This window comes from Neophocaena asiaeorientalis, unplaced genomic scaffold (assembly GCF_003031525.2).
Source record: "Neophocaena asiaeorientalis asiaeorientalis breed wild unplaced genomic scaffold, Neophocaena_asiaeorientalis_V1.1 scaffold218, whole genome shotgun sequence".
Lineage (NCBI taxonomy): Eukaryota > Metazoa > Chordata > Mammalia > Artiodactyla > Phocoenidae > Neophocaena > Neophocaena asiaeorientalis.
This window is the reverse complement of record NW_020172818.1, coordinates 5,752,422-5,820,486: the sequence shown is the minus strand read 5'-3', so window position 1 is coordinate 5,820,486 and position 68,065 is coordinate 5,752,422. Positions and strand designations below refer to the sequence as shown.

General features: G+C 42.0%; 1 protein-coding gene across 1 annotated transcript; it reads left to right on the top strand.

The window, feature by feature from the left end:
• Positions 1–23,537: 23,537 nt before the first annotated feature.
• On the top strand, positions 23,538–64,275 carry CD38 (CD38 molecule). Its single transcript, XM_024741789.1, has 8 exons — positions 23,538–23,752; positions 42,504–42,633; positions 44,561–44,696; positions 50,717–50,802; positions 53,657–53,730; positions 55,924–56,016; positions 56,370–56,456; positions 59,752–64,275. Exons 1-8 carry the CDS (start codon positions 23,538–23,540, stop codon positions 59,804–59,806), a joined length of 876 nt encoding a protein of 291 aa, XP_024597557.1. The 3' UTR covers positions 59,807–64,275.
• The last annotated feature ends 3,790 nt before the right edge of the window (positions 64,276–68,065 follow it).

Below are 68,065 nucleotides of genomic sequence, written 5' to 3'. Positions count from 1 at the left end.
AGGAAGGGGGGGGGGCTGGGTAGGGTAAAAAAAACAAGGAAAAAAAAAAAAAAAAAAAAAAATAATACATGGACCATTTCCGTGTATCATTATGTATATAATGGTGAGTATTATAAATAATACTCACCATTTCCTTAGTCATGTTATGTTTACATCCTTGCTTCTCTTTTCTCAACACAACACTGAAAACCCAGAATTTCTCATTTTTCACAGATCATCCTAGTTCTTCTCTTACAACAACTCATGGCAATAGGGGAGGGAGGCTTGTATGAGACCAGAAGGTAAATTGCTGCCAGTTTACAAGTATGTTCTCCCGTTGTGGGGCACAGGCTCCGGACGTGCAGGCTCAGCGGCCATGGCTCACAGGCCCAGCCGCTCCACGGCATGTGGGATTTTCCCGGACCGGGGCACGAACCCATGTCCCCTGCATTGGCAGGCGGACTCTCAACCACTGCGCCACCAGGGAAGCCCTAAAAAGCTTTAGTTTTGTCCTTAGAGAAATGTGGAACTATTGAAGACTGAAAAACTTGGACAAGGGAGATGGATGATCAGATCTGTGCTCTAATCATTAACTCATCCAACAAATATTGTGTGTCTATAGGTTCCAAGCACTAACTGCTAGGATTACTTCAGTGAGCAGACAAAAATCCGTGCCTTCTTGGAGTGCGTATTCTAGTATGTGGGGGAGATGAACAATAAGTAGCCTTTATAAAGAAGTAAATTGTATTTTAGAAGGTGATACATGCTATCAAGAAAAATATAGCAGAGAAGGATGATAGAAAGTGTTGGGCTGGGGGTTACTGCTTTATATAAGGAGGTCTGGAAAACCTTCCCTGAGAAGATGATATTTGAACAAAGATTTGAAGGAGTGGAGGGATTAAGCCAAGCTGATCTCTGTGGAAAGAACATTTCAGGCAAGAGCCACAGAAGCAAAGGCCCTGGGGGGCTGTGTGTCTGAATTATTCAAGGAAATGCAAGGAGACCAGGATGGTGGGATCAGTGTGACAGACGGAAAGAGGACAAATTGGGTTGGATCTTGCAGGCCATTTTGCAGACTTTTCTCTGAATATGATGGAAAGCCACTGGAGGCCTGTTGGAAGGATCCTTCTGGCCACAGCATACTGACGCCCCCCAATACTGGTTGAGGATATCAATCAAATACCAATCCCTAAGGAGGTGAAGTACTATTCTGGTAGAGTTTCATCTGACAATGGATTACTCTCTACCTCTATGTCTTTGAAATAATGTCATATCTAAAACACAAGACACTCTACTCTTCTTCTAAAATGTCAGATTACATGTTTTTGAGCTTTTGTCAAAGCTGTGTCTATCCCTGGGGCTCAGATAGGTCTGGGCTGATGGCATGGGGCTTTTGGAAATCCATTGTGGGAGGGGTTATCAGATAACAAAGGAATTCTGGAAAGTGGAGAAGAATTAGAAGGTTATCATTATATCTATAGTAGAGATTTGTTGTGTGTGTGTGTGTGTGTGGACATCATACATCCTGTTTGGCCCATAGTGCCAATTGGTTTCCTTTGTCCCAGTGTAATTATTTAACAGCATCTCTCTCTGGGAGAGAGAGCCTTAGGGACAGGACACAGAGCCACGAGTAGCATCGTGGGGGGTCCGAGCTACCAAAGAGTGACCCAACTATGGCATAGATGCAGGTTCCCAGTGAGAGAGGTCATCAAAAGCAATGATGGGGCAAAATCAAACTACTTTGCAGGCAGGGCCAGTCTACTCCCTCAGGGTCCTAGCAGGACCCAGATGACACACTCAAATTTGGATAATTTGAAGAAGGTTTAACAAAAGACCATTTACAAAGATATTGAAAGTGTGCAGAAACACTGCCTAAAGGGACCAGCGGATGAGGTGGCCACAAGAATCTGGAAGGAAAGAGTTCCATGGAGAGGTCACCTTGAGAGCAGCAGTGACCTTCTGTCAATGAATCCGGCAGGTGGGAAGCCACCCTGCAAGGAGGGAGCCAGGCGGGGCAATGGCTGTGGTCTGAATGTTTGTGTGCCCCCAAATCATATGTGGAAATCCTAACCCCCAAAGATGGTAGTAACAGGAGGTGGGGCTGGTGGGAGGTGCTTAACCATGAAGGTGGAGGCTGATGAATGGGATCAGTGCCTTATGAAAAAGAACCCACAGAGATCTCTCTCCCCTTCTGCCACGTAAGGACACAGCGAGAAGGTGCCATCTGTGAACCAGGAGGAGGGACCTCACCTGAACACGGCCATGCTGCTGCCTTGATCTTGGACTTCCCAGCCTCCAGAACTGAGAAAGAAATTTCTGTTGTTTAGAAGCTACCTGGTCTTTGTGTTTTGTTATAGTAGCCAAATGAACTAAGACAGGAAATACATAGCTTTCTCCTTCCTCCCTCTGGGAGAGCCTGCTGAGGTAGGATGGGGGCAGAGAGCCAAATGGAAGTGGGTGGAGAAACTGGAGGATCAAGTGGGAGGTGTCCAGCCCTCAGCCTTTTCAGTACATGTCACTAGTGGGGGCTGAGCAAGAAAGGACAGAAGCCACCTGCCATAAGCAGACATTGTGACCAGAGATGCAATACTCCCCATGAGGACCCATAGAGAGAGTGAGGTGGAGACTCTTGGAAAGGAGGTGATATTCTACAAAATACATGGAGGCTTCAAAAGGCACTGCGACAGAGGTTCTTAGGGTTACGGTGACCCCACTGTGAGCTCTGACCTCAAGAGACCCAGGGAAACAATCATGTGTAGCTTGGAAAGATTTCTGAATTTCCAAATAGTCTTTTAGTCATGCACACATCTACCAGGGCTGCTCTCTAAGAGAATTTCCGGTCTGCTGGCTCTGTTCCCAGGGTCCCTGGGGTGGGTGTGGAGGGGCCAATGCCTAGAGGAAGGATGTTGTCATTTACTCTGTGTGGTTCTGAGTCATATGAAGAAACAACAAAGGATGCAGCTGCGTACACAATTTTGTTGATTTCTCAACTGGAGAGTGATTTGATAAGCATGCTTGAGGAGAAACACATGCTGCCTCAAGGGTCCATTTTTCTAATATATTATAAGTTGTTTTAGATTACTTTGGGTGATTTTTATGTTATCCCTGAAAAGGCAATACTTACACATAGTTCAAAAGTAAAAACAAAACAATGTGAAAGACCTCACTCCCACCCTTGTCACCTCTTTTGTCCCCTTCCTTTCACTCTGATAACCACTTGTTTCTTTGTGAAAATATAAGAACATATGAATGAATATTATTACTCTCTACCTTTTCTTACACAGAAGGGAGTGTTCCATAAATAATACCTTGTATCTTGTGTTTTTCTGCTTACTAATGTATCCTAGAGATTACTTTGTATCAGCACATACAGCAATTCCTCACTATTTTTTTTTACAGCTACATAATATTCCGTGGGAGACATGTTTCATAATTTATTTAACCCATCCCCTGTTGGGGACATCATTTGGTTTGTTTGCAGTCATTTCTCTTATTAACAGTGTTTCAGTGAATAATTTGGTATACCCATCATTTCTTATGTGGGCAGGGATATTTGCAAGATAAATTCCTAGATATGGAGTCAGTGGGTGAAGGAGTAAATGCATTTGTAAGACTGATGTATTGGTATATTAATTCTTTGCTGGCTATGGTCTAGCAGTGAATTGAACAACCACATATATTTCCAAATGAAAAGCTCCAAAGATGAAACTAAATGCTGAGTACAGATAGAAACTTCAGTCAGGGTAGAGTGCTGCTTCTTAAGAAGGATGAACATCTTGGAGTGTTTATGTATCCCTGAATGCAAACTTGATGTGTACTCCGAGAACCCATTTGAAGAAAATCTAGACATCTGGTTATTACTGCAGATAAACACTACACCCCACCTCCAAAGAAACAAATTTCTTAATTATTTAAAAGACTCCAGGGCTTCCCTGGTGGCGCAGTGGTTGAGAGTCCACCTGCCGATGCAGGGGACACGGGTTCGTGCCCTGGTCTGGGAGGAACCCACATGCCGCGGAGCGGCGGGGCCCGTGAGCCATGACCGCTGAGCCTGCGCGTCCGGAGCCCGTGCTCCGCAACGGGAGAGGCCACAACAGCTAGAAGCCCACGTACCGCAAAAAAAAAAAAAAGACTCCAGCTTTTAATTTCAATGGTCTAGAGCTTTCAGGGGACAAAGGTAAGGTAATCTGAAAGCTGGGAATTCCTCCACCAGGGCAAGTATTATGTTGATTGGTAGATGCTCTAGGGTTGCAAAGATGGTCTGAAAACTCCTCTCATTCCTTGAAACAGAGGCATACACTTCAAAATTACACAGTAAAATAAATCTTTATTTTGCAAGTAACCATGGACTTTGGGAAAAAAAGGAAATCCAAACAAAACACACCATTAACAATAACAACCAAATGTGAAAAAAATCACTTTCCAGTGTTTTTGCTAATACACAGCAAGGTGGTTTTTTCTTCTTTTTTTTTTTTTTGCGGTACGCAGGCCTCTCACTGTTGTGGCCTCTCCCATTGTGGAGCACGGGCTCCGGACACGCAGGCTCAGCGGCCATGGCTCACGGGCCCAGCCGCTCCACCGCATGTGGGATCTTCCCAGACCGGGGCACGAACCCGTGCCCCCTGCATCGGCAGGCAGACTCTCAACCACTGCGCCACCAGGGGAGCCCGCAAGGTGGGTTTCTAAATGACCATAGGGCCTTCTCAGGACAGACACCCCACTCCCACCCACCACCATGCTCTCTGCCTGCCTCTTGTTTGTAGAAAACCTTTAGCTTCCTAGGCCTTCCTCAAGTTCCAGAGAATAAGTTTAATCAGGGAAGTGAGAAAATGCAGAAACATAGGAAAACATTCAAGCGAGACAAAATAAAAACAGTTTAGCCATTAAACAAAGTTGAGCATATTTATTTCCTCCCCAGGGGCTCTAGATATTATTCTGAGTCATATCCTTTGAGCTGTTTTGCAGAGACTGAAACCCCCACCAGGTGGAAGAAGTTAACTGTGTGCTGCCCACAAGCCCATTGACCCCAGACCAGTTGGAACCAGAAGGTTGATGATATTGACTCCCAGTTACCTCACCTCAAACCAATCAGAAGAATGTCCATGAGCTGATCACATACCCTGCAACCTCCTCCCTCACTCTGTCCTTAAAAACCTTTCCCTGACAACCATCAGGGTGTTTGGTTCTTTTGAATATTAGCCACCCAGCTTCCTTGTTTGGTGCTTACAATAAATGCTGAACTTTCCTTCACCACAACCCAGAGTGAGTAAATTTGGTTTTGCTGCACAAAGGTGAGCAGACCCAAGTTTTGTTCATAACAAGTCGAGGGAAGTTTTGCTCATAAAAGAAAAACACAAGAAGTCCTGGACTTTTAAAGGTTGTGAAAATAGACTGTGCAGTAAAACTTAGCTATTAAAGACCCTCAGGAGAAGAATGGGTTTAGCCCCATGAAACACCCAGTTAGCTGAGAACTTTTCTTCCCAATCTCCAATATTTTGGTTTTAGCAATTTTTGTTTGTGGCTAAAGGTTTGAACTGCAGGGCAGGGCTGGGGTTGGGGTGTATTTGAAAAAAAACATATTGAAGTTATATTTGGAGTACAAGCTACACCCAGGAAGTGACACTCAACCATTTTCGGCAGCTGAGTGGAGATGTGATGAGAATGTGGTGGACAGTTTAAGAAAGACTGAAAACGATTCTGACTTAGAGTGGGTTATGCACTTCCTGGCCTTGTGCAGCTGGTACCCTGAATAGAATGTGAATCCCTTCTAGATGAGTCAGGCCATCACCATGAACTTGGGTTATTATAGCATCCTGCAGGTGTGTCAGGCTGTTATTCTTGCTGGTGGCCCCAGAGGATGAGGTTTGGAGTGACTTTCGCAGTTTTTCTGTGTGATATACAGTTGTGCAGTGGTTGATCAGTTCTCTTTCCATGATGGTCAGTCTTTGCAGTGCCTTTCTGGGCCCCAAGATCCACCCCAGTTCCACTATGTCTCTGTCTTGTAACCTTAGCTAACGAGATGGAGCTTCCCCTGTCTGTCAGAGGACAAAGCATACAGCTCCAGGACTGTTGTAAACAGTGGTCCTCCTGTTAAAACATCTCCGCGATCTCACCCTCTTTTCAGCACTTCTTCCTGTTAATATTAATATTACAGAGAATCATTTTCATTTACAGGTAATTCATTAGAGAGTAAATGTTCAATTTTAAAAAATATAATAGCACAAGCATTTTGATTAATTATATTCAATATCAATTAATGGTTTTAATATGTATAAGGTATTTGGTGTCATTCCTATAATGAAACAGAACAAAGTGTTTCCCACCTGAGTCATGTGTTGTCCATCACAAGTGGTATGCTGGTCTTCACTGTGGGTGGCACCATGGAGCTACAGTCTTCACAGTTCAAAGCCTTTTGTACAGTATTGTCTATAGGAGTCAATGCCTTGAACTGGATGGGTCTTAAGTTACTTGGTCTCTGCCATAGTCAGGGTTCTTAGATATGTAAAACAGAACTATCTCCCAATAGTGCATTATAAGAAATTAAGTTCCAGAATTTCTAGGAGGGTGAAGGAATTAAGAAAGAACCAGGAATAATACCTAGATTACACCACTGGTCCAGTAGAGAGCTTACTGCCCAGATTTCTGCACAAAGGAACTGAAACCTGGACCATGAGGTATGAAATGGGCTGGCTTCATATCAGATCCAGGAGAAATGGGAGGAAGCTGCACTAGAGAATGTAAATGCCATGGGGGGCAGGGTTTTTCTTTTAACATTTTTATTGAGATATAATTCACATATCATAAAGTTAATCCTTTTAAAGAATACAATTCAATGTATACTTTTAGTATATTCACAGTTTTGCAGCAACCTCACAATCTAAGTTTAGAACATTTTTATCAGCCCCAAAAGAAACCTCATACCCATTGGCAGTCACTCCCCATTGCCCCTACAATCCAGCCCTAAGCAACTGAAATAGAGCACGACCCTGTGGAGCCTTCCCTGGTACAAATCCTTTCCATGTCCCCTGTCTCTTGTTTGTAGGAAATAGGCTTCATTCAGCCTCCTTGACCTTCCCCGAGTTCCAAAGGGCAGATTCTAACAGTTGCTAATCAGGGAAGGGAAGGAATGCAGAAACAAGGGAGGAACAGTCAAGAAAAAGTAGTACAACTTTGGGACAGGGTCCTGGTTCCTCCTCAAGGAATGTGTCTAACAATACCTTTGAGTTCTTCTGCTGGAAACAAGGCCCCCACCCAGGTGGAGGATGGTGACTTCAGGCTGAACACAAGATTCCTGGGCCAACACCCTGTTACCTCCCCACCAACCAATCAGAAGAAAGTCACTACCCTGTAGTCCTCACCCCAAATTTTGTCTATAAAATCTTCTCCCTGAAAACCATCAGAGAGTTCAGGTTATTTGAGCATGAGCCACCTGTTCACCTTGCTTGGCCCAGCAATAAACCTTTTTCTGTTCCAAACTCTGACGTTTCGGTTTGCTTGGCCTCACTGTGCGTGGGGCACACAAACTGGTGTTTGGTAACACAACCACTAATCTACTTTCTGTTTCTATAGATTTGCTTGTTCTGGATGTTTCATATAAATGGAATTATACAATATATGGTCTTTTGTGACTGGCTTTTTTCACTTAGCATAATGTTTGCAGGGTTCAACAATGTTATAGCATGTGTTAGTACTTCATTCCTTTTTATGGCTGAACATTATCCCATTGCATGGGTATGAAACCGAACAGGACACTGTGGGACTCCTGGGCATGGAAACCTTTCTGTGTCCCCCATTTCTTGTTTGTAGGGAACAGCCTTCAGCCTCCGTGACCTTCCCTGAGTTCTTAGGGCAGGTCCAAATAGTTGCTAACCAGAGAAGGGAGGGGATGCAGAGATAAGGGAGGAGGAGTCAAGAAACAATAGTGCAGCCTTGGGGCAGGGTCCTGGTTCTGCCTCAAGGGATACACATAACACTATCTTTAAGCTCTTTACAGAACTAAAACCCTCAACAAATGGAAGATGTTAGCATTCTTCATTTCAGAGAAGACCACCTGAGGCCAGATTAAAGGATTGCACACCCTGCACACACCCTAATCCTTACCAGCAACCCCACCCTTGAACAACTGCTGTAAAACTCCTCACCAAATCCTCCCGGGTTGGGACACACAATTTTGAGGGGCATGAGTCTTCGGTGTCCCCCTTTGCCTGGCAAAGCAATAAAGGTATTCTTTTCTACTTCACCCAAACTTTGTCTCCAAGATTCGATTTGACACCAGTGCACAGAGACCAAGTTTTCAGCATCAGGTACGTCACATTTTGTTTATACATTCATTAGTTGATGGACATTTGGGTTGTTTCTACTTTTTGGTTATTATGATAATGCTGCTATGAACATTGGCCGGGCAGGGATTTTCATCTTGTTTGTTCACTGCTGATATAGTAGTGCTGGCATATGGTAAACTCAACACAGGTATTAATTAAGCAAATTGAAAAAATGAATTAATAGTTGTCTGATGAAGACATAAGTTTTCCTTATATAGTAAGCATGAATAAAATATTTTTGTTTGAACATTAAATATGGCATACAGTTTCTTTCTTCTTTCCCTTCCTTCCTTCCCTCCTCTCTTTCTGTCTCTCTGTCTCACTCTCTTTCTTTCTTACTGAAAAAAAAGACCCCTATCTTACACTACTCACAAAAATTAACTCAAAATAGATTAAAAACTTAAATGTAAGACCTGAAACCATGAAGCGCCTAGAAGAAAATGTAGGAAAAGGGCTCCTTGACATGTGTCTTGGCAACGATATTTTGGGTATAGTACCTAAAGCACAAGCAACAACAACAAAAATAAGCAAAAGCAGCTACATCAAACTAAAGAGCTTCTGCACAGCAAAAGGAATCAATCAACAAAGTGAAAAAAACCCTGTGGAATGGGAAAAAATATTGGCAAACCATATATCTGATGAGGGGTTAATATCTAAAATCTATAAATAAGTCATACAACTCAACAGCAAAAAAAAAAAAATCAAACAATCCAATTTAAAATGATTTCACTTGTATGTGGAATCTAAAAACAAAAATAATAAAACTCATAGAAAAAGAGATTAGATTTACGGTTACTAGAGGCAGGGTTTGGGGGGAGAGGGAATTGGAGAAAGTTGGTCAAAAGGTACAAAATTCCAGTTACAAGGTAAATAAATAAGTTGACCCTTGAACAGCACGGGTTTGAACTGTGAGGGTCCACTTATATGCAGATTTTTTTCAATAAATATAGTACCTATATTTTCATTTTACAGATCTTTAAATTAACTAGGTATGGGGAAAATTTGTGTTCAGAGACCACAATATGGAGAATAGAAAGAACCAGGGTTTGAGTGCTGATTCCATCCAAACTATTTCAGCTTCCTGCCCTTGGGTGAGTCTTTTATCAGTTCATTTGTTTTACTTCAGAGATAGCAGTATGTGGTTTTTTGACTACATGGCAGTTGATCCCTAACCTCCACATTGTTCAAGTGTCAACTATACTAGGGATGTAACGTACAGCACGATGACAAGAGTTAGCACTGCCGTATGATATACATGAAACTCCTAAGAGTTCTCATCACGAGGAAATTTTTTTTCCTCTTTTTTCTTTCTCTCTCTTCTTTTTGTATCTATATGAGATGATGGAAGCTAACTAAACTTATTGTGGCATTCTGTAGTATATGTAAGTCAAACCATTATGCTGTACACCTTAAATTTATACAGTGATGTATGTCAATTATATCTCAATAAAACTGGGAAAAATGAAGACAAACACACTGAAAAAAAAATAAGATTTTGAAATTCCACTCTGGCTGTGTAATTCTGAACAACAGCGTTCTTTTTGGTGTCCAGTGTGCCACCCTATCATTCTAAAAGGAAGAACGGTTAGTGTGAAATTTAAATGTGATAATATTGCATATAATAATGCATGTATGGGATAATATAGGCACACATTAAAGTGCTAAAAAAAAAGGAGGTAGTTTCTTTACTCTTACCTTCAGGCTGTTCATAGCTGGTAGCTGGAAAACCAAGCTCTAGGACTCTATGTAAAATATGATAAAATAATTTATGAATGAGGACCTAGTGAAATTCTAATTTTAGTTTATTCACTATTCACTCACTCCTGCTACTACTCTTCTGTCAATGAGCTTGTAACATGATGTGCGTAACAATCCATTATCCTTAGTTAATAAGAATTCTTTCTCCAGACTAGAATATAGACCTGTACAGGGCAGACACCTTGGCTTTAAAGTCCTTATATTCTTAGAATATAGTCCACAGCCAGGTGCAGAGAGTAGGTTTAGTGCATAGTTTTGAAGTGTGAACATGAATGAACAAGTAAATTTTTGTGACATTAACTTTAGTGTTTATAGACCATTTTCTTTCTTGTGAATCGTTTTCAGACTTAAATATAAACTAGGCATTTATATATATGTGTGTGTATGTATACAACTGTATATATTTTGTCTGCACCATATATACGAAAGCATATGTACAATCTGTTCAATATACTTATGACTGTACCTGCACTTTTAGCAGAAGACTTAAAGCAAGCAGTGATACATGTCATAAGTAGTTTAATAGCTAGAAAAAGATAGTAATACATACTATGATAAAGACAATCATCTATAAAGCAAAGCAGAAAAAATTGTCTATTCCTGAGGGGAGATAACTGAACAGATCATTTAAAGGGTCAGTTTGTCTTACATCTTGTAACCATTTTACCTTTTGGGAAATTTTTTCTAGGTGAATTTCAACTTCTCCAGAGGTATTGATACAAATGCAGCAAGTAGTATGAGCAATGGCACAAACAACTCCTTGTTTAGCCAGCATAGAATCTAAGGCAACCCCGTTATCTAATATTACTTGGGCTAAGGAGTTTAGGCATGTCTGTTGTGCTGCAATGCTTTAGGTATCTTGGTATCCTGCTAACATGGATCTCTTGACTCTGTAATGAAGAGAAAAAGGAGGTTAATCTGTTTCCTTATATACAGACAATGCATAATATAAACCCAGTAAAAATAAACCTTCTATTTTCCAGCTATGAAGATATTTATGTGCCCATCCTTGGGAAGGTGTGTCAATTTCAGTATCACACGTGAAGACAAAACCTGGGGAAGTGCAGTGACCCCTCCCGGAGTGCTCTTATTGGAAGTTTTGTCAACACAATATCAAACCATGGGTCATTTCTCTTGCAAGCTTTCCAAAAGTCATTTGTGTGGTATTTAACATGTGGGAGTTGCTGGCATAATTTACTCACCTTTTACTCTTTAAGACTTTATTCAGTTTAAGTAAGGGGAAGAACAAAATAGTCTGGGGTTATTGTGCTTGGTCTCTAAGGATTGAGGATGGTATCAGACAAGGACTGGACATGTTAATCTGCTGGAAAATTTGAACTTGTAAAGTTAGGGAGGTCGGTCTAGGTGGATGGTAACATTAGGAAGACCTGAAAATTTGGTGACAGGTATTATGAGAGGCTTATATCAGTCTTGTACTGACCTGGGAATTTGATGACAGATCCAACAATTGGTTAGACTGCCCTCAGTAGCTATACTTTGTGACAACGTTGCTAGAGAATTTTCTTTCCGTCCTGTATATTGGGGCAAGAGTTAGCTAGAAGTAAAACAATAGCTTTCAATTTTGATAGGGAGACAGACATTTGGTAAACAATTCAACTGAGCTAGTAGGATGGATCATACAGGCCTGGCCCAGATTCTTGGGTTACAGCTGTCTACTACTGCTGTCGCCTTCTTCTCATCTTGTGATCCCTAAAAAAAATTAGGCTATTTCATGTTACGTTTAGAAATATTTAATTCGTAAGCACTTGTTTTTAATTCAATCAAATACAGCTCTTTTACCATCCAGAGGTAGAAACATATATTTGTAACCTACATACAGACAGCTAGATAGACATAGAGATCACATAGTTTTCATTTTAAAACTTAGTCATGAATCATGCTTTTCAATATAAAACTCATTTGCTCATAAACAATAGTAAGAATAAGTTTACTTGCTTGAGTTTTCAAAGGCCTGCCCACCCCCGCCTTTTTTTTCTTTTAGTTTTAGGTTCTACTAATTGAGTCAAAGCCACAGTCTCAGGCAGTGTGGGTTGTGTTTACATTTCAAGGACATGATAAAAGAGTTACAGCTTTAATCTTTCTCCTAGGAATAGTTTTGTTCTCTCAGGGTGAGAAGTTTGAAAAACTGTTTTATCATGCTAACTGCACACACAAAAACCAGTTTGGGAATGTCAAAAGAGCCCCATCTTGGCCATTTCAGGGTGAGAGAATTATTGTACATGCAAGTATTGGGTCCATCTCAATTGTACATGAATTCAGCTGGAGTTCCAGTGGGTGGCTGGGAGATGGTAGGCTTTAGAAGCACAATTTTCCATTTTCTTTCAGTTTCATTTTACTGTAAAGTACAAATCCTTCCAATTTTAAGCCACATTTAAAAAGATTAGCCAACTCAGTTCACTCCAAAGTTCCCTCTAGGTCTTTCCTTCCTAGAAATGCCCTCTAGGTTCCTTGCTTAGAAATTCCCCTTAAGTCCTCTGCCTAAGAACTTCCTACGAGGTCCCCTGCTAGGAACTCCCCTCTAGCTCCTCTGCTTAGGAAATTCCCCTTAGGTCCCTTTCACCTATGAAATATACTGGTACCCCCTTAAGACTCCAAGTCTTAAGATAATAGCTCAAATAAAAGTTTTGGAACATTACCCAATACAGGGAGATCCAGATATCAGGAAAACCTCACTGAAGCACCTGAAGAGTGATGTGAAAGCTGGGGGTAGGAAGGGCAGGGGTGCTCACAAGGGGCCCGTGCTCGGTACCAAAGTAGACTACAGGTGAGTTTTTCTGATAACCAGCAGACTATATCAAACAATGTCGATGGAAATAATTGATAAACAAGTTATAATAGGAATAGAAAAGAGTTTTATTTGAGCCAAACTGAGGACTATAGCCCAGGAGACTCAGGCTCAAGAAGTAGTTGAATTGTGTTCCATTAGACTACAAAATGGGGGACTCTTATAAAGGCAACCCCCCCCCCGCCAATTACATGTCATTTGTCAAGAATCATGATTGGAGCTGGCAAGAAGTAAGGATGCTTGATAAGTAAGGATTGGTTGGGGTCTGAAATGGTTGCATAGTTACAAGGGGGAACTTGGCATCATAAATTTGCAGTTGGCAGCTGGCAGCAGATGTAGCTTTGAGAATAGTTGGTGGTGTCCTTGAGTCTGATTCAGTTCAGAAAATTCAGTTCTCAGTGTTGCAGGACTGTGTCTGAAAGCACAGTGGCCACTAGGCTTCATTTTGGATGCCTGGACCACAGTTATTCCATTTTGATTTTTAAATGCATTCTTTTCTTTAATGGTTAAAGCAAATGCACAATGTATGTTTTAACAGGCCACAAACCAGGCTGTTCTAGTTAGCATAAAGTTTAAGTTAAATCGTGTATAAGCCAGAATGACTTCCTCATACCTTGATATGGGAAAATTTCTTCCAACCAGTTTTAATGATCACATATAAAATATGTTGTAATTCCCAGTTCTTCAGATTTTTGTCCTTTGTCTTCTAACATCAAGAATAATATTTTATTCAAATTCCAGAAGTTATTGTAAGAAAATCTTAAGGGATGTGCCCAGAGGACTTTTTTTTACCATAGCATAGCAAAAGATTGGAAATAGTTGAAATTGAGATAATGATCAAATAAACTATGGTAGGACAATACTATGGAAGACTATGCATTATTAGAAATACTACTTATGAAGAATTTTTGGTTTTATTTTTATTATTTTAAATTTTGTGGCCGCACTGCACAGCTTGAGGGGATCTTAGCTCCCCGACCAGGGATCGAACCCACGCCCTTGGCAGTGAGAGTGCAGAGTCCTCACCACTGGACTAAAATCATATATATATATATATATATATATATATATATATGTATATATATATGTATACATATACATAACAACAAATTGTTAATATTAATGATATTTATTTCTGAGTGAAGTTATGAGTAATTTTATTTTTGTCTATAGTCTTCTTAATTTAGAAAATTACATATGAGCACAAAGCTGATATTATAAAAAAAATTATTTGTAGAGCTGTTACTTTTCAAGAAGGGATATCTTTCTAAAAGATAAATTTGAACTTTGCTTAGACTACTAATTATTAAGTAAAATAATCAGAATTTTACAATTTATTAGGTTGAAATAAATTTAGACTCAGAAAACAAAACAACTAAGATGTTCTTCAGTAGTGGAATGGAAAAATAAACTGTGGTACATCCGGACAATGGAATATTATTCAGGGCTAAAAACAAATGAGCTATCAAGCCATGAAAAGACATGGAGGAACCTTAAATGGAGGTTATTAAGTGGAAGGAAAAAAAAACAATCTGAAAAGGCTATATGCTGTATGATTCCAACTATATGGCATTATGGAGAAGAGAAAACTATGGAGACAGTAAAAAGATCAGTGGTTGCCAGAGGTTAGGGGGAAAGGAGTGATGAATAGGGAGAGCACAGAGGATTTTTAGAGCAGTGAAATTATTCTGTATGATACTATGATGGTGGTTACATGTCATTATGTATTTGTCAAAACCTGTTCAGTATGCAACACCAAGGATCAATCTTAATGTGAACTATGGCCTTTGGGTGACTATAATGTGTCAATGTAGGTTTCTGGATTGTAATAAATGTGCCCTGCTGGTGGTGGAGGTTGAGGGTGGGCAACACAGCAACGCAGTGGATGCGTGGGAGAAGGGGGTGTATGGGAACTCATTCTTTTCTGCTCAGTTTTGCTGTGAATCTAAAACGGCTCTAAAGACTTGTTTATTAAAACAAAACAAAACAAAACAAAATTAGCAAACCAGTGAATGATTTTCAGTACCCTTACTTTCAATGAATTCTATTTGGTGCTTTCTTTTGAGTGTTCTGTTTATTTTGTTTTTAGCCTGCTCTGAAAAACGCTAGGTTGAGAAAACATCATTTCACAGTTGCCTCTTAGATATTCAAGAATGTGTTCCTCCTCCCAGCTGAGATATTTGACCTTTAGCCTCTCTGTGTTGGAATATAAGAATGGAAAGCACAAGTGTCCCAGGGAATCAAGTAAACATCTTATAAGAAAATCCGTTGAGAAAATTTTGGCATGACTTTTGGGGTGTTCTGGGTGGTTTGAGATGCATATGTGGAATGACTAATGTATAAACTTTGCCCAAGTTGTTACGAGTGGGCTAAATTTGACACCAATGAGTGTGCTTTCCTGTTGTCTTTGAAATTCAGCATCTATTCACGCTTCTTCTGGGGATGATATCCTGATTGTCCTGTGGAGAACTTCCCCTCATGTGGGGCTCTACCCCCACCCAGTTCAGGCAGCAGGAGACTTAGACCTAGTCTAATAAGAGCATGCCAGGACCTGGCCACAGTGATCAGCTCAGAGCTAATGGCAAGGATTTTCTTAAGTGATTGGAATGAGGTGTGTGTGTGTGTGTGTGTGTGTGTGTGTGTGTGTGTGTGTGTGTTTTCTCAGCTAAGAGGCAGTATGGTGTAGAAGAGCATGCATTCTGCATCCCATGGCTTGGGTTTGAATCCCAGTTGTCTAGTTCCACTACCCACTGACTTGGTGACATTGGGTAAGTCACTCATTCTTTCTGAGTCTCAGTCTTTCCCTGTAAAATGGGGCCAAGAATGCTCCCTATCTCATGGATTGCTATGGGGATTGAATGGGTTAATATTTGTAAAGCCTGGCATGATGTTTCTCTCCTTGGTGTTTTCACTTGGGCATGTGATGAGCATCTCAAATTTAACACTCTCCAAATGAATTCTTCTTTCATTGTCTTCTGCAGCCCAGTGAATGACATCTCCAGCCTTCCTGCTGCTCAAGCCGAGAATCCTTGGAGTTGTCTTTGACCTCTCTCTTTTTCTCTCTCTGTCTTTTTTTTTTTTTTTTCCCCACTGCGCTGCACAGCACGTGGAATCATAGTTCCCTGACCAGGGATCAAACCTGTGACCCCTGCAGTGGAAGTGCGGAGTCTTAACCACTGGACTGCCAAGGAAGTCCCTCTCTTCGTCTCTTTACTCCATAAACAACTCTCAGTTCTGCTTTCAAAATATATCCACAATTCAGCCAACATCCGCTGAAGTCGACGTGGTTCAAGCCACCATCATCTCCCGTCTGGATTACGGCACCATAGCCTCCTAAACGTTCTCTCTGCTTCTGCTCTCACCCATTTTGGTTTATTCTCAGCAAGCTGCCAGAGTAAGCCCGATAAAACCAAGTCAGATAATGTCACTCTTCTGCACCGTGAGTGTCCATCCACCCTCCCTACTCCCCACACATGCCATCACATCTCCAACCTCTTCTCCCACTTCCTCCCATCTTGCTCTCTCTGCACCTAGCACCTCTTACCTGCCCTTGCTCTTTTCTTCCCTCTTCTGGGACCCTGTTTCCCCCCATATCATGTGGCTACCCCACCTTCCTCAGATCCTTACTCAAATGTCATCTTCTCAGTGAGAGTCTCCTTCGTCCTCATTCCAATGTTGCAATCCTCCCTCCCACCTCCCTTGTCCTTATCTCATTCCCTGATTATTTTGTTTCTTAGCTCTCATCATTACCTCACATGCCCTATGGTTTACTTACATATTTTGTCCATTATATGTCTGCGCCCTCCCATTAGAATATAAGTTCCATAAGGATTGAATTTTTTAAACTGCTGTATACCCAGTACCTCAAACAGTTCATGGAAATGCCTTCAACGTATACAGTGATGTATGTCAATTATTTCTCAATAAAACTGGGGAAAAGAGGTTAAAAAAATGAAACAGTTCATGGAACATAGTAGGTGCTCGGTGAATATTTAATGCATGAATGGATGAACATATGAATGAACGAAGAAAGATTTGCATTGAAGTGTGATATTCATCAACACGCAGTTTTGTAGCGTCTACCAGGTGTCAGAGACTTGCTAGTCATTGGGATCGTACCTGAGAAAAAGACTGCTTCGAATTAAAGTCTAGAGTAGGGCAAGAGGAATGAGGAAACTGACCAAAAACAAATGAACGAAAAAAACAGCCAGGAAGTATAGGGTGCATGTGGAAACTCATGACAGGAATGAGAGAGCTTGTAAAAGATTCTAGACATGGGGTGTGTAAGCTGTCATCTGAAAGTTCAGGAAAGAGCAAGGAACTAGATGAAGGAGGTGGGATGTGGGGAGAGCTGAGAAGTTGCCAAATCTGTTAGGTTAAGGTTAGCCCTAACTGAGGAAGTAGCTCTGTTGATATAACAAGCAAGCCAGGGCACTGCAAGAAGAGCAGACAGCTCAAGTGAATTGAAAGCAATCCAAGGCATTCTGCCAAGTCCTATTAAATCTGTTTCATTGAAAATACAGAATAAAGAGTGAATGACGTGGCTTTGTTATGTTTCAAGATACGGGAGGAGAAATCGTGCAGCTTTCCTTTTCACAAGACTACGAGAAGAAAGAAAAAAACCCAGATGACAGGCTGTGCTGTGTCTGACATCAATGAGTGGGCGTTTCTGTTGTTTTCAATATTCAGCATCTATTCACCCTTCTTTTGATTTGAAAACACGTTAGGGAGACAAACGCCTTCCTAGGGAAATAAGTCCACCCTGAGCTTCCGGGTGATGCTCAGAGCCTCATGGCTGCATGCCCAAGAACGTGTTTCCAGAAGTTCTCATGCTGGATCACAAATCCTCTGTGAGAACAAGTTGAGTCTGTCAACTCTGGCCCAGCACTGAGTGGGAACCCATTAACTATCTGCTGCCTAAGGACGTCGAGGTAGGGTTGGTAGGACAGGTTTGAAATGAGATTGTCTGGGTTCAAAACCCTTGCTGATTAACTAACTTTGGCCAAATGGTACGCGGGCCTCTCACCGCTGCGGCCTCTCCCGCCGCAGAGCACAGGCTCCGGACACGGCTCACGGGCCCAGCCGCTCCGCGGCATGTGGGATCTTCCCGGACCGGGGCGCGAACCCGCGTCCCCTGCATCGGCAGGCAGACTCTCAACCACTGCGCCACCAGGGAAGCCCCAAATTGCTTACCTTTCTAAGCCTCCGATTCCTCATCTGCAATATGGGAATAATAAAATATTTACATGATGACAATATTGTAGGCTATTGTACACAAAGTATTCGACACTAATTGATGTTAGTAATTATTACTGAAGAAGGAAAAAGAAGAATTATGTAATTAATCATAGCCTCTCCGCTCTCCTCCCTTCAACACTGCACTTTACTTCTCAGATGAACAACAAATGCCCACTGATGGGTGGGTTTTTTAGCTGGTGAATCTGATGGAGAGGGAGTTGTTCATTCTGCAGGCATTGCTTGAGTGCCAAGTGCATACTAGGCATTATCCTGGTGCTAGGACAAAACATAAGCTCTTGTGGAGCTGGGCTTCTGGTGAGAGGCGTGGGGAGAGGAGGAAGCCCCTTTTCTAGAGGCTGTACCGTGTGGAAGTTGGCTGCTCTTTGCTTTATGTGTACACTCCCAGGTTCTTACAGCCAGCCTGAACACTGGGAGAGTACTGGATAAAATGCTCAGCTCAAAGAGCTACCTAGGGATGGAGAGTTGGGATTTGAGCCTGGGCTTAGTGTTTTGGGGAAGGATATATGGCCTGGCAGAGACCACATTTGCACAGTGAGGAGGAAAGAGCAGAAATTTAAATATATATATATATATATATATATATAAAATATTATATATTATAACTATTTTTAAAGCTGTCAGAGATTAGAAAAAAAGGCTGGAAGGAGAAATACCAAAATGCTAATGGTAGTTAGGTTAGGGTTTTGGAATGGGAGTAGAGGCAATGATCTTCTTTTCTCTATTTCCAATTTTTTAAATGTGATTGTATTACTTGAATGATTTAAAAATGGCTAATGAAGTTGACCAAGGAAAAAAAGAACTTGAAACCCACATTCTAGGACCAGCACTTCCACTAACCAGGTGTGTGGCCTGGGGGTGGTCACTCCTCTGGTGCCCCAGACATCCCATCGTCTGCCCCCAGTTCGCCCTACAGTTCTGTTTCCATGTCTCTCTCCCTTTTGCAAACCTTCCTTGCCCTTCCACAGCCTCATCTAGTGTCACTGTCTCTCCAAAGCCTTCCGAAAATCTACTCTGACTCACCGCCATCCTTCCTGTCCTCACGCAGCTCCCCCATTATTAGTGCTTCTTTGTTGAACACTTGCTAAGGGGTCACTCAGCTATTCTCTCTATATGTTACCTGATTCAATGCTCAAAATAATTCAGTGATGCATGCAGATTTTTTTTTTTTTTGAAATACAGTTGATTTACAACTTTGTGTTAGTTTCAGTTGTATAGCAAACTGATTCAGTTTTATATATATGTGTTTTTTTCAGATTATTTTCCATTATAGGTTATTACCACGTATTGAATATTGTTCCCTGTGTCAATGGTTAATCATCATTGCTTATCTATTATATATATATGTAAGTATGTATCTGTTAATCTGTAACAGTATGTATCTGTTAATCCCATACTCCTAATTCATCTCTCCCCCCTCCCTTTCCCCTTTGGTAACCATAAGTTTTGTATTCTATGTCTTAATTCCTGCAGACCTAGTCTCAAGCAAACCCTGGTCTAGTTGGAGAGGACACCTTGAAGAAATTCTCTGGTCTGGGTGATCCACACCAGAGCTTTTGGGTTCTGTATTGTCCCAGGAGATCCACTGGCATCTGTGTTCTTCTGCTAGGAAAGTGTACAACTTGGAGACCTAACTCAGTTTGGGAGCTCAGTGGGGTCAGGAAAGGCTTTCTGAGGAAGTCACATTGAAGGAGCTCAGCAGGGGTTGGGTAGGGGTGGGGAGGTAATGGCATCTGTGAAGGCCCAGCATCAGGGAAGAGCTTTGGTTGGTTGGAGACAGAGAGAAGGGCCCCAGGACTGGAGTGCCATAGGGGCTGGGGGGCAAGGTGCCCCTGGAGGCTGGAGGCTTCCATGCCTGCTTTCTGTGTCTAGAGCAAGCAGGGAGTTGGGGTGGGTAAAGTAACCGGAGTTAGGTTTCAAAAGCTGCATCGTCACAAAGCGTGGCTTGAAAGAAGGAAACCCTCGCTGACTGGCTTCTCTTTAGCTTCCTGACCCCTTAACAACACGCTGGGAACCTCTGATGTCTCCACCCCATCCTCCCTCCTGGTCTCCTGAGCTGCACTGGCCCCACCCACTCTCAGCAGGTGACTTTCTCTATCCACTGAGAAGCAGTCAGAAGCGACCGGCCATCATCAAAAAATCTAGAAACAATAAATATTGGAGAGGGTGTGGAGAAAAGGAAACACTCTTGCACTGCTGGTGGGAATGTGAATTGGTACAGCCACTATGGAGAACAGTATGGAGGTTCCTTAAAAAACTACAAATAGAACTACCATATGACCCAGCAATCCCACTACTGGGCATATACACTGAGAAAACCATAATCCAAAAAGAGTCATGTACCAAAATGTTCATTGCAGCTCTATTTGCAATAGCCCGGAGATGGAGACAACCTAAGTGCCCATCATCGGATGAATGGATAAAGAAGATGTGGCACATATATACAATGGAATATTACTCAGCCATAAAAAGAAACGAAATTGAGCTATTTGTAATGAGGTGGATAGACCTAGAGTCTATCATACAGAGTGAAGTAAGTCAGAAAGAGAAAGACAAATACCGTATGCTAACACATATATATGGAATTTAAGAAAAAAAATGTCATGAAGAACCTAGGGGTAAGACAGGAATAAAGACACAGACCTGCTAGAGAATGGACTTGAGGATATAGGGAGGGGGAAGGGGAAGCTGTGACAAAGTGAGAGAGAGGCATGGACATATATACACTACCAAACATAAAATAGATAGCTAGGGGGAAGCAGCCGTATAGCACAGGGAGATCAGCTTCGTGCTTTGTGACCATCTAGAAGGGTGGGATAGGGAGGGTGTGAGGGAGGGAGACGCAAAAAGGAAGAGATATGGGATCATATGTGTATGTATAACTGATTCACTTTGTTATAAAGCAGAAACTAACACACCATTGTAAAGCAATTATACTCCAATAAAGATGTAAAAAAAAAGAAGCGACCATCCACACGTAGTCGCTGTCAGCAAATCCACCAGCCCTCCTCCCCTAAATCTATGTCCTCCACCTTCCTTCCGTGATGGCTGCAGCACCTGCCACACCGGCTCGTGCCTGGCATTCCTCTCACCTACATGCGAGCTCTTCCGCTCCAGCAATTTCCCCTCTCCTGTATTATCAGTTGTTGCCTGTCCACTGGGTTACCCTGTCATCCTACAAACATATTATACAGGTCTCTGCTCAATATCATGTCCTCAGTTCCTTTTGACAAAAAAGACTCTTCCAAAAAAAGTCAACCAACTTACTGAAGCCACCTTCTCTTCTCACATACTCTCATCAACCTACTCATATCCGGCTTTGTCCTGGACATTCCTCTAAAACTGCTCTTGCCAACTGCACCAGTAACTCCCAAGTGGCCCTCCCTCTGGTGTCAGGGGTCTCTCTGCCCAGTTCTCTCTGCAGGAGCTCTCCTCATCTTTCTGATCTCTCTACACACATGCCCCATAGTGGAACCCCTTCCTTCTGTGTCCGCAGACAATCTCTACATGATCTCATTTATCCTCTTGGCTTTAAAAACTAACTATATGAGAAAGGTTCCCATATTTATGTCTCCAGGGTTGACTTCTTGCCTGAAAACCAGATATTTATACCCACTTAGCTACTTGATATCTCCTCTTGGGGATCTAATAGGCATCTCAAACTTAACACCTCCAAAACCAAATTCTTTCTTCATGCCTTTTCCCCCAAACCAAATCTATTTCACCCCTAGTTCTCCCTTTGCTATACATGGCAATGCTGTCCTTTCTCTGGTCAGTTACTCAAGCCAAGATTCCTGAAATCATCTTAGACCCCTCTCTGGTAAACCCCACATCCAACTCATCGGTCAATGCCATTGCTTATGCTTTCAAACTACATCAAGAATCCAACTTCCTTTTTTCTTTGCTGCTTTTGTTACTACTCTCCTGGTTAAAGTCATCATAACTGGTCTCCATCTTTCTATCCTTGCTTTCTCACAATTTATTCTCAATGCAGAAGCCAGATTGAGCCTTTAAAATGTCATTCATGCCTGATCAAGTCACTCAGTGACCTTGAATAGGTTAAAAATAAAATTCACAGTACAAAAAGTCCTATCTTGTCCTACAGGGCCATGGGTGACCTGGCCTCCTCCTCCTACCCTCTGAACTTCTCTCCTGCTCTGCCTCCCTCACTCTTGCACCCCAACTCCAATGGCATCCTTGCTGCTCCTGGAACAGGCCAAGGGCTTTTCTGCCTTAGGGTATTTGCACCTGCTCTCCCCTCTGTCTGGAAATTGTTTGCCCCAGGAAGTCTCTTGGCTTGATCTTCCACTTGCCTTAGGTCTCTGCTGAAATGTCACAGATGCTCCTAGTGCTAGGAAACCTTGAGAGAAGCGATGCAGGGGGCATCTGGGAAAAGCTACTGGATTATCTGTTGAACCACTACTTTGAGTACTTACTGCATGACAGACACTTCCAAGCAACACCTCATGGATTACAAAACTGCATCCCCTCCACAGCCTCAGGGAGCAGGTAGGAATAGCTAACACTTAGTGAGTGCTTACCATGTGCCAGGCTAAACACTTCATAAATATGAGCTCATTTAATCCTCATAACAGCCCCATGAAGTGAGTACTGCTATGGTGTCCACTTTACATCTGAAGCACAGAGAGGTCAAGTAACTTACCACACATCACCCAGCCAGAGCTCAGTTTGAACCCATAGCATAATCTGATGCCGATGGAGAGAAGGCATAAGGCTTAAGTAGAGCCTTTACAGGGGGCTGAGCAGGTATTCCTCAACCTTATAAGTAGAGGTAGAGCCTTCCTTTGCGGGCAGAAGCCTTGCATGTACACAGGTATGGAGGCAGTCGCCTTGACACTGTCCAGGAAGCAGATGTGGGTAAAGTGTAAAGTGCGGCTTGATAAAGGGAGCCGACTGAGTATAAGGCTGTACTCTGTTCTTTGAGTGCCTGTCAAGTAAGGTCAAAGTGGTGGCTCTCTGCTCAGGAGTCGGGAAGTGAACGGCTGTAGTAGGTGCTGAAGGCTTTTTTTTTTTTTTTTTTTTAACATCTTCATTGGAGTATAATTGCCTTACAATGGTGTGCTAGTTTCTGCTTTATAACAAGGTGAATCAGTTATACATATACATATGTTCCCATATCTTTTCCCTCTTGCGTCTCCCTCCCTCCCATCCTCCCTATCCCACCCCTCTAGGTGGTCACGAAGGCTTTTTAAGACCTTGAAATCCTTGTTGGTCGAGCGACCGCGATCGAAGAACTTTGAAGGAGGGGATGGGGGTGGGAAAGGAAGCGGAGAAAAGGCAAGTGAGAGATAAAGGGGAAGTGCAGTTTCAGAACCGAGCTTGCTCTCTCCTCCCTGCCTGCCCAGCCTCCAGCAGCTTCTCCTCCAACATCTCCGGGGCGACCCGCGTTGGACCCCATGGCCGACTCCAGACCCAAGAAAGCCAAGATCTGTCTCTGCATATTTCTATGTCTTCTGGTGGTGGGGGTCATCGCGGTGGTGGTCGGAGTCCGGATGTGGCGCCACTCGTCCGAGCACATGAAGTGGAACGGGACGGGCAGCACTGCCCATTTTCAAGAAATCGTCCTGGAGCGATGCTACAACTACATGCAGTTGGTGCAGCCGGAGCTCAGGTGAGTCGGCGTCTTTGGCGCATGGCGGGGCACCGCACGCGGTAGTGGCTGGGCACGGCTGGGCACAGCCGGACCGTGCGCTCAGTGTAGCGGTCAGGATTGCCTGAAACAAAGCATCGACTGTTCCGAGTCAGCTGAGAGCCCGCGGGGCAGTGCTGAGTAGGGAGTCCGGGCTCGCGAGTCCGAGCGCCAGTCCCCAGAGGTGCAGGCGGGCGGTGGCGAGCGCGCTGCTCCTTGGCCCTTGCGCTCAACTGGTGGACACTTGTCAGAGACGCCCGGAGCCCGGCCCCATTTGGGACCGCAGCCCCACTCTGCCAAGAAGCCGGGGAGTTGCTGGCGTTTCCTACATTTCATGGGGTTTGCGTTCGCCATCTCTGACCCAAAAGTGCCCCGGACAGTTACAGACACCTGGTGAAGTGGCTTGCAGAGCCTGAGGTGGGAGGATGGTGTCTGAAGGGCCCGATCACTGAAGTTAGTTTCATTCATTACTATAAAACAACATCCCGATTCTTTTCGTGCTCCCTGAAATGAATGTGACCACAGCATCCAATAACAAAGCAAAACAAAGCGGTAACAACTTAAAAATTTTTTAAAGATAAAACACACGGTAAAGCGCATCTGCTTAATGATTCCGTTCAGACCCGAGAAACACCACCCACATCAGTCTACGGAACTTTCCGGAAGGTTCCTCGGGCCCTCTCCCAGCTAGCTTCTAATCTCTCCCCATAGTGAAACGCTTTCTTGACTTCCATTCTCAGGGCTTGGTTTCACCCGGAAAACTCATTTTTCGAAGTTGTACATAAAGCAGAATAAGCTGGGAAGTAAAAAGTTGCTTCTCAGGCTGCCAAAGGCAGACAGGGGAGCGACGATTGTCATCTGTGTGTCTGAGATCAGTTCCACCTCCAAACACCCGCGATCCCAGGGGATGAGCCCTGAGACGCACCAGGGAATTCCTAAATTTTATGTTTGTATCTGTTTTCTCTGACCCTAAAAAGCTTGGTTCCTAATAGCATTAGTATAATTATGTATTCGTTTTCATACATACAAATAATATGTATGTATGTATTATTATTATTACTAACAAAATATCTAAATGTCTTTATGGTTCTTTTTGTCCTTAGGATATAGGATACATCCACTAGTGATGAATAGTGATGTATAGAGCATGTACCACTGTCTAACACCTTATTAAAGGGATCCTTCTGGCTGCTGGGTTGAAAATAGATGGTAGTGGGGCAAGGACAGAAGCATGGAGTCCATGGAGTTCTTGTAGCAGTTCAGGTGAGAGGTGATTGCGACTAGGATAGTGATGGATGGTGATGAGAAGGGGAAATATTCTGGATACATTTTGAAAGTAGATTCCATGTGACTTACTATGGACTTGTGTATGGGATGTTAGAGAAAAAGAAGAAACAAGATTTGTGGGCTGAGTTACCAGAAAAATGAATTTCCATTTATCAGAAAGGGAACTACTGGGATGAAGCAAGTTGGGAAAGGAAACACTGGTCTGGCTTTGTACATATTAGTTTTGATATTGATATTCAAGTGCAGATATTGAATAGGAAGCTGGTTTCTATGAGTCTAGGGTACTAGGGAGAGGTCTGGGCTGGAGATATAAATGTGGAAGTCAACTGTGCATAGAAATTCAAGCAGATGTTTTGTAAGGAGGAAGTGTTAATTGTCTTATTCAAGTGATTCCGACTGGTTAAGTAAGATGAAAACTAAAAATTGACCAATGGATTGATGACTTTGACAAGATCAGTTTTAGAAGAGTGGTCATGGTGAAAACCTGTCTGGAATGGATTCAAGAAAAAGGTGGGAAGAGAGAAATTGGAGACTGTACATAGACAGCTCTCGCCAGGGGTCTTGCTGGAAAGGAGAGCAGAAATAGTGTGCTGGTTGGATGGATAAGGAGGGATTCAAGATGGAAGAAATTGGGGTTTGAAAGCCAGCTTCTTTAAAGTCGACTGAGAAGTTGTCTAAGTAAAGAATGTTTCCTGGGCTTCCCTCGTGGTGCAGTGGTTAGGAATCTGCCTGCCAGGGCAGCAGACACGGGTCCGATCCCTGGTCCTGGAAGATCCCACATGCTGCGGAGCAACTAAGCCTGTGTGCCACATCTATTAAGCCCGCGTGCCACAGCTACTGAAGCCCGCATGCCTAGAGCCCTTGCTCCCCAATAAGGGAAGCCACCGCAGTGAGAAGCCCGCACACCGCAATGAAGAGTAGTTCCTGCTTGCAGCAACTAGAGAAAGCCCAACTAGAGAAAGCCTGCATGTGACAATGAAGACCCAATGCAGCCAAAAATAAAATAAGTAACTTTATATATATATATACATATATATATATATAAAAAGAATGCTTCTAGATTTCTACAGTTTCCTTAGGTCTTTGACAATTGTCCTACCAATATCAAATTCAGTATGGCCATTCTGACTGCTGAGAGGTGATACCTCATTGTAGTTTTGATTTGCATTTCTCTAATGATTAGTGATGTTGAGCATTCTTTCATGTGTTTGTTGGCAGTCTGTATATCTTCTTTGGAGAAATGTCTATTTAGGTCTTCTGCCCATTTTTGGATTGGGTTGTTTGTTTTTTTGTTATTAACCTGCATGAGCTGCTTATAAATTTTGGAGATTAATCCTTTGTCAGTCAGCAACATTTTTAAAGTGACTCACCTGGGTCATTTTTACCAAAAAATTCAACTTGATTTTCATAGAAAACATGTTTTTTTCTTTTTCCACTTATCCAATTTATTTATGAACAATTTAATGAAAGCATATAATTAAAGCAAAAACAACAAGCATAAACATATTCAAGAATAGGTAAATAAACAACCAAGTAAGTGAAAATGAAAGTCCTTGGGGATACAGAGAGTAGCCTATTAATTGTGTAGAAGGTAGGCAACTTGTACAGAGAGAACAGAAAGTGATTCAGTTAAATACTGGTCAGTTAAGAGATTTTTTGCAAAATATGAATTTAGAAGTGGTCATGCATTTTTTTTTTTTTTTTTGCCATTAAAGATCTGTTTCTTGCCTTAGACCTAGATCAGGTTAGAAAACAACCAGGACAACATTTTCTTTAAATGAGCTGTGGTGGAAAGAACAGATACAAGATGGTGAGAAAAAAACAGGAAACTGAATGAGAGATGAATCAAGAATTGTTATCCTGTGTGTGTGTGTGTGTGTGTGTGTGTGTGTTTGTGTGTGTGTGTGTTTCAAAGACTAAGGGCTTGGAAGGGAAGGATTGATTATATCCACGAGTTTTCATAGCTGATATGAGTCGGGAATGGGGGCTCATCTTTTTCAAAAAAATATCACCAGTAAATACCTGCTCTGGAAGCAGGGAGATGATGAGAATCTTGTTATTAAAGACAAAAAATAAAGTGAAAACTGAGGTCAGAAACTTGAAGAATAAACAGAGCGTGAGAATGACATTCTTTTTTCTTCCAATGACATTTTTTTCTAATTATAAAAGTAAAACATGCCCATTTTAGAATACTTGGAAAAATATTTTTAAAATATAGTGAAGAATACAAAATCACTTAACCCCCCAAGTGGAATTCTAAATAGTGGGGTATACCACAATTAAAAAAAAAAAAGTAAGGAGCTTCACAAAAGGAAGCTATATACCTGCTTAAATGAATGGCTTTAGCTTAGTAGTTTTATAGACATAATTCAAATTTCTTCCATAATGAGGCATTTCAAGAATTGCTAAATTTAGTTCTCCACTTCTTACCTGCTGTATCAAAATGACATATCCGCATAGCAGAAAGCTGCCTACATCTTTAGTCTTTGGATGTATTGAAGCAATTAGTAAAGCTTGATTTGAAGAGATATTAACAATTCCCCCAACGCAGTTACTTGGCCATGGTCCAGATTTGTCTTGATAGTTCAAAGGTTTGTTTTCTCTTATTATGACTAACAAGCAAATGTTATAAAGTCATTTCTGGTTTTGGTACTTCATGGTGTAAATATTGTGAAATTCATAATAAATTTGCTTCCTGCATTATCTTGGTTTCTAGGAGTAAACATCTGTTTATGAATTAAGTTGTCTAGAGCAGTAATGAAATCTCCTTGGGGATTCTTTTTTTTTTGCGGTACGAGGGCCTCTCACTGTTGTGGCCTCTCCCGTTGCGGAGCACAGGCTCCAGACGCGCAGGCTCAGTGGCCATGGCTCATGGGCCCAGCCGCTCCGCAGTATGTGGGATCTTCCCGGACCGGGGCACGAACCCGTGTCCCCTACATCGGCAGGCGGACTCTCAACCACTGCGCCACCAGGGAAGCCCTCCTTGGGGATTCTTTAAGAGTAAAGAAAGACGGAAGACATACAGTTGAAACTGGGAGAGATTTAAAACTACAAAGGACTATGTGAGACTTAGATGAAAGAATTAATTGCATTTTGAGGATCTGATTTCATGTTTTAATACTTCTTGGTAAAAATTTTAAAAGGTGCTTTGGAAACCAAGGTTATGAACATATCCTTTTTTTTGGGGGGGGGGTATGCGGGCCTCTCACCGTTGTGGCTTCTCCCGCTGCGGAGCACAGGCTCCAGACGCGCAGGCTCAGCGGCCATGGCTCACGGGCCCAGCCGCTCCACTGCATGCGGGATCTTCCTGGACAGGGGCACGAACCCGTGTCCCCTACATCGGCAGGCAGACTCCCAACCACGGCGCCACCCGGGAAGCCCGAACATATCCCTTTACAGCTAAAAATTGTCCTTTTTGTAATTGACAGGTCTAGTTTTCTTCATTCTTCCCATTCAAGGGACTACTTTCTCCTTCAATATTCCTTATTCCCCAGGTCATATCTCCTCTCCATTCTTTTCTTAAAAAATTGAACATGTTAAGTTATGAAAATGTTAAATGCACTGAAATATTCATAGAACAATGTTACAACTAGCCATTTACACATCGTGCAGAATTAACAGACAATAAAACTTTTGTCATATTTCTGTCAGATCTTTTATTCCCTAGTTTTTAAAGAAATAACATGCTATAGATAAAAATCAAAATACCTCCCCCCTCAATTTTCTTTTCTTCTTTCTCAGAGGCAAATACTCCTTGTTTCACTTGTATCTTTCTAGAAATGTTCTCTGACTATATAAGTGTATATTCATATATTCTTTTTTTCTATACACATCCTCTCTTCTGTCTCACTTTTTTTTCACTTAACAGTTTATCTTGATTATCAATGTAGTTCTGTCTCATTTTAATAATATTCCTCTATATAGATTTACCATATTCTAGACTTGTACTCATGGACATTTAGGTTGTTTTAAAACTTTTGCAATATATTGTGAACCATGCTGCAATAAAATACTTGGAGATGTAAGATAGAATCCTAGAAGCAGAATCACTAAGTCAAAAAATATACCATTTTGCATTTTGAAAACATAGCCAGATTTCGCTTTATAAGGCAGTTCTCTTCATGAGGCAATGAGAGTTTATTTCCTCATACGTTCACTACACAGGATGTTTTCAAACTTTCTGATTTTTGCCAATCTAATAAGGGAGGATGTTACTGAATTTTAATTTGTATTTATTTTGTGTTTTTGCCTGTAGAATAACCTTTGCTTTTTCCACTTACCAATATGTTTTGGTGATTTTGATTACATTATTTTAGAGATTTATTCATGTTGCTATACGAGCACTAGTTCATTAATTTTAACTGCTGTATAGTACCCTGCTGAATGACCGTAACCTACACTTATTAATAGATTCCCTTATTCTCAGTTTTGGCTGACATAAACAATGCTAAAACATACATGTCTACTTGCGCTTATGATTTTTTTCTAAGATGTTTACCTTGAGGCAGAATTCCAAATTCACAGAGTATGTCATTTTCACCTTTACTGGGTGTATTAATTTGCTAGAGCTGCCATAACAAAGTACCACAAACTGGGTGGCTTAAACAGTGGGAATTTATTGCCTCACAGTTCTGGAGGCCAGAAGTCTGAAATCAAGGTGTCAGAAGTGTTGGCTCCTTCTGAGGGCTGTGAGGAAGACTCTGCTACCTGACCCTCTCATTTCTAGAAGCCTCTGGCATTCCTTGCCTAGCAGATGATGTTCTCTCTGTGTCTTCACGTGTTCTTCCTTCTGTGTGTGTCTGTCTCTGGATCCAAGTTTCCTCCTTTTCTAAGGACACTGGTCATATTGGATTAAGGGTCACCCTTACTCTCTTAACTTGATCTTCTGCAAAGATCTTATTTCCAAATAAGGTCACATTCTGAGGGACTGGGAGTTAGGACTTCAGCATCTTTTAGGGGACACAATTTAGCCCATAACAATGGGTGTACCAATTAAGATGCTTTTGGCTGCAAGTAAAAGAATACTCAACTATAAGAGGTTTAATGCAAGAGATTTTTTATATATACACATGACAAGATATCAGAAGTGGGGTGGTCCTTGGTAGATTCAGCAGCTCACTGATGGCCCAGGACCTTTCACTCCTCCATCTCCCTAGGATGACTTTCATCCTTGAGCTTCTTGTCACAAGATGGCATCTGCAGTTCCAGGCATTATGTCCTTAGAGAGTGATACCCAGGAACAGAGAGCAGGAGGATGGGCAGGAGTGCCCTCCTTGCAAGTCTCTTTATCAGGGAATAACATCTTTCCCAGAAGCCCTTCCTCAGCTGCCTCTGTGCTTCCCCTTGAATCTCATTAGCCAGAATTGGCTCACATGGCTGCCCAAACTGTAGAGGAGGCTTGCGAAGTGAGTATTTGATATTTGGAATCACTATGATAGGAGACATGCTTTGCTGGTAGGGAAGAAGGGTGAGGAATATCTGTTTGGGTTGGGAAGCAACAGTGTCTGCCACATTACATATGGCCAAACAGGTCTCCAACTTTGTGGTATCAACGTCCTTTCACAAAGGCAGTGTGAATTTACTTGTTACTGTACATCCTCACCAGCACTTGGAATTGTCAAACAATTTTACTCATCTCTTTGTGGCTCTAATTTTTGGTTCCCTGATTACTAACATAATTGATCATTTTTTAATGTATTTATTGGTATTCTGGTTTCTTCTGTGAAATGACTATTCTTGTCTTTTGCCTGTTTTTGTATTGAATTGTTTTTCTTCTTTATACGTTCAGGATTCTAATTTTTTGTCAGTTATGTGGATTGCAAATATGTTCTCCCAATCTGTGGTTTGACTCTTGACTTTATTTACTGAAGATTTTAATGTAACCATATTTATCTTTTATAGTTGTGCCTTTTCTGTGTTATTTAAAACTTATTTTCTACCAGAGGTAACAAAAGTGTCACATATAATCTAAAAACTTTAAATGTTTGATTTTCATTAAGTGTTTTATCCATATGGAATATATTTTTGTGTGTGGTATAAAGTAGGAACCTAATTTCATTTTCTTCCCTACAGATGGATAGTCAGTTGTGCGAGTACTAATCATGAAATAATCCATCCTTTATCAAGGGCTTTATAATGCCATTTCTGTTGCATATCAGGTTTATCAGTTCACTTCTGGGCTCTAATCTGTTTTATGATCTATTTTTCTCTATACCACTCCACATTGTTTGAATTACTAATGTCTTGACACTGAGTAGGGTACCTCTTCCTTCTGTTAGTGGACATTAGTTTACATGTTTTTGGAAGTTTATATAAACAGAATCACGTACTACATACATACTCTTTTGTACATATTAATAGTTCCTTCCCTTTTATTGCTGAATAAGTAGTCCATTGTGTTTATATACCATAAGCTGTTTATCCGTTCATCTGTTGATGGGCATTTGGCTTGTATTCACTTTTTGGATACAGTATTATGAATAAAGCTTCTATGAATATGAGTATACAAGTTACTGTGTGGACACGTGGTTTCATTTTTCCTGGGTAAATGTCCAAACATGAGGTAGCTGAACCATGTAGTTTAGCTATTTAAGAAACTACTAAACTGTTTCACAAGGTTATTGTATAGTTTCATGCGTTCATTATCAGGGTATAAATATTCTGGTTGTTACACGTCCTTGTTAGAAGTGTTCTGATGGGTTTGCAGTGGTATTTTAATGGTGGTTTTAATTTGCATTTTCCTCATGGCTAATGATGTTGAACATTATCTCATGGGCTTATTGAAGTATGTATTCAAATCTTTTCCCAATCTTAAAAAAAATTAGGTTTTAGTTCTTTCATTGAGTTGTAGGTGGCTTATGTATTCTGAATACAAGTCCTTTATCAGGTGTATCCTGAAAATATTGACTTCCACTTTATGACTTGCCTTTTCATCTTCTTAAATGGAGTCTTTTAAAAAGCAAAGTTTGTTTTTTAAATCTTTATACGGTCCAACTTGTTCATTTTTTCTTATATAACGGTGCTTTAGGTCTTTGATCCATTTCTAGTTAATTTTGTATATGGTGTGAAATAGGGTCGATTTCATTTTTTTCACATATGAGAAACCTATTTGCTGTTGTATCATTTATTGAAAAAGCTTTCTCTTCCCCACTGAATCTCTTTGACTCCTTTCCTGAACGTCAGTTGACCATGTCTGAGTCAATTCCAGGTGCCATAACAGAACACCACAGACTGGGTGGCTCATGAACAACAGAAATTTATTTCTCACAGTTCTGGAGGCTGGAAGTCCAAGATCAAGATGCCAGCGGATTCAGTGTCTGCTGGGAACCTACTTCCTAGTTCAAAGATGGCCTCCTTCTCTCTGGGTCTTCACATGGAGGAAGGGAGGAGGGAGCTCTCTGGGTCTCTTTCATAAGGATGCTAATCCCATTCATGATGGCTCCACTCTCATAACCTAATTACCCCAAATGCCTCATCTCCAAATGCTATCACCTTGGGAAATAGATTTCAACTTACAAATTTTGGGGGACACAAAATTCACTCTACAGTACCATGTATGTATGGGTTCTATTTCCTTGATCTATAGCTATCCTTTCACAACTCTTATATTGTCTAGATCACTGAAGCTCTTTAGCAAGTCTTGAAGCCAAATAATATAAGTCCTCCAGCTTTTTTCCTTTGATTGCTTTGGCTAGCTTGTATTTTCACATAAATTTTAGAATCAACTTGCCAATATTTTTAACAAAGCATGCTGAAATTTTGACTTGTGATTTGGTAACATCTTAATATTGAGCCTTCCAACCCATGAATATGGGATATCTCTCTATTTCCTTAGTCATTTAAAAATTTCTCTCAGCAATGTTTTGTTTTCAGAGTACAAGTCTTGCATATATTTTGTTAAATTTATGGCTCAATAATTCCCATTTTTGCATTCCTATAATTATATATATGTATATATCCTACTTCGATATAATATGTAGAATATAATTTTAATATATAGTATGTAGTATTTCATATATAGCATATGTTATAATATATACTACATAGTATATTATGTATCCTGATCAATACCTCCACCCAAAGCCTTCTCGATCTCAGTTAATGGCAACCCCATCCTTCCAGTGTCTCAGGCCCCAAACCCTGGAATTATCATTGACTCCTTATTTCGCTAACACCATGCATCTTATCTGTTAGGAAATTTACAATGAATCAAGAATCTATCACTTCTCACCATCACCACTGCTACCACCCTGGTCCAAATCACCATGGGCACTTGCCCAGATTACTGGTCTACCGTCCTCTGCCTGTTCCCTCTTTCAGACTATATTCAACAAAGCAGTCAGAGAAATCTTTTGAAACTTAAGTAATATCATGTACCTCCTGTGCTCAGTATCCTCTATGGCTCCTCAGTTCACCGTGAGTAGAAGCTTATGAAACTCTGCTCAGTGGGGCAGCATCACCTTTCTGACCTCATTTCTATCTACTGTCCACCTTGCTCACTCTGCTCCAACCACACTGGCCTCTCTACTGCTTCTTGAACACACCAAGCACTCGGGCTGTTGGGAAGGTTGTTGCTTCTGCCAAGAACGCAGTTTGCTTGGATGTCTGTATGACTAAGTTCTTTGCTTCCTTCAATTCTTTGCTAAAAGGTCATCTACTGTCCTACTTGTTTAGTGCCAAAAACAGACACCTCCTCCCCCATAACCTCTGACACCCTTATCCTATTCTATTTTTCCTGTTTTTCATAGAATTTATAAATTTCTAGGATACTCTACAACATTCATTATCTTTATTGTCAGTCTTGCCGAAAATTGGTTTATTGTCAGTCTTGCTCTGGTAGAATGGAATTCTCACAGGACAGAGACTCTTGTGTATTTTGTTCACTGGTATATCTTACTTACTCATAAACGCGCCTGGAACATAGTATATGCTCAATAAATATTTGCCAGCTTGATGAATTAATGATTTCTGAGCTTTCCTTCAGCCGGAAGAGTCTGATTTTAAGATCCTACTTAGGGAAGTCCTAATTGCCTCAGTGAACCCTGACAATCACCCCCTTCTTCCACTAGGTGGCAGTCTTCACCTTCAATGCAGGCTTCCAGTAGCCTCAAATTTGAGACTTCATAGCTGAGTTAACCTGCACGTTTTCTTTGGTCCAAGACAAGCGGCCCTGCAGGACATAACAGCAGGAAAATTCACAGACTGAGTGTAATTACCCCTTGAGATTCAAGTGCTTTTAAGGAAGAGGATTTGGGATGTGAGCACTTTCCCCAGGGAGCAACACATTACGAAGGTGATTTTGCTGCGTTGATGCGGACTTTGAAATATAATTGTCATTTACGGGAAGGATGTAGGTTTAGAGAGAGGTGACATTACAGAGTTATGAAGCCTGAAGTAGGCTGACAGCATACAAAATGGATTTAACCACCAAATATATCTTTTTTTGGTTTGTTTTCTTCGCTTTAGCATAAAACTTTAACACTTTCTGCCCCGTCCCCTCTTATTTCACTTACTTTCTGTCCCTATTCTGGTCTTCAAATTCTCATGTGACCTACAGGGAAACGACAACCCCTCTGGGGTCTTGGGTCCTCCTTTCTGTTAGGACCCACTTCGTTCTGGGGATAGGTAGGGACATGATTTAACATTTCCTGTGGGACGCAGTGTTGTTTAGCAGGGAGAGCAGAGTTTGGACCTAAGGCAGCTGTGCCACTTGCTGACTGGCTTTGGGCAAGTTACTAAGCTCTGAGCCTCAGTAGCAGGGGACTGTACCCCTGCCCCCCATGGGGCTGGTGTGAGAGTTAAATTGGATGCATACAAAGTGAGCGCCAAGCGCAGCGCCTGGCACACGGTGAGTGCTCTGTGGTGTTCGTGCCCCCTCCTTTCTCCTTCTAGCATGACTTCTGGGCACGGGAGACAACCTACCTAGGTGGGTCAGAGGTAGGGAGAAGGCGTGGGAAGTGAACAAGAGGGAATACTCTCGGGGGATAGGTAATGGCATCTGCTGGAAGGAGCTGAGTGGGAGGAAGGGGGAGGACATCCCAGTGACCTTGAATCCTGACATCTGTGCCCAGCCTGCATGCACTGAGCCTCCAGGTCACCAGTCAAGGAGGCAAACAGAAAACAGCTGTCAGACTGAGAGTCCAGCTCAACACGGAAAGTTGCTTATTAACAAACCATGTCTTTCAGAAGCTGCTCCTGGAGCTTGTCAGGCATAAACACTGATAAAGGTGTGATGATTTTTACAGGCCTTTCGATTCTGTAATGTCCCATTCAGACGGTGGGTTACCGTCAATACCTCCCCCAAACCCCAAGACCACCCACTACACGGTGGTTGAACAAGGTGGTTGTATCGCTCTTTGCAAGAAGACTGAGCGCTCACCATAGGGACCCACAGGGGCAGGGCTCTGTCTGAGGATGGTAGAAAGGACTTGTAAGATTCAGGCTTATTTTATGAGATTTGGCAAAGGTTCGAGGAGGCTGGCTTTGCTGCCAGGAAGCAGAGGGGAAGGGGGTAATTCTGTGATAGGGAATCTTAATAAATCTTATCTATCAGGCTGGAAGAATGAAGCAAAGCTGAAGCTGTAATTGGTAAAGAAGCAGCAGTCACTCTTACGAGCCACAACGAATGGATATTGGGTCACTTCATTTGTGTGTGTGCGGTTTGGACATTGCTTTTGTCTGTTCACATGGCGTGCTGTCATGGTCACGCAGTGACCTTACCTGATGCCACTGTCCTGGAGTTGTGGTCCACAGGAGAACACCAAGGCCTTCCTACCAGTGCCAGGCCAGCTCCCACGTGTCAAGGGCTGAGTTTCTCTTTTTCATCACCACCATCTCCACACACATACAACCTGGTGCACTCTGGGCCCCAGGGAGGAAGGAGCTATAGTAGCTGGCTTTACTTATTTAGGAAGAGGGATGCCCCTGAGGGAATTAAAGGAAGGCAAGTGAGCTGCTGGGATCTCCTTGACAACTGGCCCTCTGGGCAGATACGCTAGTGATATTGGTTAGAATGAAGAGACTTATCTCTTGAAGGCCCTCAGCAGGATGTCCTTTGTTAAAGGATCACTGATAGAAAATAACCGCAGTACGTGTGAGGTTTGAGTCCCTGAAAAATCATGGAAGCTGTAGAGTTCTCCAGAGAATAAAATGGAGATGCCTCATCACTTCTGTCCTTCTGGCTGTGTGAGGAACCTTGCAAAACCTCATTTGGTAACTTCGTCTGTCATTCTGGGCCAGGAAGGAGGACAGGATGGACCCTGAAGGCTATACAGGATGCCCTGACCTGTCCTTGCTTTGTCTGAGCTTCTCGATGACCCGTCTCCTTGAAATTATTCACAAAGTTTGATTCTGGGTACAATCTGGGATAAGTGAAAGGGTGATCTGACAATCCGATTTTGCTTAAGGATGCAAGGAAGTCTTTAATGTGGAAAGAAAGATGCCCTGGAAGAGGTGCATGGCCCTAGCCCTCACCTCACCCCATATTTCATGTCATTAGGTCTTGAGAAATGGATCTGGGTCACCAACACTAAGTCTCCCCTGGTGTTGAACTGAACCAGATGAGGAAATGTCACCTTTTGGCCCAGAGATGTGGGAGATAGCACAGAAATGGTAGGTGGCGACCACGGGGGTTTGGACCTGAGCTGTTCCCATGTTCTAAGACCTTCCAAGAGTCTCAAATGCTTGATCTAACAGCTCAAGCAACTTGAAAAGAAAATGAAAGTTTTGCCATGCCCCCCATTGTAATATATGCTTATTATAGAAACATTCAAAATATAGGGAAGAAAAGGTCACAAAGTAGCCCTTATACTCCTAGCAACGAGATATTACTATTTTTAAGACACGGTTTGATTACTGTGGGGTTTTTTTCCACTTTTTAAAAATTGATTGTAATCATACCAGATCTTCAGTTTAAAAAATGTAACCTCTTCTTTTCTAGGTTACTTGCATAATACAAGAATCCATTTCTGTTGTAAGCCAACAGAAAAGTATAGGATGAAAGCAGAAATTCCCCTTTATTTCTCTTCCCAGAGACAACTCCAGTGATCAGTTTGCTGCCATTCTTTTTCTATTTCTCTAAGTTTAGGCCTACTTTTCCCACTTAATGTATAATAAACATTACCCAAACTATTCCAAGCTCTGTATAAAAACTTTGTTCAAAGACTGCTTTATATTCCGCTGAGCACAGGCACCCTATAAAGCATCTCCTTTTTGTTGGCTACAAATCACTAATCACTCTGGAACCCACCAAAGAAAGCAAAGCCAGCAGGTGGTCAAAGAGAAACCCACCGAGGTTATAAGCATATATCGATTTTGCGTGTGTCACAACAATTGGGGGAGAAAACAGAAAAATCATTCTCAAAATGAGGATCCTGATTCACATTTAATCAAGTTTTTGTTTTTCTTTTTTAAATGTTTCTATCCTCGGTAGTAGAAAATGAGAAAATGTTCTACTCTTTATTGTGTTTGCAAATTTTGGTGCCTTGGGCAAGCCACCAGTGCTTTAGTTGTAATGAGTTTTGTTCTTTGTCTGCTCTAGACCTTGACATGAGTGCCTTGAAGATAGAAATGGTGTGTATTTATCTTTTTAGCCCTGTGTCTGTTGTGAAGCTAGCAGTAGGCCCTCAGTAAATATTCGTGGAATGAAAGGATGGGTGGAGGAAGTAACCCAAGTGCCCATGATAGGTGAAGAGATAAACAAACTGTGGTGAATACCTACGATGAAATGTTATTCAGCCTGAAAAAAGGACATTCTGACACATGTTACAACATGAACAGACCGTGAGGTAATTATGCTCAGTGAAATAAGTCAGTCACAAAAAGAAAAATACTGTCTGAGTCCACTTATAGGAGGTAACTACAGTCTTCAAATTCATTGAGACAGGAAGTAGGAGGGCTGTTTCCAGGGGTCTGGGAGGAGGTGGGAATGGGAAGCTTTTGGAAAATTACAGGTTCTGCTCTTTTCCCCTTCCCTCATCCTGCCTTGGTTGGTCCAGAGCCAGGCACTGTGTGTTTACCAAAGCTCTCCAGGGGATCCTCATGTGCGGCCAGAGCTCACAAGACCCGATGACGCCCAACAACCCTCTGGGCCGGGGGACCATGGGTAGGGGCCACAGGCATGGCCTGAGCTCTCAGGAACAGCCGCCGGGCTCAGGATCCCCTTCACAGTGAAGGGTAGGCCGCCCTAGAAGTGTCACAATTAAAGCCTCTAATTTTGGAACAGAGGAGCTATTGAAGAGAAGAGCGATACTGAACTCTCAGAAACGGTTCTTACTTCTCCCACGCTGCCTCTTTAGCTAGAGACATCTGCTTCCATCCCCGCAGGACGCAGGGATCCTGAGGCCCTCTGTTTCCTTGAAGCCAGCCTGCTTACTCGAAACAGCTTTTGCTTGGCTGCCATTTGATTTGATGGAACGGTGCTCTACCCAGGGGGACAAAAATGAGGACTGTGGGCTTTGCAAATAAAAATAACTAAATTAAGGGCTTACATTTTTCCAGCCACACTTGTGAACTTGAGGCCCATGTCTGCAATGACATGTATGAATGAGTACTGCTACATCTCTGTACCCTCTGTCCTAATTTCTTTTTCTTTTTATCTATCTATATTTCTTTTTTTTTTTTGGCTGTGCAGCGTTGTATGCGGGATCTTAGTTCCCTGACCAGGGATCAATCCCGTGCCCCCTGCAGTGGAAGTGTGGAGTCCTAACCACTGGACCACCAGGGAATTCCCTCTATCTTTCTTTCCATCCATCTATCTTTCTATCTATCTACCAATTAAAATGCTTATTGCTCATCCACGGTGAAATGTTTACTTTTGATTTTTTAAAAATTTTTGTTGAAATATAGTTGATTTTCAATGTCGTGTTAGTATCAAGTATACAGCAAAGTGATTGTTTATATATGTATAGATATATATTCTTTTTTAGATTCTTTTCCATTATAGGTTATTACAAGATAATTGAGTATAGTCCCCTGTGCTATACAGTAGGTCCCTGTTGGTTATCTATTTTATTTCTAGTACTGTGTATATTTTAATCCCAAACTCCAAATTTATTACCAACCCCCAGGATTTTAAGGATGAAAAGTGGCTTCATAAAGCCTGCCCCCAAACTTCTCATCACCTCTCCCCATTTCCTCTTACTTTTGGGGCATGTAGGAGGCTCTGCTCTCAGACAGTGAAAGGGAAGATGGATGAGTTATAAACTCTTCCAAGGTCTGTTTCAACTCTGATGTTCTAAACTCTGCTCCTTCTAAACAAGGAACTCTGTTTAATTTTTAACCTGGGGTTTCTTGAATTCTTAAGGGAATGTGTCTTGAAGGGGTCTATATACCTAAAAAGCATAAAAACTTTTAATTTTTAACCTGGGGTTTCTTGAATTCTTAAGGTAATGTGTCTTGAAGGGGTCTATATACCTAAAAAGCATAAAAATCTTCTTGGAGGTCTGTGAGTTCTCCCGTTTTTGGTGGTGAAAGCATCTGGTGTATGGTAGGTGCCCAGCGCGTGGTGATTTCGCTGAACTGCCAGTTTTTTTGTGGTGGAAAATTCTCCTGTCCTTCCACATCAAGGAGGTGTCTCTCCTCTTCCACTCTTTGTGGCTGAGGAGGGAGGCAGAAGAGTTTACGAGGGAGTTGGGATCAGAACAGGAAATTCCTGAGAGGACCACTGCATTACATGAATTGAAGTAAAACATGGTCCTCTAAAGTAAAACAGCCTCCAAACACCTTTGCTCTAAACTTCCCGTGATGGTGCCCCGTAAACTTTGACTGATGTCGAAGTACATAATGTAAGAACGTTTTTCTCTTACATATATAATGTATGGGCAGAGCCAGGTGGATGTTGGTTTCCCGGCAGAGCTTTCACAGGCCAGCAGTGATGCAGGTGAACGGTCCCATGCATGCTGGGGAAGGGGAGGGGCGTCCATGAAAGAGCCGGGGGCCCTGGGGACAAGCCAAGTGTTATCTCATTTAATCCTCCAAAACTTCCCGGGCATGAAGTATTCTTATCTCCCTCTTACAGATGAAGACAACAGGCTGGAACAGTTTAATAGCCTGCCCGGTAAGGCTGTAGCCATGTGGGAGGCTTCCACAGATTTGGGCTTCAATCCTGCTTTACCACTTACTGATCATGTTACCTCGGGCACATTGGTTAAATTCACAGCCTTAAGTTTCCTCTTTATCAGTAAAATGGGACAATGGTGGTACCTTCCTGGGGCAGAGCCTGCAGGCTGGCCCCTTCTCTAGAATTAAAACTGTGCTTTCATGATTTTTTTATTCTAAATTTTTGGGGTTTTTTTATTTTAAATTTTTATACAATTTTTAAAGGTTACTTTCCATGTGCAGTTATTATAAAATATTGGCTATATCCCCATGTTGTACAATACATCCTTGGGTCTACCTTACATCCAATAGTTTGTACCTCCCACTCCCCCACCCCTATATTGCCTGTCCCTCCACCCCACTGGTAACCACTAGTTTATCCTCTGTATCTGTGGATCTGCTTCTTTTTTGTTGTATTCACTCGTTTGTTGCATTTTTTAGATTCCACTTATAAGTGAGATCATACAGTATTTGTCTTTCTCTGTCTGACTTACTTCACTTAGCATAATGCCTCCATTCATATGGCTCCAAATGGCAAAATTTCATTCTTTTTCATGGCTGAGTAATATTCCATTGTATATGTATACACCACATCTTCTTTATCCATTCATCTGTTGATGGACACTTAGGGCCTTCCATATCTTGGAACTTGTAAATAATGCTGCTATGAACACTGGGGTGCATGTATCTTTTCAAATTAGTGTTTTTGATTTTTTTCAGATATATCCCCAGAAGTGGGATTGCTGGATCATACTGTAGTCCTATTTTTAGTTTTCTGAGAAACCTCCGTACTGTTTTCTGCAGTGGCTGCACCAATTTACATTCCCACCAACAGCATAGGATGGTTCCCTTGTCTCCACACCCTCACCAACATTTGTTGTTTGTGTTCTTTTTGATGATAGCCATTCTGACAGGTGTGAGGTGATAGCTCATTGTGGTAAAACTGTACTTTTTGATGTGGAACGGCCATCAACATTAAAGGCTGCCTTTCTCATCTTGCCTTGTAGCAAAGTGTGCCCATGACTACATTTTAGCAAATATAAGAGCAAATAGCAAGAACATCTTCTAGCACCTGTCCTTAAAAGGCAGCTGGCATGTGCCCATCGCTGCGGTTACTTCTCCCTTCTCTTCCTTCTCCTCCTTTCTTGTTCCCTAACCTTTCCTGCTGGCTGCAATGTAGTCATGATGGCTGGAACTGGAGCAGCTATTTTGGACTGAGAAGATGAGTCTCCAACATACACAGGGTGGCTTTGGTGTAAGGCCCTGTGTCTCACAGGTATCCTCTGATTCCTTGGCTTATCAGGAGGAATAATCCACTCGACTTGGCCAGCCTGAGTTGGGAAGGCAAAAGACCCTCTGGAATGGATGCTTTGTTCATGCCCTGCAGGGCCGGAGCAGGCTCAGAGGGAATAGAAAACGAGGAACTCGTCTTTACTGCCCCAGGTTTAGCTGCCTGACCTGGTACTGTACTTGGGATGCCGGGTCCAAAGGCTGGAGTTTGTCCTGATAACCGTGTCTGAGCACTCCCAGTGGAAACCCACTTCCTTCCCTCTAGGAAATGATGGGCTCAGGTGCACTAGTTAACACAGACACAGAAGGGAAGGTCCAGCTGCAATCTTCTCCAGCATCCCTCCCTCCCCTCCATCTCTGCTGCTTCACCAGCCTGCCTTTTCACTGCCAGGGGCTGTTTGGAGAGGACATGGGGTTGGAATTCCTATTTCAGAGACTTTGCTCCATCTTTGGGGCTGGCACAAAGTTCTTCAGAGTGGCTTTTTCAAAAACAAAAATCAGATGAGGCCACTTCCATGCTTAAACCTATCCACTGCCTTCCCATGGTAATTAGGTAAAATTTGAAATCGTTTCCTTGTCTGAAAGACTGATTATTTTTGTTGATTTCTCACCATCACTCCCTTTGTTCTTTTCTCACTTCCTCAAAATCAGCAAGTTCTTTTCTGCCTCAGGGCCTTTGCACTTGCGGCACCCTCTGTCTGGAATGCACTCCTTCTCAACATTTAGTCTCAGGGAGCCCTCTCCAGACCAGTGGTCATTGCTTCAATATTCCCCACTGATTTCCTGCATACTTATCATAATCCATACTTATTTCGTTAGCTTATCTTCTTGTTTGTATACTGTCTGTCTCTCTAACCAGAGAGTAAGCCCCACGAGTGCAGGGACCTTGTAGGGCAGGGAGGGTGATGCTCATCTCATAAAACTCTTGTACACATGAGACGTGATGGTGTATATGAACCAGCTGGCACACAGAATGTTTTGGGGGGTAATTACGCTCTAAACATATGTTTGAAATCTAATTATTCATCTTTTATTTTATTTCCCATGTTTTATCTCACAGAGATAGAGACTGCCAAAAGATCAGGGAGGCATTCAGGAATGCATTTATCTCTAAGGACCCCTGCAGTGCGACAGAGGAAGACTACCACCCACTGATGAAGCTGGTGGATCTAACTGTGCCTTGTGACAAGGTAACTGGTCAAGTTATGGATTTAAAAACTGAAGATAAAAGTCAAAGGGAAGAGGTCATGGGACCACTTTTTTTTTTTTTATTGCGGTACGCGGGCCTCTCACTGCTGTGGCCTCTCCTGTTGCGGAGCACAGGCTCCGGACGCGCAGGCTCAGCGGCCGTGGCTCACGGGCCCAGCCGCTCTGCGGCATGTGGGATCCTCCCAGACCAGGGCACGAACCCGTGTCCCCTGCATCGGCAGGCGGACTCTCAACCGCTGCGCCACCAGGGAAGCCCATGGGGCCACATTTTGACCAGGATGAGGGAAGAGGAAAATCTGTATATTAGGATGTAGGCATGGTTGGCAGGGAGGGAGCTTGGGGTCCATTGGGAGACCAGGATGTCATTGGGATTTAGAACATCTGGGGACTGGAGGTAAGAGAGAGAACTGGGGACAGAGAAAGAGGAAAGGAGAGTCGGACAAAAAACAGGCAAAACAAACCTAACACAAACCCCAACCCAATCCCAACAAAAATAATCCACCTTATAGAACTGCGAAAGTCTCCCTGACCTCCAATGACGATGATGATGATGACGACAATGCCATTTTGCATTTGCTGAGGGCCTTTTTTTGCTTCCAAATGACTTTCTGAACCTTTATCCTGTTAGGTTTTCACAGTCAACTTGTGGAATAGGTAGGTCAGACATCAGCAATCCCATTTCACTAGAGAGAAAACTGAGGCTTGGCAAGTTTAGGTGACCAGTGATTACTCAAGTTTGATGGTTTTGAAAGTGACCAGTTGAAATGTAAATGACCCAAGATTTAGAGCCATAGAGGCCTGGGTTTTAATACATTAATTATACTGGAAAAGGTCTGTAATGGAGTGCATCTTTTCTAAAGTCAGTGTTTAGGGTGAAAATTCAATGTGCCCCAAATCATCTTCACAAAGCCCTTAAGACAGCCACACATTACAGTCTCCTCCCATTGTTAGAGCTGGAGTGACTATGGAGCTCCGGGGTGTACACCAAGCCCAAAGCCCAACACAGAGTAGCTGTTGGTAAATCATCACCAGGGGACACTGGCTGAATAAGTGACTGCCCACAGACACAGGACAAACACCATATTTGCATTGTCTCATTTCATCTCAGCATCTCAGGACTTCCTTACAATTATTATCAATACCTTTTACAGATGGGGAAAGTGAGGCTTAGCAATTCTTTGGTTGTCCAAGGTCAGACAGCCAGTGAGCAGTGATGCTGGGTTTCATAAGGCAGCATGACTCCAGGGCCCCGGCTTCAAACCTCCGCTGCCTCCTACTAAGAATGAGTAGATCCATGGAAGAGAAGATTGTTCTGAAATTTGACTTTCTGCACCTTTACAAGGGACCCTGCAAAAACTCACTGTATTTGTTCTTTTCCTTTTTTGGTAAGGGGATAGGGGAATTTCGGGGAAAAAAGCAGGGGTTATGGAGCTGTTTAAGAATCAAAGGGCACTTCTCCTAGAAAATAGCACTTAGAAAAAATTGTTTTGCCAAGAACTTTAGGAATTTGGGACTACCTAATGCCTCCCCCAGATGTGTTTGGAGCTTAGGTTTATTATAAGATTTTGATCAGTGGCTTTCAGACTTTTTTCCCTGCAATCCAGAATAATAACTTCATTTTACATCATGACCTAGAGAACACACACACACACACACACACACACACACACACACACACACACACACACACACACACACACACACACACACACACACACCCTCCACACATGTACTCTCTCTCATTCTCACACACAGAGATCCGTGAAACCCGCAACACCTACTCTTACTATAGGTGATTTATTCTGATGTTTCCTGTGTTTTCTTTCATTTAAAAAGATGCAAATTCGGTGGAGTTTTTTTGACTTAGTAAATTGATCTCAATAATAGATTGTCTTTATTCTCTCTTAGACAGTCTTTTGGAGCAAAACCAAGGAGTTGGCGCATCAGTACACGAAGGTCCGGCGAGAGATGTTCACCCTGGAAGACACACTGCTGGGTTACATCGCGGATGACCTTAACTGGTGCGGAGATGCAGGCTCTAATGGTGAGGATCTGGTCCACTTGGGGTCGCCTGGGGACGTGCAGGGTGCAGGAGCCCTGAGCTCTGCTAGGGATCCCAGAAGGCAAGTGTGGAGGAAGGAGCCACAGGTGCCCACCCTGATGGCATCTATACCCTTAATGACAACTGAGGCTCATGTAAAACAGAATTCTGTAGACCAACTCATGTTTTCTAGAAAAATTGACTTCAGAGTTTAGGGCCGTTCATGCTTCCTGATTCCCTCCTTTCTGAGTACAAGAGCAGCCGGCTTCTGAATTGTTGGTGTTTTACTTTCTATAAGGGCATCATTCAGGACCAAAGAATTCTAGAACAGAATGAGGACTCCGAGGGAACCAGGCCAAAGTCCTTGTTCCACAGAACAGCCATAGGGACCACATGCTGGGCTTCTCTGTGTCTAGGGCCAGTGTGTGGCTTTGCCATTGATCAGACGTCACCTTCCTTGCCCAGAAAGACCCAGAACACCTCACTGAGGGGAGATGTTTTCTACTGAGAAAGCCCGATTGAGATCATTTCACTTCTTTTTTTCTCTTTTTATTTATAATGTGGATATTTTTACTTTCTATAGTTTTATTCTTATTTTTATTGCTTTTGACTATTTAAAAAAACTTACTGTAGTAGCTTCTTCAACCCAGATTTGCATTATTTCCAATTACAAAAAAGATGTACTCTTTTTTTTTTTTTTTTTTTTGCGGTACGCAGGCCTCTCACTGTTGTGGCCTCTCCCCTTGCGGAGCACAGGCTCCGGACGCGCAGGCTTAGCAGCCATGGTTCACGGGTCCAGCCGCTCCGTGACATGTGGGATCTTCCCAGACCGGGGCACGAACCCACATCCCCTGCATCGGCAGGTGGACTCTCAACCACTGTGCCACCAGGGAAGCCCAAGATGTACTCTTAATTGAAAAATACTTGCATATACAGAAATGCATCAAAGTAAAAATTCCATTTCCCCCACTCCTCAATTTTCATGCTCCTTCCCAGAGGGGGACTGTTGTCAACAATTTGGTACATACCCTGCATTTCCTTGCGCTCATATAAATACATACAGATCTTCCTTATGTCCCCATAAACCCATCATAAGTTGAAAATATCATAAGTCAGGAATGCGTTTAATCCACCTAGCCTACTGTACATCGTAGTTTAGCCTAGCCTACCTTAAATGTGCTCAGAACACTTCCATTAGCCTATAGTTGGGCAAAGTCACCTAACGCAAAGCCTATTTTATAAGGTGTTGAATAGCTTATGTTATTTGTTGAATACTGTACTGAAAGTGAAAAACAGAATGGTTGTCTGGGTGTAGAGTGGTTGTATGTGTCTTGGTTATTTACCCGCTGGCTGGCGTGGCTGCCTGGGAGCTGAGGCTCACTGCCACTGCCCAGCATCATGAGAGAGGATCAGACCCCATATCACCACTCTGAGAAAAGATCAAAATTCAAAATTCAAATTATGGTTTCTACTGAATGCATATTGCTTTCACACTGTCAAAAAGTTGAAAAATCCTAAACCCAAGCATCGCAAGTCGGGGACAGTCTGTATATTTGAAATGTACACATGCTGTTTTGCAACTTGCTTTATTCATTTTAAATTGGTAGGTATAAATACAGCCATATTTTTTAAAAAGGCCTCATCTTATGTGCTCTATGGACATAATCATAATTTATCTGAACAACCTCCGATTGATGCACACTTAGGTTTTTCAGATGTTTTTGCTGTTACAACCACCATCGCAAGGAGCACTTTTGTACACGCACATGAGTGCACACACACACAGGCATGCTTGTGGAAGTATTTCTGAAAGATAAATGTCTACGGGTGGAATTTCAGTGTGGAACAAATTGTGGTGGAAAGTGACAAATTGTTATTCGAAAGGTGGTAACAATTTATACTCTCAAAATATATGAGATAATCTGTTTACCCAGACCCTCACCAACACTGGACATTAATACTTTAAAAAATGTCTTGCCATTTTGATAAAGAAATAATACCTCGGCTTGTTTTTGCATTTCTTTTGCTGTGAAGCTGAGTATATTTGTATATTTAATGGTGGATATTTCTACTTCTATTGTAAACTGGCAGTTCATATATATTAACCCTTTTTACTGGGATGTCTATTATTTTCTTATTTATAGACGTTCAATATAAATTAACAATAGTAGTTACTACTTATGAGCCGTTGTTCTGTGTGCTGTATGAATATTCACGCATTTAATCCTTCACAGCCCCTGTGATGATCTCATTGTACAAAGGAGGAGTCTGAGGCACAGGGCTGTTAAGTAGGTTGCCGGCTAGTGAGTGGCAGAGCTGGGAGAGACCCACGATTACTGGCTGTAGAACTCGTGCTCTTAACCACGTGTCATCCTGCCTGTTTTCTGGCACAAAGGTGGCAAATCTATTTTTCTCAGTTTCTGTTTTTTTTCTAATACTGTTTATATTGTCTTTTGCCACACAGAAATGCAACAAATCTGTCTATCCTTTCCTATTTGGCTGTTGGGTTCCATATTTTGCTTAAATTTTTCTTACTCAAGATTGGAGAGTTTTCTATATTTTCATCTAGTGTTTTTATTTTGTAACTTTTCAATTAATCTTTAATCCAGACTCTTTGCACTTAGAAATATGGCATATAAATATATCTCTCCATTTACTCTTTTTCTTTTTGGTTAACTTCTATAGTTTTTGCCATATTTCTTGCTTTCCTTTTTAAATTTCCCTTATTGCAAGTTAGCTTTTCAAGGTCATTCATTTAACCCTTTTAGCTTAAATGTATTTCCTATAAACTTTGCTTTTAGTTTTATTTTTCAATATACCACGTCAGTTCTTTCTTAGAAAAGATTGGAGAAATTAAAAAATCTATTTCTCATCAGTTTACCTTTTAGAGTTCTTTATTTTTGCTTTCTATTCAACTGAATCCTGTTTAGGTTGTTTTATTCTGTCTACTTCCTTCTCCTTTGGCCTCAATTTTTATTGATTTTAACCTCTTTTCCTTATTTTATTTGCTGCCTTTCTGGTTCCTAATTTTTATATTTTAATTGTTCTATTGTCTGGCTTAAACACTTTTTCCTTAATTTTTTTCTACCTTGGTTTTGCCTTGTTTACTTGTTTTATTATGAAAGTCATAGTTTCTGTTATAAGCTTCTAATCTCTCCCTTTTATTAACTTCTTATTCTGCTTTTTTTATATACTTAATTTATCTTACTTTATTGTAAAATTTCTCTCCTTTTCTTTTTCTCTGTGATGTTCAAATTTTATTTAATGGGCAGGTGGCAAGGGGGAGCATCCTTGTGGGGAGAGGGTAGGTGAAACTCAGAGACTTCTCTCCGGATATGGTTGTGAAGATAAAAGAGCTTTATGTTCATGAAAACCTATGAACAGGGGCACCCTTGTAGCACCTTACAAAATTATGTTCATTTCATCATCGTCAACATTTTTGCATCTATTGGAGATGATTCAAATTTATCTTTTGACTCCGCAGTAATTATTTACATCTGTCCATGGATTTTTTTTCTAATTTGTGCTGTTTTGTTTTTAATGCATTTAATTATTATAAAAACTCCCAGGATTACTTCCTCATCCCCGGAAGTGTTTCTGATCTAGAACTTTCTTTCTGGTCATTGGCAGTCAAGCCCACGTCTGTGGTTATATTATTTTACTGCGGCTGCCGTAACGAGGTAACACATATTGGGTGGCATTAAAACAATAGAAACTTATTTTCTCACAGTTCTGGAGGCTAGAAGTCCTAGATCAAGGTGTTGGCTGGGCTGTGCTCTCTCTGAAGGCTCCAGGGGAGAGTCCTTGGCCTCTTCTAACTTCTGGTGTTTGCTGGCAACCCTTGGTGCTCCTTGTTTCACGCCAGTCCCTGCCTCCATCTTCACATGGCTGTCTTCTCCCTGTGCGTCTTGTGCTTGTCTGTCTCTGTGACCAAACTTCCCTTTCTTATAAGAAGAGCAGTCTTATGGGATTAGGACCCACCCACCCTAATGATCTCATTTTGACCTGATTACATCTGCAAACACCCTTTTCCAAAAAAAAAGATCACATTCCCAGGTACTGGGGGTTAGGGCTTCAACATATCTTTTGGGGGTACACGATTCAACCTATAACAAAGTGGAAGTAGAAAGATGGGTATTTGTGCAGGGTCAGCTGTACGCGTACCCACAGCGGAAGTAGGTGGCTGCCGCATGCCTGACCTCTGGGACACCAAGAGAGGGTTCCAGGGCTTCTCACCCCGCACTTCCCCTACCTGCTGGATGATGCAAAGTTGAGGTGAGACAATCCCAGACTCTGCCTTCATTCTCACTCCATCCTCTTCTGCCATTCCCAATCTGTCACCAACTAGTCATTTACCTATAGCAGTTCATCCTTTCTTTCCTGTGCCTGTTACAACTGCCTGAATCCAGATCACTAAGGCCCCCTCCTTTCTTGCTGGACTGTTGTCGGATCCCAACTGCTCACCCCTGACCCCTTTAGGTCAGCCTCTGTCTGGACACCACAATGGAATTGTTTCTGTCTCTCACTTAAAACCCAAATAGCTCTGTTTGCCTCTAAGATACAGTCGGAATTCCTTGGCCTGGCCTGGCCTTTGTCTTTCATATGTCTCATCTTCCATCTATCCCCTCCTTATCCCTTCTACTCTGGCAGTACAAATCTAAACCCGGTGCCTTTGCACATGCTCTCTCGGCATGGAGCCCCTTTCTCTAGCACGTCTGTCTGAAGACTTCTATTCATCCTGCAAAACCAAGTTCAACGTCAACCTTCCCACATGGTGCTGCACACCACCCCCAACCCAAGTTGCTCTTTCTCTGATTTATTTGATTATAGTAGATTATGTGGCCTCTGAAGGCAGGCCCTTTATCTAATTCCTCTCTCTATCTCCAGGGCCTAACGCTCAATAAATGTTTGTGTAGTCAAATGCAATGGATAAAGCAAATGTGATATATATATATATATATACATACATATGTATATATATGTAAATACACACACACAATGGAATATTATTCAACCTTTAAAAAGAAGGAGATCCCATAATTTGTGACAACACTGTGAAACTGGAGAACTTTATGCTAAGTGAAATAAATCAGACAGAAAAAGACAGATACTGCATGGTATCACTTATATGTGGAATCAAAAAAAAAAAGGTGGAACTCATAAAGACAGAGTAGATAAGTGGTTTCCAGAGGCTGGAAAGTGGAGGAAATAGGGAGAAGTTGGTAAAAGGGTACAAATTTTCATTTATAAGACAGATAAGATCTGAGAATCTAAGGTGTAACATGGTGACTATAACTGTTAACTCTGTATTGTGTAATTGAAATTTGCTAAGAGAGTAGAACTTCAAAGTTCTCATCAAAAAAAAAAAAAATAGAATATGAGGTGATAAGCATATTAATTAACTTGATGGAGAATCTTTTCACAATGTGTATGCATATCAAATCATTACACTGTACCATTTAATTACCTTACAATTTGATTTGTCAATTATACCTCGATAAAAAAATTTAAAAAAATAAATGCTGGTGCGTTAAAGCAGATATCCTTGGAAGAAGTATCACAGAAACTATGTGTTCATGCCTTATGTCTGTGGTTCCTCACTGACAGCTAAGCCTGTCTGGATGGGGCGAGTATAGAAAGACTCTGACGGCATCTGAGCCTAAGGGTGTGGAGACAGAAGGTGGTGGGGGAGGAAATTATCTCTAATTCTTCCTGGAAGCGGAAATAATACGGGGGGGCTTGTCTCTGTCAGATGAACTTTTGCTGTAATTTCCCAGAATGATGACTCAAAGCTGGTCACTGTGTTCCTGTATGGGATTTGGAGGGTAAGGTAAGGACTTGGAAGGGATTCAGGGGGCACTTAGTTAAATTGGGTTGAGATGTGTCCATTCTCCATCCTCCATCTTGGCAGGGATGCCACTGGAAAGCAGCTCCACTGGGATCCAATAGCCCGCGAAGAACAGAGATCAATTATACCTTTTCTTTTCCACTTTAATTACTTTTCTGTAAACTATGTCTTTTAGAAATGAACTATCAATCTTGTCCACACTGGAAGAAAGACTGCAGCAACAACTTTGTTTCTGTATTCTGGGACTTGGTGTCCAAAAGGGTGAGTACCACAAGTGAAATTCTAGAATCTTGGAGACCAAAGAGCTTAAGAGGTCATCCAGTAAGTGGTTGGTTTTAACTCATTTGGGTCACAGATCATTTTAGAAACAGAAGTTTAGTATTCTTTCCTCAGAAAAATGTTCATAAGCACATGCTAGAATATTTTCATGTGTAATTTGTGGGCATTCGTGGAAGGTCGCTGAGCTCTATTTGAAGACTTCTTGCTCTTATCCATTTTTTGGCTTTGGTTGCCCATCTCTGGGTTTTTTAAATCCTCTGATCCTGGTATTGGCCAATCTTAGGTTCCTGGGACAGTCTTAATAATCTACATTTGCAGACCGTTTACTGTGTGCCAGGCACAGTCCTCAGGTCTTTACATGGATTAAAATCTTTCATCCTCACCGGAACCCTATGAAGTAGGCACCATGAGTATCACATCCATTTTATAAGTGACAAAATGGAGGTGCAGGTAAATAAGCCTTCTACTAAATGTACACAGGAAGTGGCAGATCTAGGTGTTTATCCAAATTATCTGACTCCAGATCCAGAATCCAGGCTGGGAAATACCATCCTCCCCGCTATCTATTTCTGACCTCACTCTAAGCTGTCTTTGTGCATATTTATTTTTCTTGTAAGTTGCTTATTTGTAAGCGGACAAGGGAAAAAAAGGGAAAGAAAGGAAGAAAGAAAAGAAATGAATGGAAAACACGGGAGAAAATGAAACTACACTACTTAGAATTCTCCAAAATTAACTCAGACATCGGATGAGCTGGGCGAAGTGAGAACTCACATATGTTAAGTGCATATTCATGACAAATCCTGGGCCAGTTGTGTCACCTGTGTCATTTTGTTTAGTCATCACAACAGGCGGCACGAGAAGGTACAAATGTCCATGTTCCAGGTGAGGAAACTTAAGAGGTTAAGTGACTCATTCAAAGTCAATGGGCTAGTGAGTAGCAGAGCTGAGAGCCTCACCTACCTTAAGGAGATTCAGGTAAACCCTGGTATGGTTTACCTGAATGCATTCCTTTAACAAATATTTGTAGAGTACCTACTATGTGCTGTGAAAATCAGAGGCACTGCAGAGTTTTTGGTTGTCGTTGTTTGTTTGCTTTTTCTGAGAATAGTTTCTATGTATGTTATCACTCTGTGATCTGTTTGGTGGCAGTGCTGTTGCTGAAAACGTTGAAAGCCAAGTCACATTTTGTATGTGTCAAGCACCTACTTGTGTTCCTCACACTGTCCTTGGGGCCAGGAGCACAGGAAAATGAAGGAAGGTGCTCTACCATTGTGAGCTCCCCTGGGACTGCACCTTTATCTTGGCCAAGTTCTCAGAGATAGATGGATGTAAATGGGCTTCTTTCATCCGACTTGATCTTTTCTTTTTCTGACACCAGAGGCAGTGCTGCTTGGTGGTTTGGATCCCCCCGCCCCCTCCGTCTCCCCCGCAACCCCCCCACCGGCTCATTTCCTTGTTTCCAAGTGATATGACCTTGGGGCAAACTGACCCAAGAGTTACTCTGCGGGGGCTGTTGAGACTTACATAGGACAGGGTTAGTGCTTGGCACCCATTCTGCTGGGTTAGCACTTGTGATTGATCGTAATCGGGCCTCTGTCCTCTGCTCATCACCCCCAGGAGAAAGACTGACACCACACAGGATTTTCACAATTCCCTTTCAAATTGTTCAGTAGTGTTTTATCTCCTGCGGAGTAAAGGCCGGATTCCTTGGCAAAGCATTCATGGCCCTCTGTGAACTAACTAATCTACCTAGCTTCAGCATCCACTGAAGTTTTTCCCCAAACATCACTCCTCTAGCAAGCTCCTGGGCCTTTTGGTTTGCGTCTGCCTCGACCTTAACCAGGCAGAATCTGATTCATCCTTCAGGACTTGGCTTCTGTTGTCCTGGGTTCTTCAATACTCTCCATCGCAGAGTATTTGGACTCCTTGCCTCCCCTTTCCCTTGCCTCTTCTCCATGCGTGGATTCTCCCTGGGTGCCCTAGCTGCGAGGCTCCAGCACTGCAGTGGCGAGCGGGACAGCCAGGCTCACAGCTCTCACAGAACTCTCGGTACCGGTGGCTAACCCCGCGTTAAGCTCAACCTCACAATGCGGTATAGTTGTATAATGTGTGAAGGAGACCTGAGCTAGTCCCAGGGATCTGGATGCGCCTCCTGGAGGAAACAAGTATATTGCTTAGTTTCAAAACCCCTTGCTCAAAAATACACACTCATCCATTCCCCGTTTCTCTTTATGCCTTTGCAGGTTTCAGTGTCACCATGTCTCCACAGTTTCTTGTTTCTTGACGTTTTCTTTTTTCTTTCTTCATTTCTCTTACTCCTTACGTGTCTACCCTGCTCCCACTAAATGAAATGTGCAGTGTCTACAGTGCATGGCCCCAAGAAAGTGCTTTTACCTTCCTCCCTCCTCCTTATGTTGCTCTTAGTCATCCGGACTTCCACCTTTTATTTTCTGGCCGCACTACGTGGCATGTAGGATCTTAATTCCCTGACCAGGGATCGAACCCACACCCGCTGCATTGGAAGCACTGAGTCTTAACCCCTGGACTGCCAGGGGGCTCCCTGGACTTCCACCTTCTGAACCGCCAATTTAGCAGTGATGATGTTGGACTTCATTGTTCAGACACAGACTGCAGCAACTGCTTCCAGAAAACTCTCATGGGAAGCATAATCCCTCCGATGGCTTGGGATGAAAATTACACAGATCTGGCCTGACCGAGCTAGAGCCATACAGGCCGTTCCTCCTTCACCAGATGATGCTAAGAGCTGTTTGGGATGGAAGTGCTGGGGCGTGGCACTTACGTTTGCATGCTGAGGAATGGTGTTTCTGTTCTTAAGTTTGCAGAAAATGCCTGTGGTGTGGTCCAGGTGGTGCTCAATGGATCCATCAGTAACGCCTTTGATAGAAAGAGGTACTTATTTCTTTGCATCCTATTTGTAAGGGTTAGCACAGTCCCTATGGGCCAATTCATCTTTAGAAGAATACGCTTTTCATGTTGAAGGTCAGTACTGAATCCGGGCTAAAAAAAGTAAAATGTTTGTATTCTATGGTGAGCTTTGTCTTTCGAAGTCAACACTTTTGTCTGGTTTCTCCATTGTTTAAAATCCTGCAAAAGTCCTAATGGTCCTTGCACGTGTCCAGCTCCTCCTCTTGGCTTTACGACGCCTGCTATAATCTTCTCAGCTCTCTCTCCCATGACACTCCATCCTGCCCATTTTCCACCTTTGTTCACGCTGCTCCCCCATATGACCTGGCCCCTCCTTCCTTCTGTCTAAAGTCTTACCACCCACGAAGATCTGCCTGACTCCTCTCTCCTCCCTGGATGGTATGAATCCCAAGTCAGCAGTAAGTCTACTATTGGGAACAGCAGGAGTTCTGCTGGGCGTTTGACCTTCATTACCTCTTTGCAGACAGTGTCAGTGGTTTATTATAGTGGTTAAAAGCGGGGACTCCAGAGGTCATGACATCTCACCTATGTGACCTTAGCAGGGCCCCTGTAGTATGTATGTACCTGAGGAGGTGCTGGTGGTATGAAGATTAACTGGGATAATGTATGAAAAATGCTGAGCCCTGTGCCTGACAGAGAAAGTGCTGGATGAGTATCAGTTATTGTGCTCTCCTTTGTTTTTTATTTTTTTATTAATTTTTAAAAATTATTTAATTTATTTTTGGCTGCGTTGGGTCTTCGTTGCTGCGTGGGCTTTCCTTAGTTGCAGCAGGTGGGGGCTACTCTTCGTTGTGGTGCACGTGCTTCTCATTGCAGTGGCTTCTCTTGCTGTGGAGCACAGGCTCTAGGCACGCAGGCTTCAGTAGTTGTGACACGTGGGCTCAGTAGCTGTGGCTTGCGGGCTCTAGAGTGCAGGCTCAGTAGTTGTGGCACACGGGCTTATTTGCTCCACGGCATGTAGGATCTTCCCGGACCAGGGCTCGAACCCGTGTCCCCTGCATTGGCAGGCAGATTCTTAACCACTGTGCCACTAGGGAAATTCCATATTTTTAATTAATTTTTCTTAGAGTATAGTTGCTTTACAATGTTGTGTTAGTTTCTGCTGTACAGCAAAGTGAATCAGTTATACATATAAATATACCCACTCTTTTTTAGATTTCCTTCCCATTTAGGTCACCACAGAGCACTGAGTAGAGTTCCCTGTGCTATACAGTAGGTTCTCATTAATTATCTATTTTATACATAGTAGTGTATATATGTCAGTCCCAATCTCCCAGTTCGTCCCACCCCACCTTCCCCTGCTTGGTAACCGTAAGTTTGTTCTCTACTTCTGTGACTCTATTTCTGCTTTGCAAATAAGTTTATCTGTACCATTTTTCTAGATTCCACATCCACTCCTTTAACCACTGACTCTGGTCACACTCATGCCTTCCTTCTCTAACACCCTTCCATACTTAGAGTTTTTACCAAATTGATTACCTTTCCAGTCTCTCTTCTTCAGTCTTTCCCCGGATAAGTCTGATTGAGAGGAGGGAGCATGTATTAATGTGCCCCAAATTAATTTTCCTTCTCTCCTCTTTCAATGTTTAATTCCACCAAGAAACGTTTGTCCTTCTGTCTTCTTCTGACCCCAACCTTGTAGGTTTATGGGTACAGGTGTTAACATTCCAGAATTTTGTAATCCGATATTAGGGATCCAAGTACTCGTAACAGGAGTGGTAGAGACTAGTGGGGAGAGTTTAAGGCTGGGGTTAGAGCAGGACATCGGGGTCTTTCAACGATGTGCTTCTCAGACTCAGAGAGTGAGTTGATCACCCGGCGATTGTTCGGCGCAGGTGCTGATCCAGCAGGTGGTGGCGGGCAGAGATTCCGCAGGTCTAATGAGCTCATTACGTTGGTCTAAGGCCCACTCTTGGAATAGCAGGTACTTAAAGAATCACCATCAATGTACAGATTAAGAATCTTCTTTTGAGAATCTTACTCATTTAGGGTCACATTGAATGGGTAAAGATGTCTGATTTTAATGCAAATCACGGATCACATCCAAAGGGTAAGTTCTAACCAATGGCACCCCGCCTGTTGGCTTTTCGCAGGGGCTGTGGATGCCCAAAAAATTTAGTCTGGGGTTAACAATGTTCTTTGTCTCTTCCATCTTAGCACTTTTGGACGTGTGGAAGTCCATAACTTGAATCCAACGAAGGTTCATACGCTACAGGCTTGGGTGATCCATGACCTTGGAAAACTTCCCAGGTATATGTTACTACCTTGTACCCATATATTCTCAAGGTTATTTCAGGAATCAGTCCATGAAAGAGTCCACAGTCACAGAAATGCATTGAGAAAGGACGGGCTCAGGAAATGAATGGGGCCTTACTCTACATTTACCCCATTCCAACAGTCTCTTAATTTTATTTCCATGGTAGGTATCTACGTAGTTCACACCTTTGGCTCCCCTGCTGACCTGTGAGCTCTTAGAAGCTACCTCTGCTTCACCTCTTTACCCCAGGACCTTGACCAAGGCCTGCTACCTGGAAGAAACCAAGAGACTCAGGAAATGTTTGTGAGCTCTTGCTATTTTAACATTTTCTTCTTTTTTTTCCCAGTGACTCCTGCTCGGGTTCCTCCATAAATGATCTGAGATGGATTATAATGCAAAGGAATATCAAATTTACTTGCCAGGATAACTACAGGTAATTGATGTCTTCTTGAAGAAGAAATGGCTGTCTAGCCATCCACAGGCATCTTCCCTTGGGCCTTGATGGTGATCTGGGTGGTGACCTATGGTGAACTCTGCTCTTCCCCAGCTCAGCCCAGAAGGTGTTTCCAGCCAGTGGCCTCCTGCTGTCCACCTTCCTTCCTCTTTCTCTTCCTTCCACACCTGACTCAAGCAGTTATTTTCCTGTAAAGCTGACCCAGACTTTGAGGGCATCTTTCCTGGTTTCCCACATGAGAGGCCTGACCCAGAACTCGTAGCTTTCAGAGGAGTAGAAGCACGTTTTGCCATATGCAAAGGATTTATAAAATCCTTGTGATTTGGCATAATTTTGCAGGTGAGGTTTCTTTAGTTGGGTCTCAGTGTAGACGCCTAACACTTGGTAAGTTGCCAAATGGCAGTTTACCAAGCTTTATCATTTTCTAATGAAAAAATGTAAAATCTTAAAAGAAATACTTACCAGTAATACATGTTTATTGGAGAAAAGTTTACATTACGGATAGGTATATATATTTAAAGTCACCTGCAACCCTGTTATCAAAACTGGGACCCCTCTCCCCTCACTATTTTTAAGAAGTTGTGGCCAATACGTAATATAGACAGGGGTCTTTGCTAAAAGCATCTTTGGAAATTTTCCCATATGTGATAGCTTGGAACAAGACAGATGCAGAGAGAAAACTTTTCTTAAGGAATGTAGAAGCTGAAACGTTAGGATACTTTCCCCATCACTTCCCTATCACCTCCCTTTCCCACCAACCATGTCAGAAAAACAGAAGGACAGATTCAAAGAACATTCACTGAGGCCTTTGTCTCTCAAATGACCTGAATTCCCCATCAGTCAGCTGGCTTCTCTCTGGAAACTGCCAGAAAATAACAGAAGCCTTCTACAGCAGTTAGATGGGAAAACAAACAGAACAAAGGAACAACTATAAAAGAAACATGGCAAACATCTGACCAGGTTAAGTTACTCAAAGATACTTTGCATTGAGAAAATGGAATGCTAAAACCTAGGACAAGATTGGGGAATGTAGATGAGTAGTCCCCAACACTCTTTTATCTCTTTTCTTACATTAAGCATTCCCCATTTTTTTATGAATGGCCCAAACTGCAGGCTCTGGGTGAGCTCATTCATTCTCCACCTGGGAATAGATTATAATACAAGTCCCACCTGGACTTGTATAGTGGCTCACCTAGGAAGACGTGATTCATAAGCCAGCACCTGTCACTCAGAGCACCAGCTCATGTGACCTTAAACTTGGGGATCATATTTGAAATCCCTGTTGTTTTTCTCCACCCATGAGGTCATGATATACTCGGCATGCCTCCTTGAATTACCAGGAGCCCTTGTTGTGTCTAAGAGTTCTGTGGCTTTGCAAGCTGCTTGTCTCTAGGGGAGCCCAAAGTGAATGTCATGGATATAGATGTAGACTGTAGTTTAAATCACTCCATCCCAAACATACTTTCCGATTTAGCCAAATTTGTCCCGCTGTTTCAGTATGATTTTTTAAATAAGCAAACAGAATTGTAATTACATTTACATGGATTAGACCTTCTACTGATTCTATTACCTTTTAATAAATCTCATTACTCAGAGACAAACACGATTGACATATGGCTGTATATCCTTAAAGTCATTTTTTCCATACACACACTCAGTTTTGTAAAATATACACAGATTTTCTTTTTTTTCTTTTTTAAATTTTTGTCTGCGTTGGGTCTTCGTTGCTATGTGTGGGCTCCCTCCTTGCGTGGGCTTCTCATTGTGGTGGCTTCTCTTGTTGCAGAGCATGGGCTCTAGGCGCGCGGGCTTCAGAAGTTGTGGTTCATGGGCTCTAGAGCGCAGGCTCAGTAGTTGTGGCGCACGGGCTTAGTTGCTCTGTGGCATGTAGGATGTTCCCGGACCAGGGATCGAACCCATGTCCCCTGCATTGGCGGGCGGATTCCCAACCATTGTGCCACCAGGGATGTCCCCAGAATTTCTTAAGATATGTTTTAACCAGTGGAGTTAAAAGACTACTTTTTAGATTACTTTAAAAAAAGCAAATAGTCAGGTTGCTTTTTCTGGCTAGTGTGCTCTAGTGGCATATTAAAAAACCCTAAAGGTGCATTTCTCCTTTTATGTTATTTCAAGATACTCTGTCTCTATCCTCAATGTGTTATCCAACATATCACAAGTGTGTCCATTTTACTGGAACATTGGATGTGGATATTTATATATCATTGGAGAGAGATTATCTTAACAGCACCATTGCTGCTCCTTTACTAAAATTGACTTCCCAATAAATGAGAAACTAATTAAGCAATGTCTTCCTATTCTCTTCATTTACTGTAAAGCAAAGGTGGCTTCAAAAATCCTAAATAGTCCTCTAAAGATTCCTTTTCTGAAGCATTATTTCCTTAAGGAAGAAGATACTTTTCCCTCCTAGAATGTATTCATGTGGGGAATCTCAGATCACTGTATTGGTGAGGATGGCTTGACTCTCTACTTAGAGCCACTATACCCAACTGGTCATGACAGTTGGCTAGAGATGAGCCTGAGATGGCCTATCCTAGAAATCCAGGGGTACTGGTAGCTGCTTCTAAGCCTCTCGCTCTCTCTCTCGACTCACATTTAGCAAAAACAGATTCAGCTGCAATCTAAGGAACCACTTACCCTGCTCTCCACCCCTCTCCTCCATGTGCTAACCACTCCCATTGGACCCTGTGGCTGTGTTATTTGATTTTTATGAAAGCAAGAGTCATTCACCTGCTAATACTTATCTAGGATTCTTTCTGTGCCAGGGATTGCGGTCCTTTTGCTGATGGCCGCCAGCCATCTCCCAGAGAGTCTATGACCTCTTGCTGCCTGACGCTTAGACCCAACACTTCCTCAGGAAGTTTTTGAAGAGAAAGCAAATCCTCAGCAGAAAATATGGAGGTCCCTCCTCTTAGGCTGCTGCTTCTGCTGCTTCCTGACTCTCAGCTGGCATTCATGGCACATATCTGTGACTTGTGTGAGCCAGACATTTTCATCTCCACATATTATCATCAAACATCAGTTATTTATTTCTATGGTTTTACAAGTGAAATGAAGCTAAATTGGGCTGTACTTTCAGTCATTCACTCTTGGACTTGACCTTTCTCCTTGTCGTCACTGCAGGAAAGAAACTTGTGTGGATGCTAAGTGGTCCATGCGTAGTTTTGTCGTTAACAAAGGGGCTTCTTTCATTGGTGAGTTGACCATAGGTGTATTGTACTGCCTCTTGATCTCCTTTTTTCCTTTCTCGTCATAGCTCTGGCAAGTTCCTTCAGTGTGTGAAAAAGCCTGAGGATTCATCTTGCAGATGAGCCAGTCTGTGTGGTTGAGGCCCTGCAGTATACATCAAAATGCATGACTCAGGAGACACGCTGGTGGAAAGCTGAGGATTCAGGAGAATTCTCCGTCATAATATCAACACTGGAGATGGGAGCCTTTTCCTCTAGAGTCTTAAAATAACTTATGTTATTGGCATAGTTTTTATTTCGATCTCCTAATAGTCAAGAGAGATTAATTATTGTATAAAATTAGAGTGGAAATTTTATATTATTTCATTTTAATTTTCATATGATGCTTTATGTTATTAATATGTTGGTAACATCCTTTCCATTGAAGAATGACCCCTCCAAGCCTCTCTTATTGGCAGGTCAAGAAAAGTAAATGCCCAGACTTTTCAGAAAAGGTTACATTTCCATATGAATGACCTTGTTTCAGGATATATTTTTGTACCCTTCCTACAGATAAACTATAAATGCCATGGTTATGGGTCATGTTGGGAAAAATATTCTGTAAGATATAAGCTACCCACATGCTTGGTGCTTTATCTCTAATCCTTCCGATAGCCCTATGAGGTTGATATTATTATCCCCCATTTTTCAAATGAGAAAAAGGAAGTTCAGAGAGTTTATATACTTTTCCCAAAATCATACATTTAGTTCAAGGTAGAGAATGAATTTGAACTCAGCTTTCTTGAACTCCAAAATTCATGTGCTCTCTCTTTCTAGACTGATAAAACCAGATGGACAGCCCTTATGTTCTCTTCCAATAAATGCATGTTGGATTAAATTAAATACAATAGAATCTGAAATGTGATTTTCTAGATGGCTTCAAAACAGATACTTTTTTTGTCCTCTTCCTCTTCCTTCTCCTCCTGATTCTCAGTGTCTTATTTCTATAGGAGGCAGTTAATATATATATATTTGTTCTTGATGTGACAATTTATTTCTCACTTGAATTTTACCTGATTAGTCTTGCTTGGGGATTATCATTTTTACTACTCTTTCAAAGAACCAACCTTTAACTTTGTTGATTTTCTCTTTCTACTTATTTGGGTTTTGCTTTTGTCTTTATTATTAGAGATATAGATATTCCTTCTAATCTCGTTGGGTTTCTTTATTCAGCTTCTTAAGATGGAAGTTTAGATCATTGATTTTTCAGTACATTTTCTTTTCTTATATGTACATTTTAGCACTATAAATTTTTCTCTGAGTGCTGCTTTAGCTGCAGCTCTTAAAATGTTTGGATATGTCTCTTTTCATGATCATTTAGTTAAAAATATTTTCTGATTTAATTGTTATTTCAAAATGTGTTGCTTAATTTTTAAACATCTGGAGATTTTCTAGTTTTTTGGTTAAAACATAGATGCATTGAGTGAAGAATTAATAAGCTAATTTGAGAATCCTTCAGGGAACCCACTAGGTTTGTTGAAAACAGCATAAATTTTGGAGTCAGACATTTCTGGGTTCATATTTTGTCATCATTCTGTGATCTAGAATGAAGTACCTAACCTCTCTGAAATTCAGCTTCTTTGTCACTTAAATAAGGATTATAAACTTACCCTCATCAAAATGTGGTAAGAACTAAAAAAGATGACAAAAATTGACAGTCTAGCATAGTGTCTCATATGTAAGAAATCACTCACCCAAGGTTGGCTCCTTTCTGCCTGCCCCTGGTTGACAATCCTGTTTCCTTCAGCAGCCCTTACAGCTACAGCCTGTTCTCCACTTAGGTACATCCTTGTGGGATGTAGTCTTGGCTGGACATGAGAATGGATGCTAGGGACCAGTTCTGATTAAGATTCAGGCTTGCCTCCTGCCTACCTGCAGAAAGTCTTCAGAAATAGCTCCCTGCTAATCCACTGGGTAACCTGGCTGTCTTCTTCTCAAGACTCTGCCTTATTGTTGGGGTTGCTTGCTGAGTTCTGGATCCTCACCAGGATACCCCATGAAGTGGCTCCCTGTGTTAGGAAAATTTTGTTCTTTATGTCCCCTTTCAGAGATGAAATGGATTTAGCAAAAATCAATTTGTGAGAATCTTCCCCCAAGAAGACTCATTTAAGTGTTTAAGGTCAAAGCTGGTGGAGACCAAAGAGGAGGCTGGTCCCAAGGCTTCACACGATGCTGCAGAGAGCCCTGAGGAGCCCTGGAGGTGGCTGGGGGCTGAGGTGCTATTTTCTTCTTGCAACACCTTTGTATCTTCATTACCATGATGTTTCATCCCTGCCTCCGCTCTCTCTGTAGTTCCGATTTTGCACCTTTGCCATTGACCATGCACCTCTAGCCCTAAGGACTTTCTGGCCTATGTATCTAAATAGATCCTCCATATCGCTCTTCTTATAAGTGACATGTCTGCTGAATTATTGACTGCTTATGACCCTCATATTTTACTCATAAACCTGCTATGCCCTGTCTCCCCACTTTATTCTTGTTTGCTCTAGGAAATCCTCTTACTATGCCAACTTGTACCCACCATCATACTCACTCAAAGGCTGAGTTTGGGAATGACCCAGAACCTAATTTCCCTTTTCCAACTCCTAAAGGCTCTCTATTTTTCTTCTGTGATGGTTTATGACCTTATAATATTTGAGGCACACTTTCAAATAGATTTCTGATACTTGAAAGGATACACATACATACATATGTATGTATAAGTGTGTGTATGTGTACACATACTTTTCTTTTTTTAATATATATATTTGTTTATTTTAAAACACTAGAAATTTATTCAACAAGACTTATTGACGACCTCTGTGCTAAGCACGGTTCTAGGTTTTGGGGATGCTCAAGTTAAATGCAAACAGAAAACAAATAAAAGCAATTGGTATTTTCAGAGTGCTTGGTTTCCACTAGACATTTATATACAAAACATGAAATAAGTGAGTTATATAACATATTAGGTGGTGATGAGTGCTACAGGGGAAAAAAGTGAGGAGGGACTTGCAATATTCAAAAGCGTGGTCAGGGAGAGTGACATAAGAAGCAGGTAAGAGGGGGAGCTCGCTCCTACCTGGGGCTGAGGAACAGTGTTCCAGGCAAAGTGCAAGCGCTCAGAGGTAAGAGCAAGATACACTTATTTGGAAAGAAAGTTGTCCAAAATGGCTGATGGACGCAGAGTCGAGGTGGTGAGAGCTTAGTTCAGGGAATTGGGAGTGGAGAGACAGATTATTTTGAGCTCTGTATCCTCTAATTCAAAGGATTTTAAATTAAATCTGAGTGAAAAGTCACTGAAGGTTTGTGTAGGGACTTGAAAGGCTGGCACTGATGTGGTTAATAATATTGATATGTTAAAAAATTTACAAAAATTACAAAAACTTTGACAATGCTTTGGAAAGAATTGAAGAGTGACTCTGAAAGCCTTTGTAGCCACGTTATCTTATTAGTGGTATAAAAAAGGACTCAGACTTCCTGTTTAATGCTTTATGTAATAGCAAAATGCAAAATATCCTATTTCATCCAGGAAGAACTTGATTTTCCTCTCATGGTGGAAAGCAAAAATATCTAGAAAACTATATAGCAGTAAAGTAAAATGCAGTTCTTTCTCAGAAAATACTGCTTTAAAAGTAATTGAAAATACTGCTGCAACTGTAAAGGGAAGAGCATGTACACACACTTTTGTGTTATAAAAAACAGTGTCTCTCAATCCACAGTGATGCTGCCTTCAGTGGTTCTTTCTTTAGCCCCATGTCACCGATTATGTTGTTCTGTTTCATGCCACATCTGTGTCTCTTATAGACCTGGCAGACAAGGCCAAGTATATATCAAATATTTTGGCAAAACACATTCTTTCTTTGGCTCGACAGCTTTCTGTGCATTTTAGCTCTTGTTGGAAACAAGCTCAACCCAGAAGTGCACACTCCCCGATGGAAAGGATGCAGCAGGAGCCATGTTGACTTACTTCCTGGCATCCCATTCCTCCTGAGAACAACTCCTAAGACTGTGACTCAAGCATCTCAGGTAGAATCTGTACTGCACAGAATGACTCTGTTTTTGTGGATTTTTAAAAGGCAAGTACTTATGTATATAGATAAATGTTCTATATGACAAATTAAAATTGTATGAAGTAAAATGTTAAACCTAGAGTATAACTTTAAGAGGCATTTTATAAATGCAATGTTAATCTAACATTTTTCTCACAGTTTTTTAAAAATAATGAAGCAATTTATTTTTACTACATGAGTCATCATTTTAATATGTGTTTTTTATCAATCCATCAGGGAGTCAGTTGCTATCCCGAGAGGCAGTGGTTGGCTGGCCCTCGGATCACACACACAAAGCACAGAAGGGTTGGAATTGGTCCCTGACAGCATTTGTCCTTGAACTTGATTCACATGGGTTCACATTGTCTTTTTCATCCTTGAATCAAAGTGCAAACAGCACAAGGTAGTGGGATTAAGAGACAAGTGACCCAGTGAGCAAGTTCATTAACATCTGTGAATCTCCAGTTTGGAATATATTAATAACAGATATAAATGAGTTGTACTGTAAAAATAATAAATGAGTAATGAAGGACTTTGTGGAATCATTCTTTTAACAACAATTGTGTCTGCAAATACCGCTTGACCTCACTTATATGCGGAATCTAAGAAAGTCAACTTTATATCAATAGTAACAGCAAATAGAATGGTGGTTACCAGGGCCTGGCGGGTGGGGGAAACTGGGAGATGCTGGTCAAAGGGTGTTGTGAAGTTTTGGTTATAAGATGAACAAGCTCTGGAGACCTAGTGTACAACATGGTGACGAAGGTTAACAATACTGTGTTGTGTATTTGAAATTTTCTAAGAGAGTAGATCTCAAGTTTTTTCACCACACACACACACACACACACACACACACACACACACACACACATAACTATGTGAGATGAATATGTTAATTAGATTGTGATAATCATTTCATAATGTATACCTATACCAAAACATCACATTTTATACCTCAAATATATATTTATTTGTCAATCATACTTCAGTGAAGCTGGGAAAAAAACCTGCAACAATTATCTACGGGTTTGGAGGAAGAATTAAACAAGCTGGAGATGGGCTTCCAAAGGCAACACATCCTCTCACCTACCCCACCCCAAGGTCAAGTGAGTTGGGCAGCTGGAAGAGAGGATGGATCATCATCCTGGGTATGTCTCGTGAGTGGAGGAGGCGGGAATAGGTGCCCAGAGGAGTCCAAACTCACAGTCTGTTGAAGACCTGAAAACCCTCACCCATTCCTCTTTGTCCTCGGAGACATCAAAGAAGGAATAGTGCTGTTTACGTTCCAACAGGAATCTCAGCTTGGAGAATCACATGATGACACACCTTTTTTCTGTTAAGAAAACTCACTTGAGACTTTCCAAGAGTCTATGTGATGACATCATGAAATTTGTGATTCTTAATAAGGGATGTAAGTGTGAAACAACATTTAAAATCTTGATACACCATGCAAACTTGCAGAGAAGAGAAAACTAACACGTGTTGTACACATGTATCAACCAGTGACTTCAGCTGCAACGGCTGAATACACCTCTGGCTGGAAATACATTTTCTAGGGAATCTCAGAGGCTGACAGGTTCTCTGGGAGGGTGGGAGAACAGTTTGGAAGCCACTTAGTCAAGAGCAGCACCCCAAATGACTCCACAGACCGGGCAAGTAGAGGAGTCGTTCTTGCCCTAAGGGCACTCAGTTGTCGCTTTGTCACTGTCAGACGTGGCCGTTGTTGTTTCTGGGAGTAGAAATAACTGAAGTGAATGGCGCATGGTGGAAGCACACGGAGCATGGCACCTGCCTCCCAGGTCTGCTAGCCTCACGTTGACGGTCATACAGATCCATCTGATCTCTAGGACCTGACACATGTAAAGTGCTTAGAACAGAGCTCAGTTTCTCTACCTGTAAAATGGGGGTGATAATTGTATCCATCTCTTTGGGTTGTTTAAGCTTTAAGTGAGAAAATAGATGTACAGTTCTCAGAATAGTGCATAACACATAGAGTACCATCAAGGTTAGTTTTTTAAATTCAAAAAGATGCTAGAACCTGTTTTTATTCTGGAGGAAATTGCTTGACGAGCCTACTTGGTTTGGAAGCTGAGACCCTGTGACCCTGTGGGCAATGGAGAAGAGGGTAGGGAATGGCCCTCTTGCCAATGAGCAGGTTCAGCCACACTTTCTCTCATCCTAGGTGAGTTTTGAATCATCCTAGATGGTTAATACTTGCCCACTTGAGAGGACTGGGCCAGGGATCCTCCTAAGACCTTTCACTAAGAGCTGGCTCCCATCGCAAGCTGGATATTGACAAAAGGTATCAACATGACCACTGCCCCCCAAACATCATTCTAAGAACTATAATTTTCATTCTTCAAGCCCACCCAGAGTTCAACAACCCCCGCTGTCATTGCCAATCCAAGCCCCTGCTCTCCCGACCACCCACTACTCTGGTGGCTGTAAAGGTGGGCAGCTCTCCTTGCTAGAATAAAATGAGAAGACAAAAGCGCTGGAAGAAAAAAAATGTGCTGGAATGACAAGCTCCCTCCCAGTGAATATTGTACTGAAAGGGCATTGGAAAAGGGTAAGACTGGGAAGAAATAAGGTAGCTAACTGGAGCCTTTAGTGCAAGAACAAATCTCCCTTTGTGAAATCTCCCAGTTCAGTTCCACAGAGCTGCCTTCCAGGGAATTTCCTGGAATGGGTAGAATAATCAGATCCAAGTTGACTGCTGGAGGGAGAAAAGCGCCTTGGGAACCACTAGGTCTCAGGTCACCCTTAGCTGCTGGGAGTCTTTGACTTTGGCCCCGGGCCACAGAAGTCATGAGCTTCTGCACGAGCTTCTTGTTGCGGAGCACGGGCTCTAGGTGCACAGGCTTCAGTAGTTGCAGCACGTGGGCTCAGTATATATGGCTCACGGGCTTAGCTGCTCCACGGCATGTGGGATCTTCCCGGGCCAGGGATCGAACCTGTGTTGCCTGCATTGGCAGGCGGATTCTTAACCACTGTGCCACAGGGAAGTCCCTCCATTATTTTCTTCTTTTTCTTTTTCAATGAATAGTATTCCCCAACCCCACCCCACCCTCATTTTAAAATAGGAACATGGTTTTCCATGAAGACAAGTGAAGAAAGTGATGAGCTTGACTTTGTGTGACCTAAGTGCTTTGTGACCACCTAGAGGGGTGGAATAGGGAGGGTGGGAGGGAGATGCAAAAGGGAGGGGATATGGGGATATATGTATACGTATAGCTGATTCCCTTTGTTATACAGCAGAAACTAACACAGCATTGTAAAGCAATTATACTCTAATAAAGAGGTTAAAAATAATAATATTTAATATATATTAAAATGTAATAACCATAAAAAAAAAGAAAAGAGCGGGAAAGTGCTGAGACAGCATGGGACAGCTACTCTGACAAGTGAAATATATGGCATTCATGGAATTAATTTAGTCCTAGTGCTGAAGGCAGGGCCCTAGAATGGCTGCTTTTATTCTAAAGGCATAGATTGGGACCAATTCTGGCCCTCCCTGGGGTACAGAGATCAATTAGGTTGAGTCCTCATCTTGAAGAACCCATAGTCTAGAGGGGACAAATAAAAGGAAAAATCGGTTCATTGATTCAGTCACTCATTGATTTGTTCAGCAAGCTTTATTAAGCCCCCATTATCTACCAGTCAAACCACCAAGACCCCTCAGCTCTCCATCCATACCTCCAAGACATGGTTTATAGTAATGGTCTGTTTATATGTGTGTTTCCTCTACCACCTCTAAGCTTTTAGAAGACAGACACTCTGTCTTTTTCATTACTGTAATCCCAGTAACATAGTACTTATTGGCTGAAACAAGGATAACATATTAAAACCCAAAATTAAATCATAAAAGATGAAATAAAAGAGATTCCAAAATCAATACAAACAGCAGCAAATTGACCCAACTGTACATCTTATCGATAACTCAACCACCCAGGCGTAAGGGATTAATTCAAGTTTTGTTTGAACATAACATCCTGACTGTGCACTATTATTGGGGTATATTCTAAGGATGTAAATAACCACAAATAAATCTTGAACTTTAAAAAAAAATATTTTTAAATATTGATTAATTTTCTGGCCACGCTGTGCAGCTTGTGGGATCTTAGTTCCCCGACCAGGGATGGAACTCGCGCCCCCTGCATTGGAAGCAGGGAGTCTTAACCACTGGGCCACCAGGGAAGTCCCTAAATCGTGAACTTTAATCAATAAGTTTGTACTGACATATATCATGTTTTGTAGGTTAGATGAAATATCACAAAGAATGAATATATAAAGTGGTAAAGATAAAGAAAACACT

Bases quoted from the DNA above. Each gene is read 5' to 3' on its own strand.
- CD38 (XM_024741789.1), top strand. From the start codon at position 23,538: ATGGCCGACTCCAGACCCAAGAAAGCCAAGATCTGTCTCTGCATATTT. The intron at 56,017-56,369 runs GTATATGTTACT...TTTTTTTCCCAG, and splicing joins GACCTTGGAAAACTTCCCAG to TGACTCCTGCTCGGGTTCCT. The intron at 56,457-59,751 runs GTAATTGATGTC...TTCTCGTCATAG, and splicing joins ACTTGCCAGGATAACTACAG to CTCTGGCAAGTTCCTTCAGT.